The 72,089-nt window shown below is 45.6% G+C and overlaps 1 protein-coding gene across 1 annotated transcript; it reads left to right on the top strand.

Annotated features, from left to right (window-relative positions):
- Positions 1-23,287: 23,287 nt before the first annotated feature.
- SERPING1 (serpin family G member 1) lies at positions 23,288-66,856 on the top strand. Its single transcript, XM_063434821.1, has 8 exons — positions 23,288-23,443; positions 23,537-23,659; positions 27,235-27,844; positions 30,042-30,182; positions 42,073-42,276; positions 43,995-44,137; positions 50,721-50,937; positions 66,302-66,856. The coding sequence occupies exons 2-8, from the start codon at positions 23,555-23,557 to the stop codon at positions 66,553-66,555; spliced, it is 1,674 nt and encodes a 557-aa protein (XP_063290891.1). The 5' UTR covers positions 23,288-23,443; positions 23,537-23,554; the 3' UTR covers positions 66,556-66,856.
- The last annotated feature ends 5,233 nt before the right edge of the window (positions 66,857-72,089 follow it).

Genomic DNA, 72,089 nt, shown 5'->3' with positions numbered 1-72,089 from the left:
TTAAGTACACATGACATGTGTGACATGTCATGGTTCCCTTTTATTCCAGAAGTTTGGTCCTTAAGGGGTTAAGGTCATGCTACAGCATTTCAATCAGGTTGAGGTCTGGACTCTGACTGGGCCATTGCAACACCTTGATTCTTTTTTTTTTTTGAGCCATTATGTTATAGATTTGCTGGTGTTCTTGGGATTATTGTCCTGTTGCATGACCTAATTTTGGCCAAGCTTTAGCTGTCAGACAGATGACTTCACATTTGACATTAGAATAATTTGGTATACAGAGGAGTTAATGGAGGACTCAATGACTGCAAGGTTCCCATGTGTGGCTGCAAAACAAGCCCAAATCTTAACCTCTCCACCACCGCGCTTGACAGTTGGTATGAGGTGTTTGTGCTGATATACTGTGTTTGGATTTCTCCAAATGTGGCACTGTGCATTATGGCAAAACATCTCTACTTTGGTCTTGTCTGTTCAAAGGACATTGTTCCAGAATGCTTGTGGTTTGTTCAGATGCAAGTTTGCAAACCTCTCTTTTTAGAGAGAAAAGGCTTTCTCCTGGCAATCCTTCCAAACAAACCATACTTGTTCAGTTTTTCCTATTTGTACTGTCATTAACATTTAACATGCTAACTGAGGCATGTAGATTCTGAGATGTAACTCTTGGTTTTTTTCAATTTCTCTGAGCATTGCACAGTCTGACCTTGATTGAATTTCCTGGGACATCAACTCCTGGGAAGATTGACAACTCTCTTGAATGTTTTCCACTTTTGGATGATCTTTCTCAATGGACAATATTGGACTTTAAATTGTTTGGAAATGCTGTATAACACTTCCCAGATTGATGGGCAACAACAATTGCTGCTCTAAGATCATTGCTTATGTATTTCCTCCTTGGCATTGTATTAACATACACCTCCAGCACACTAGTGCTACCGACCAGCAAACTGCTTAAACTTCGGCTTTTATGGTGGTCACACTTGCTGATCAATGAATGAATTGTGTTTGACTAGAAGCACCTGTGTGCTACTTAGCTTCTTATTTCCTATGGAATAAGTAAGGGTGCAGGTTTTTCCACACATGGTTAAATCATAACATGGTGTAATGTCATTGTATTTACCTAATTTAAAGATCTGCTAAGGAAGAGATGATTGTTATTTTGTCCTGATATGTAATACCATAGAATTCAAAGAGGATGTACTTTCTTTTTTTCCATGACTGTAAATCTTTTTTCTTTTTTTTTTAAATGTAAAAGAAAATGGAGTATCTCATGAGGCAAATGTTCAGACAATTCCAATTTAACCCCTTAAGGACATATGACAGACATTTTCCAACATACTGCCCTTTTACGTCTGAGGCTGTGTCCTTAACCTGTTAATGCTGTTACCGCATGCAATGGTGTCCTGCAGTGAGTGAGCTTAAACGCAGTTAGGGTGGCATAGCACTTTGCAGCATCTTAGTCCTACTATGTGTCGGCCGCAATGCCCATGTTGCAGATTGCACTAGGGGTACCTGCCTGGCAACATTATATTCCCTTCCCTGCTGCATAATCACTGTACTGTACAGTACCTCTGTTGTACAGTATCAGTGATATAATCAGATGGCTCTGATCTAGCTGACTTTTTTTGTGGTGGGGTATTTCTATTAAAAACTGAACTATGTTTAGTAATTTTGTTTTGATTTTTGGGTTGGGTGTTTTTATGGGTGGAAGTGGGAATTGGGGGGTGGGTGTGGGCAGTGCATATTAGGCAGGTAGGCAATAAATTAAATTACTCCCTTAGTTATTACATAGAATTAATTCCCCTTGGTGGCAGACTGTGACAGTGACACACTGGAAGTTAGTGACACTATAACAGCCTCTAATATTGAGCCCCTGAGTAAGTCCTCAAGTGATGGTGCCCACTACCATCTACAAAAGGACGCTTGGGAAGTCCAGTGCCAGAAGAAAACTGGGTACCCCTAAACAGCCCCAGAAATACCCCCATGCATGGCCTGGAATCACAGTAACAGTGGATGCTTGTGAGCCACTACATTACTTTGAGCTCTTAATTTCGGACGACTTATTGAGCTTGAACCAACTTGTTTGCCAACCAGTATCTTTGCAAATCCATGGTCAAATTACAATAAAAGATTAGCATGCACAACAAAAGTACATGACATGTGCACAGACGTTATTCGGCATGTGCTAATAACATAAATAAAACACTGACACCGCTTATTCTGTTGGAGTATAACGTCCACAGCTTTATTAATTATTAAAATATTTAAATTAACAATTTAGGGTCATTGTCAACAGTAATAACTTTGTTCCGCTCTAACCCCAAATACCCCTGACAATGACCCTACCAAAACAATACGAACATAATAATTGATACATAACGAATAATACCTGGCCTACCAAAGAGGCCCCCAACATTTGTTTACCTGCAGGGGTGTACCCAGACACCCCTACACCCCTAGGTTCGTCGTCACCGACGGGCTCGAACCTACCAAACACTTTAACTCCGGCCTACTCCAGCCTAGACCTTGGCATAACACTTTCCTAACCTACAAATTACCAGTTTACCCAAGCCCTATTTCAGCCACAGTACATGACTTGACCCCTTAAGCTCATGTGCGACCCCCACCACACATAAATAGGGCCTGAGCGATACCATCCTGTAAACCTAAGTTGAACAAATCGCAACCCACATCAGAGAGGTGCACTCCGTCTGGTCTAAAATAACCTGGTAACCTCTCCTCCAATTCCGGGTGTCGGACCACGACACCCCCCACTCTACGAATGAAGCTAGCCATGATCTTATTGACCTTACCCCTGGATCGTGCGACCGCATCTGCGTCCCTGGCATGTCTCCACTTGCACCGAGGCACCATCTCAGACCACACCACCGTCACGCCAGGGACCAGGTCCCGTAGCCGATCCACATCCCTCTTCATCCGCCTTACCAAGCCGCGCAGCGGCACCAATCACATGTCATTACCCCCGCCGTGGACCACCACCACATCTGGCAACGCCCCATCCGCCACCTTGCGAAAAAGTTCCACACTGATGCGCCGCCAGTCGAAGCCCCGATAACCAAACCAGTATATCTCAACTTGCTCCAAAGGAAAGCCCAGCTGTATCCCGTTTCTCCGAACTGCAGCCCTCTTCTGAGCCCAATAGACGTATGAATGACCAATTATCCATGCCGTCCAACCTAGAAGAGACAAAACAAAGATAAGCAGCGCACCCTTTAGCCCAGCTGCTCCCACATCTTAAAGTGCCTATCTACCATCGAGGGCGAGAAGTGCTCAGCAAACAATCGGCACAGAATCCATAACAGCACATCCAGCCGGTTGGATGCCGAGCCTTCCGCGCCCAGCAAAAACACAGTCTCATCCCAAAACCGCCAAACCTTAACATAAGATGACCACGTGCCCGGGGCCAGGGAATTTTTTATGTACTCCCCAAGCAGGACATCCCGAGCTGCCACATCTCCTCCGGGCAGACGTGCCCTGTTTCCTGCGCCTCCGGTGCCGCTTCGCGAAAACGCTCCCACTGAAAACGAGACAACGCATCAGCCACCACATTGTCCAACCCTGGAATATGCCTAGCCCTGAACATAATATTAAATGTCATGCATAACAAAACCAACTGTCTTAGTAACCGAACAACCGGCAACGAGGACGCAGACAAGCCATTAATGGCCTGTACCACCGCCATATTATCCGAGTAAAACACTACCTTCTTGTTAGATAGGTCCTCTCCCAACAGCGTCACTGCCACAACTACCGGAAAAAATTCCAAGAACGCCAGGTTCTTAATCAGCGGGCTTGTCCTCCAAGCCTCCGGCCACTCCTCCGCGCACCAACGACCCGCAAAAAAGGCCCCAAACCCTACGCTACCCGAAGCATCCGTGAACAATCTTACATCCTCAGATGACCCCACTGGTACCCGGAAAAACACCCTACCATTAAAATCCTGCAGAAAACGCGACCAGACCCTTAGATCAGCTTTCATCTCCGCCGATACTCTAACGTAATGCGACGGCTGCTTCACCCCGCTCGTCGCGTGGGCTAGCAGCCGGCAGAAAACTCTCCCCATGGGAATCACCCGACAAGCAAAATTGAGGCTCCCTAGTAACGACTGCTGTCCCCTCAAAGTCACTTTCCTTGCTTTCGCAACCATGTCCACCGATTGCCGTAGGGCGTGCAGCTTGTCAGGTGGCAACCTGCATTCCCCCTGCACTGGGTCAATTTCTTTTTTTTTTTATTCTTTATTTATAACAAGGTTAAACACCATTAATACAAGAAGCAATGACATATGTAAAACAGCGTGGACATATTCATGAGCCAAAACATGCGTAAAACACTGTACAGGATGAAACATAAGTCTTTGGCAGTTTTGGTAATATCAATGGCATGATGGCCATGAAACGTCCATATTGAGGTATGGTGTCCCACCAATTTTTCGAAAACAAAATCGAATCAAAAACATGAATGGCTATAACACATGAGATTCGTTTTGTCAGAAATGAAGTATACTTAGTCACATATCCTTCGGATTGTACAAGAACCTCGCCCAGCCCCGATGATGGGGACGCCAAGTGATATAGTTGCGCATATCTGAAGAAGGTCTCCAGGTAATAGCGCCCCCTTCCAGACAGGGCAAGGCCATAGCTAAGATGAAAACGGAGAAGAATATGGAGCCATTCAGAGTATTAGTAGCAGAGAAAGAGAAATAAAGAATAAATAGTAAAGATGTAGGGAAGCAGGGATAGAAAAGAATACAGGAAGAAGAAGGATCAGGAGGGGGGGGAGGAGGGGGAGGAGGGAGGGGAGGGCGTAGACATGTGTCCCCCAACATTACCCTATGAGACAGTGCACTTGATCAAGACCTTGCTAAATTGTTCCTGACATAGAGTAGTACAATTCCCAAAAAGCCGTCCGTATCCTAGAGGCTTCCTATTGGGAGTCTCAACGTTCCCTCACGAGGGGACAGGTCAAGCATGTATTCAGCTCCCGAGAGTGATTATAGAGAAAGGGGCACGCCCAGTCCCCGCGTCTCTTAGTCACCCACGCCACTATCTATCCATGGTGCCCAAATCTTATCAAATTTTGAATTTGTGCCTCTGACCTTCGCTGTAAGTTTATCCATAAGGAAAGTATCTTTAATCTTTTGTATCACTATGTGAGGTGGGGGGGGTGGTAGTTTGAAGCCAAACCTGAGCCAGGGCCCTCCTCGCCGCCAGATTCACCTTATGTACCAGCATCTGCTCGGTTCTGGTCCAGTCCTCTAGAGGTCTGGCCAGAAGGAACACCCACGGGTCCAGCTTAATCTCCCTACCGAAGATATCCTTCAGTAATTCTGCCACCTGTCTCCAAAATGTTTGGGCCTCAGGATATTCCCACCACATGTGCAGGTAGGTTCCTTTGTGTCCACAACCTCTCCAGCACAAGTCCGTAGACAATCTATGCATTCTAAACAGTTTCACCGGGGTGGTGTACCACCTGAACATGGTTTTATAAGCTTGTTCCTGCATGAAGACACATATGGAAGAAGTCGCTGCAGCCTCCCAAATCTCCTGCCAATCCACCCCCTCCAGCTCCTCACCAAGATCAGCTTCCCATTGAGCTATGTAAGTAAGCTCCCCCCATTCTGATGTGGATGTAGTTAGATGTGCATATAAAGCCGTTATGAGGCCCCTTGGGAATTTTTCCTTAAGGCACATGGTTTCGAAGAAGGTAAGTTTGCGCAAGTTCTAATCGCCGGGGTCTGTGCATAATCCCTAAGCTGAAGATATCTAAAGAAATCAGAAGGGCATAGAGCAGCCCTGGTTTTTAAGTCTTCAAATTGAAGAAGTGAGCCGCCTTCATACAGTTGGCATAGACGTTGGATACCCGTGCCTTCTATACCCTTGAATTCCCTAGCATCCAATCCTGCGGACACAACATATTGCTGGCCCCTTATCGAATCTCCTGGGTACAGCGCACTTTTTGCAATAGGGGTTCCAGTGACAGAGCAAAAAGCAGAGGTGACAAAGGGCAGCCCTGTCTGGTTCCATTGATCCCGCTATTCGGACCCGCGCCTGAACATCCGTGTACATTGCCCTGATAGCGGTTACATGAGCGTTAGGGAGGCCAAAATGCCGAAGAACCTCGAAGAGATAGGGCCACTTAACTCTATCAAAAGCCTTTTCCGCATCGAGTGACAAGACCAATGTTGGGATCCCCCTAGCCGCCTGCCTCCATATAAGGTCAATGTTGCGCCGAGTATTCTCATATAGTTGTCTGCCGGGTATAAAACCCACTTGGTCCGGATGTACTAAACGCATTAAGAAGGGGTTTAGGCGGGTCGCCAGGATTTTAGCCAGAATCTTAGAATCGTGGTTTATCAGTGAGATCGGACGGAAGTTTTCAGGGACCGAATCGTCCCTGCCCGGTTTTGGCAAGAGAACCACGTCGGCCAGCGACATGTCCCTGTCTGGTGTGCCCCCCTCCATGAGATCGTTAAACAACGCTTCCATATGTGGCGCAAGTTCTTCGCGGAAGATCTTGTAATAACCACCCTCAAAACCATCTGGGCCTGGGGCTTTATTGCCTTTCAACGTCGAAATCTCCGCGTCTATTTCGTCGGCCGTGATATGCGCTCCTATGGCAGCAGCTTCTCCTCCGCTCAGCGTCGGCAGAGACAGTTGAGCCAGAAAATCTCTTGTTTCGTCAGTCTCACGCTGTTGTTGGTCACTGTCGCCTCCCCCGGAATGATTGTATAATTTAGAGTAATAATCTGTAAAAACTTTTGCTATATCGGTGGGATCTGTACAATACTTACCCGCGGCATCCTTAATTCTCGTGATGTGGGAATGACCCTGTCTCGGGCGAAGAGATCTAGCTAACAGCGTATCCATTTTATTGGACTTTTCATAGTAAGTCCTTTTGGACCATACCATGGCTCTAGCTGTATCATCTATGAGCGTATCACGTACTGACGCACGCAGTGTCTGTACGTCCGCCAACGTGTTGGGGGACGGGGCGGCCTTAAGTTTCTCTTCAGCTTTTCCCAAAGCCTCCAGGAGAGACAACAGTAATTGCGTTTTACATTTCTTCTTTAAGGTGGCTTCGCGAATAAATATGCCACGTATAACCGCTTTATGAGCGGCCCATACCGTGGCCGGGCGGAGATCGGGCACCGTATTCCTAATAAAATACTCAGACAATTCCTTTTGGACCGTCTCCACCACGACCGGATCTTGTAGCAGAGAAGTATTTAGTTTCCAGGACCACGGAGACGCTGTACACAAGTTGTCCAAAGTCAACATGACCTCAGCGTGGTCCGACCAAGTTATAGATCCGATCTCGGATTCCGAGATTTTCAACGCCGAATGAGAGTTCACCAGGAACAGGTCAATCCTGGAATAAGTATCATGGGGTGCAGAATAAAAGGTATAGTCGCGGTCATCAGGATGGTGAGCCCTCCAAATGTCCAAGAGGCCTGTACGCTGGATGAATGTGCGGAGTAGCTTATCCTGGCCCCCTCGTCTGTGTGATCTTGGTAACCCGCCGCTATGGCTCCGGTCCACGGCTGGACACGGAGCAGCATTAAGATCCCCTCCTACAACAATCATGCCATGCGGCAAGCCATTCACTGTTTGGGCCATACTGTCCCAAAATTCAGCGGAAGGGTCATTGGGGGCAAATATATTTAGGAAGTGGATCGCGTGGGAATATAAACTCCCCGAGAGCAATAAAAAGCGTCCCGCCGGGTCCGCTATCACATTCCCTATTCGAAAAGGGCATCTATGGTGTATGAGTACAGCTACTCCATTCCTTTTGTTTAAAGCTCTAGCTTCATGTACAATTCTGAACGTGTGGTCTCTCAGAGCGAACTTCGCAGGCGCTGGCACATGTGTCTCCTGCAGGAACGCTATATCTGGGTTCAAGCGTTTAAGTTCCCTGAACATAAGGCGTTGTTTACTCGGGGCATTAAGGCCCTTAACATTTAAAGACAATAGTTTTAACGGCATTGCAATGGGTTAGAAGTGATGCTTGTCTTATTAGTCGGATCCGTCAGGGGTCGACACAGATAATGCATTGTCGTGTGCAAAGGCCCAAGGCCCCTGCCCATTCTCAGTAGACCAGGGCCGTATATCATTCTACTGTCGGACACAATGACAACCCCTCCCAAGGGGGTTCGGGCCGGGAAAAAGGGCAAGGAGAGGAAGAGATAAGAGGTGATAGAATAGAGTGAAAGGGTTATGAGAGAAAATTGTAACAAGATAGAGATGGAAAACATACGCCTGGTCTTACCTGTTGCCAGGACAAAATGGGGTATATGTCGAAGCTTCCCCAGAGCACTAAAAGGGCTCCAGAGCAGCACGAACATAGGCCAACCACAGAAAGCACCCCCAGGGTGCCAAGCTAAACCAAATTGGAGATAAAAAATTAAACAAAAAGGTACACAAAGGTAGGGGAAAACAGTCGGCCGCATCAAACTCACGCCCGGACCTGCGGCCCTTAAGGAGGCGCCGGTCTGGGCGCCAGGGGGGTACCGAGAAACTCGCAACCTGCCCCCCCGGTTCTCGGCAGCGTTCAACTGGGTGAGGTTATCATTCGGAATCATTATAAGAACTTTACAAAAGGGTTGTGTAACAAAGGCCTTCAGAATCAGAGGCAACCGTACAAGGCCTAGAGATAAGAGGGGATAACTGGTGAGTAGCTGGAGTGACATTGAAGAGCAGCATACTACGCCATGAAATAAGTATCCCAGACACTTACGGAAACACAGAAAATTATAACATCTATACATGTTGTGTACATATGAGCAGTGTTACATGCATTTCCTGTCGCATAGTACCTTGTGGCCCCTGACCAAAATAGTAAGGACACAAATAGGGGGGGGGGGGCCCGGAACAGAAAAAAAAAAAAACCCCAAAAAAACAGTAATTGAAAGCATAAAACTAACTCGGAGCCCCGGGAAACCTGCTGGCCCCCTATCAAGCCTATCGAAATAGGAAACTTATCAGTCGGAAAGCCACCCGCCAGGGGAGATGGGAGCGCATGTGACTATCGCCCCCGCTTGCCTATGTAGGGACCCCGAAGAAAAGAAAAAAAAAAACACCCCTCAGTCGGACCAGGAGCTTCCAGCGTGCCCAGTATCACATAATATCGCCCCCACCACCCCAGGCCCCAACCCCCACCGGCCAAGTACCCCCCGCAGAGTAATAAACAGGCAACGTCAAACCCCACAAACCAACATATAAAAACATGCTGTATGAGGATGTTGGGAGTGTTGCATGAACCGTAGCCCGCCGCCCGCCGCCCCACACCGAATCCGTACCCCAGCAAAAACAGAAATATAATGTACAGTAGCCCCCAGCCTCAAGGGATCTGATGAAAAATTGAAAATTAGGGGCTGGGATGTATCAAGCCGGCTTACGGCGCCTGACGCTAGACCCCAAAAGTCAGAGAGGGCTGCGGATAGGGGGCATAGAAAACATCAAACATTATAACCCGACAAATAAAAGTAAATACATGCTGTAGGAAGAGGTCGGGATTATTGCATAAATCGTAGCCCGCCGCCCACCGCCCCACACCGATCCCGTACCCCAGCAAAAACAGTAACATAACGTACATTAGCCCCGGTCTCAAGGGACCTGAGAAAAAAAGAAAGTTAGAGGATGGGACACATCAGGCCAACATACGGCGCCTGTCGCCAGACCCCAAAAGTCAGAGAGGTCTGCGGAAAAGGGGTACCACCAAAAATCAGTGCAGGGACCAAAGCAAGGACAGGGGACCATGAGCAGCCTTAGCCCACCCCAAAAAAAATGTGCCCACCCGCAAGAAGGAAAACCCGCCGACCCACGGAGGCTCCACAAAAGATCCCAACAGCCTGGGCCCCAAAAAGAAACACCCAGGAAGCGGGGCTCCAGCATCACCCTCCCAAGCAACGTAACCCCCCAGTGAGGCCTCACCAACCGGGACAGCAGCCATCCGACCTGGGACTGCGACGGGAGAATTGATTTTCTCAATCGTCCTCTGCGAACCACTCGCGAGGGAGAGTAGCGAGGACCTCTGCCGAGGCCGTCGACACTGCAAAATCATCAGGCGTTTGGATCCCCAACTCGCTCAGAAATTTCGCCGGGTCGCCATCTGGAAATAAAAGTTTCGTGCGGCCATCTTTGAAGGCCATCAGCCGAAAGGGGTGCCCCCAGGCATACTTGATAGAATGGCGCTGCAGGAGCTCAGTAGTGGGGCGCCATTCTCGCTGTCTCTGCAAAGTCAGTGGGGTCAAATCCTGGTAAAGAGCAAGGTCTACCCCATTGTGGACAATCGGGCGTTCTCTGCCCCGCTTCATCAGGGCCTCCTTTGTCTGGTAAGATAGGAATTTAATAATAACATCCCTGGGACGTCGGTCGTCCGCCCTTCTTGCCCGGAGCGCTCTATGCGCCCGTTCTATATGCCACAAGTGTTCAGGGATGTCGGGGAGCAGAGGCCTAAAAATCCCTAGGACCACTTTGCTCAGGGACCCCTCCCCCTCCTGCTCCGGTAATCCCCAGAGGCGAACGTTATTACGCCTCGATCTGTTCCCCAGATCGTCAATCGCCGACTCTGCTGTTAGTAGTTGAGAGGTTAGGTGGTTGATTTGGGCGGCGGCTGCGTTGTGGGCCACAACCGTGGACTCCACCCGCTGCTCGAGCGCCGCTGTCTTTACTCCCAAGGCCTGGATTTCCGCCTTTACTTCTGCCGTGCTGCGAACAATCTCTGTTGCCAGGTAGTTACGGACTTCCGCCAATTTAGCCAGGATCTGGCTTGTATCGGAATCCGAAGAACCCATGACCACGCCGCTCGCTGGGCTCGAGGGTGAACGGGGCGTACCTTGGCCTTCTCGTCCGCCATCTTGTGCGCTCGATCGCACTGCACAAGAGGCCGCAAACATGTCGGACACAGTTACCCCCGTTTCAGCTGATTTCTTCGTCTGCTTTCTCGGGGCCCTTTTATCCATTGTGCTTCCCCGACCTGAATTATTAGTTTTGGCAAATTTTCTCCGCTATTGTAAGCCGTTGGCACCGCGGCCGCTAACCACGCCTCCCACTGGGTCAATTTCTAAGCCTGAGGCACGTTACGGGACCCACCGTCTTGTCCGCTGCCAATGGCACCCCGAACATATGCGCCATCCACTGGAGTACTTTCAGTATCTGGCCGCATCGCCCCGTTCCCACCGGACCAACGCCCAAAAAGTCATCAAGGTAGTGTACCACCGCACCCCCCGCAGACTCCTTACGGACCACCCACTCTAGGAACGTGCTGAACCTCTCGAAATATGCGCAAGAGATAGCGCAACCCATAGGCAAACAGAGATCTACAATAAACTCAACTTCGAAGTAACAACCTAGGAGATGATGACAATCCGGGTGTATGGGAAGCAGTTGGAACGCTGCTTCCACATCTACCTTAGCCATCATTGCCCCGTGCCCCGCTCTCCGAACCAACTCAACAGCATTGTCGAATGATGTATAGGATACAGAGCACAGGGCCGCGTCAATATCATCATTCACCGACGCCCCCGCCGGGTACGATAAGTGGTGTATCAAACGGGACTTGCCCGTTTCCTTCTTAGGAACCACCCCTAGTGGGAACACCCTCAAATCCGGCATGGGCGACGCCGCAAACGGGCCCGCCATCCTCCCTAAACTTATTTCCTTCTGTAACTTCTCCCTAACCACCCCGGGATGTTCCAGCACCGATTTAAGATTCCCACAAATTATACCCCTATCCTGGAACAGAATCACGAAACCATCCGTGAACCCGGCCCACAAAAATCTAGCCACTTCCCGGTTAGCGTATCGCCTTAGCCATGGCAACATCGCGTCTGCCTTCACCGGCGATGCCCCCCGCCGCAGGAGCGGAGGCTGTCGAGCCAGTGCTCCCCCCCAGTGCTAGACTTTCCTTTCTTGAAGTATCTGTAGAGACCATGATTACCTCCGCAGCCGGAGCACTCATGTTTGAATCGACATGACGCTCCCCACTTACACTGCCCTTCGTTGAAGAGCCAGCAAAACCCCTTCTTCTGACCCGCCGACGCGCTTCCACTTGGGCCCGCGCCGGCTGCCCCAAGAAAGGGGGCACTTTTCTGGGCCATCATTAATCTCATCCATAATTGCAGGTCTATCTGGTCCCACCCCATGGCCGGATTGCCGCTAGACGCTGACGAAACTGCTCGTCGTATCTCCACCAGGTGAGTCCCCCGTAGGTCCTGTACGCATCCCCTATGCCATCCAAATAGCAAAAAAGCTGTGAGCATCGTTCCGGACTCTTTTCCCCTATCATGCTAGCCAATATGCAAAAGGCACGCAGCCAGTTACCAAATGTCTTGGGTATCTTCCTATACTTACGCCTTTTCTCCTCCTCCTCCTTCTTCGCGTCCTTCTTGTCTTCCTCCTTCAAATCCAAAAACTCCTCGAGGGGAAGAAGGGAAAATATTTCCTCAAATTCCCCCTTACCTATCCGCTCCTTAACTTCTGATTTCAGATGACATCCCAATGGTCCCGCGAAGGACACATGCCCGTTCTGTCGCGCCGCTTCTGAGATATCCCCGCAACGGTCCTCAAGCGCGCCCGCTCTATCAGCCATCCCAGGGGCCGTGTCTGCGGTGCCCCCACTCGCGCCCTCAGCTGCTGTCCCCGCAGGACCCCCCCTATACCCAATCCGCTCTCCGCTGCCCACACCCTCCCGAAGTGCGCAGGGGACCCCGTATCCCCCGACCATGACTCCAACAGTGATTTCAAACATCCTAACAAATTCCCTGAGTGTGGTGTAGGTGTTGACTCACCGCCCAATCCCCCGGCCGTGGGGGTGCCGTCCTTCCGACTGCCTCGACTGGCTCCGGAGTGTCCAGGGGACGTCGGTTCTTGCCCGCCTAGCTGCGTTCAACTCTCGTAGGCGTAACACTTCGTGACCTGTAAGTAGAAGGTGACCTGGGTAGTCTGTTCGAATGTAGCCTCACCCGCCCGTCACGTCTGCCTCCTGACCCGTCATGACAAGACCCCTTCCTGTGTGTGGCCTGGTCCTACTCCTCCTGGTTCCATCCCTGCCATCCGACCCTGACTCACTGCGCCGGTACCTCCTCCTCCTGTCCCTTGGGGCGGACCTCCTCCTCCCGTCCCTGCTCCGTATAGTGCTCCTATCCCAGGAACTGCCGCGCTCCGAGGATCGTCCTGAGCTGCCGTGTCCATCCCTCCCGCTGCTCGGCGTGGCTCTATCTTCCCTCCTATGGCGGCTCCTCCTGTGCCGCTGCTCCTGGGAACGACCTGAGAATGCCTCCCGCGTGCCTCCCACCTGAGAGCCCCCGTCTGCATGGCCTCTCCCCTGGCTCTGTCTTGCCTGCATCGTGCTGTCCTTCCCGCTCACCAGCTCCCCCGTACCCCTACCACTACTCCGCTCACGGCTGCCGTCTCTCTGCGCACCTGTCGTACCGCTGGGCCCGGGCGCACTCCCACTCCTCAGACTCCCATCATCCCCAGCGTCCTCATCGCGTGCCCAAACCCCTGCCAGGGCTGCCGCGACTTGGGAACTGCCTGCCTGGACCCCAGTACCACCTAGTGGGCCCGTCACTCTAGCGCTGCCTGTGCCCCTGTCTCCCACCTGTCCCTCAGTGTTGCCCCCAGGGGGTGACTCACCGGGACGTTTTGATGCCAGCACTGCTCCTCCTCCAGTCCTCTGCCCAGTCTCCCTCCTGTAGGCTCCAGCAGCAAGGGCTGTCCTGCCCCCCGCCCGGCGGCAGGGGGCGCTCTTGGTAAGTGGCCTCTTCCCGGCCTTCGGTCCCACCTGACCGGCGCCGCGACGGACAGGCGGCGCCGGACGCCATTCAGAGCCTCCCTGGCTTCCAGACCCGCCGGCCACCTCTCCCTTCCGAAGGGCTCTTCCTCCTCCGAGCCGCCGGCACCGCACCCAGGCTGAGCCGCTGGGGCGGCCTCGCCCGTCTGACCGGCCTCTTCTCCGCTGGTCCGACGGGGGGAGCAGACGTGCTCGGAACCCCCAGCTGCTCCTGCAACCACGCCAGGCCCCTCTCCTGCACCATCGACCGGACACCAGCTAGGATTTCTTCGACAGACGCCATGACCTGCAAAAGAAAAGAGAGAAGAGCCACTCCGACCTGCAACAACTCACAGGTAAGGGCAGCTCAGATTAAACTGGCCTAAACTTAAAATGGCTGCTTTTTAACTCACCACACTCCACCCCACACCAGGCTATGCTCACCCTTTGACCTCCAGCTCACCTGCCAACTTTCTGGCCCTGTCAAGGCCCACTCCCCCCCTGCGTTGCTCCGTGGGCTTCAGTACCAGTGTCTGTGAGAGGAGGAACTGAGCAGCTTAAAAAAACAAAGTGCATTGTAGACTACATTTTATTCCTGAGATGGTGTGTAATAAAAAATACTGAGGCTTCATTGCACTAACTCATATCAGGATTATGAAATTTACTGTGAAAATGGATGTCATGTCTGTGAAAAACCATAAACGAAAATATGACCACTAAATGGAGCAAGCATATGTGATAAAGTGGCTGGACTGAACAACTCAAATCATGCAATTTGGAAAACTGCTTGTAAAAATGATTTTCCATATTGGGGTTATGGAATAGGATGGCATAGATGGCATAGGCCCTGGAAATTATTTTGTCCGTTTTGAAATGGGCATCTAATATTTGGCACTGTGACCCTGTGAAAACTGGTTAATTTGGGGGGGGGGGAAGGAGGGGCGGGGATAGGGGCATCTCAAAATACGCCATTTGGAATACTCTGGGTTGCCTATTTTTGAATATGGTATGCCATATTAGTGGAAATGTTATTACACAGGCTTCCATACTCACAAAAGGCTGCATAAGCCCAGAAAATCCCTTTGTAAAATTGCCAGGTATGAAGACTGAAATGAGCAAGCCCTATATTTGACCTTGTAGCTTTCCAAAACCCCATAAAATCTGAACATGTGGGGTACTGTTGTACTCGTGAGAAATTGATGAACACATGTCTGAGTGTTTTAGAGCAACAATAATGACTGATATCAGCAGAAAGATTTTCTAATTCTGGGGTAGGCAACCTATGGCACACTAGATGCTGTGGACCCCTGATGATTTGCCAGCTTCATGGCTGTAAGAGCATTGTGAGAAATGCAGCTCATAACATCTGGAGTGCAGAAGGTTGCCTACCCCTGTCCTAGTTAAAACAGTAGAATATACATGCAATGGCACAATGTTATGTAAGGTCAGTGACATACCTACCACTGAGACAGGGGCCACCACAACTTCCGGGGTGGTGCATGGCCGTACCGGCCTGAGGTTGCCGGTAGACTGGCAGGAGGGGAGCCCTGTGCTGAGATGTCCCCTCAAGCCGGTCTCTGTGTAGCGTGGCCGAGCGGATCGCTGTCTTACAGGAAGTGCTCACTGAGAGAGCACTTCCTTTCAGACCGGGTAGCGCTCGACCACGCTACACAGAGTCAGAAGGTACAGGAGGGGAGAGGGTTGAGAGAGAGAGAAAGAGATGAATGGAGGGGGTTTAAGAAAGGGAATGAGACAAATGGAGAAGCTGGGGGAGAGAGATAATGAGACAAAAGGAGGGGCTGGGGGTGAAGGGAATGAGACAAATGAAGGGGGGAATGGGGCAAGTGGATGGAGCTGCGGGGGAAAGGGAATGCGACAAATGGAGGGGGTGGTGGGAATGAGACAACGAGGGACTGGGGGGAGGGAATGAGACACATGGGGGAAGAATTAGACACGTGGTGGGGGAATGAAACACATAGGGGGGCCAAGGGCAATGTTTGCCTGGTGATTTCTAGTTGCATCTCTGTGTAAGGTGGTTTCAATCTTTACATGTAACATTTTGTCTCTGAATGACTGACTAAAAGGGACACTCCCTGTCCAAATTAGAAAACAAATTATTATTTTGTAGATATGCCGCCAAAGAAAGCATGCATACATATATGAGATAGGGGCCGTATATTACACCTAATTATGGTTTATTTTTTTTCGTTGGGGGTATGTCTAAAACCAGCTTGTAAAGGCTGCAGATCTCTTTGAAGTCTTTCCAAGTCCTTCCCTTGTTCCCCATCCCAGACTTTATATGTCTATCCAATCACTGATGTCCCAATACAGCTCAGTTAGAAGCCTATGCAAAGCAGGTGCTCTGAGCAACCTGCCTCTTGAGTTTAGCTCCACTAAGCTAATTAAACCAGATGCTAACAAGGTCAGGGGAATGTAACAAGTTTAATTTATTAAACTGACAATTTCTATTTGTGGCGAAACCGACCTCGCCACGTGTCCTTGGAGGGGGCTGCTTGCCCGTCTCTTGCCTTTGGACTATGGACCCGACTTTATGTAAATGTGTTAACCCAGATAGCTATGCCATGAAGCCCATTCGTGTAGTTAAAGACTTCGGCTCCATGGCAATTGAACTGTGTGAATAGGATCTGAGCACTATTTGGTAGTTTTGTGCGCTCAGATCCCAGCTATCTGGGGCAGGGCCGGTGCAAGGATTTTTGGCTACACAGGCGAAGATGAATTTTGCCGCCCCCCCACGAATGTCTCATATCCAGCCTTTTGAAATCCCCATGTAGTGTATTGTACCCCCTTTAGTGTGTCTTACACCCCCTTGTATGTCTCTTACAACCCCCATGTGTATCTCCTTTCCCCCCCCCCAGCCCCTTTGTGTGTGTCTTTCTTTCCCACAGCCCTTTTCTGTGGGTCTCTCCCCTCAGCCTGTTTTTTGTGTGTCCCTCTTCCCCTCAGGCTCCTTTGTGTAACTTTTCCCTCCCAAGCCATATAGAGAAAGATATATAGCTACACACACAAACAGGCACATAGTCACAGAAATATGCAGGCACACAATCAAACAAACACAGCCATACAGGCACACAGTCATACAATCAACACATACAGGTACACAGACATACAGTCATACAGACACACACACAGAGACATGCAGACACTGGCATATAGATAAATAAAGACACATTTATACAAACAGAGATATGAAGATGCAGGCATACAGAGACATACAGAACAAGGCATACAGATACATACAGGCATGCAGAGACATACTTACACAGGCATGCAGGGACATATATACACAGTCACACAAAGATATACAGAACAAGGCATACAGAGACATATGGATAGTGGAGTGAGTTTTAGTGGGGTAATAGGGGCTCTAATTGAGGAGTTAGGGGCTGTAGTAGGGGGACAGGGGCTGTAGTTGAGAGTTAGGGGCTGTAATTGGGGGCTTAGGAAATGTAGTGGGGAATTGGGGCTGTAGTAGGGGGTTAGGGACTGAAGTAGGTTGATGGCTGCAAGTGGGAACAGGGGCTGTAGTGTGGGGGATATGGGCAGCAATTGGGGGAGAGGGGGGCTGTAGTGGGGGTAAGGACTGTAGTAAGGGAATAGGGGCTGTACTGGAGTTATGGGGTGTAAAAGGGAGTATAGGGGCTGTGGTGGGAGTAAAGGAGCAAAGGGGCAATGTGGTTGGAAACGGGCAGTATGGTGGGAAACAGGGGCAGTAGAGGGGGACACAGGGGCAGTATGGTGTGGGCACAGGCTGTAACGAGGGACATTGAGGCAATAAAGTGGTGTCACAGGGACAGTATGGTAGGGGGTAAATGGGAAGTAGAGGGGGGACAGGGGCTGTTGAGGCGGGTAGAGGAAGTAGAGGGGGAGACAGGGGCAGTAGAGGCGTGTGAAAGGGGGGCAGAGGCAGGGGGCAGGGGCTGTAGAGGGAAATAGAGGAGGCACACGGGATAAAGAGGGGGGCACAAAAGCAATAGAGGGGGGCATGGGCAGTATAGTGGGGACAGGGGCTGTGGAGGGGGGCATGGGCTGTATAGGGGGCGCATGGGCAGAGGCTTTAGAGGGAAAGAGGGGCTGTAGAGGGTCAGTATGGTGGGGCAGGGGTTATGGAGGGAAATAGAGGTGCTGTAGAGTGGCACAGGGGGCAGTAGAGGAGGACAGGGTCAGTATGGTGGGGGCAGGGGCTATAGAGGTGCTGTAGAGGGGCACATGGGGCAGTATGGTGGGGCAGAGGCTATAGAGGGACGTAGAGGGGACATGGGCAGTATGGTGGGGCAGGGTCTATAGAGGGAAATAGAAGTGCTGGAGATGGGCACATGGGGCAGTAGAGTGGGGACAGAGGCTATAGAGGGGCTGTTAAGGGGCAGGGGTAGTATGGTGGGGCAGGGGCTATAGAGGGGCTGTTAAGGGGCAGGGGTAGTATGGTGGGGCAGAGGCTGTAGAGGGGCTGTAGAGGGGGCAGGGGTAGTATGGTGGGGCAGGGGGAGTATAGTGGGGCAGGGGGAGAATGGTGGGGGCAGGGGGAGAATGGTGGGGGCAGGGGGAGAATGGTGGGGGCAGGGGGAGAATGGTGGGGGCAGGGGGAAAATGGTGGGGGCAGGGGGAAAATGGTGGGGGCAGGGGGAAAATGGTGGGGGCAGGGGGAAAATGGTGGGGGCAGGGGGAAAATGGTGGGGGCAGGGGGAAAATGGTGGGGGCAGGGGGAGTATGGTGGGGGCAGGGGGAGTATGGTGGGGGCAGGGGGAGTATGGTGGGGGCAGGGGGAGTATGGTGGGGGCAGGGGGAGTATGGTGGGGGCAGGGGGAGTATGGTGGGGGCAGGGGGAGTATGGTGGGGGCAGGGGGAGTATGGTGGGGGCAGGGGGAGTATGGTGGGGGCAGGGGGGTATGGTGGGGGCAGGGGGAGTATGGTGGGGGCAGGGGGAGTATGGTGGGGGCAGGGGGAGTATAGTGGGGGCAGGGGGAGTATAGTGGGGGCAGGGGGAGTATAGTGGGGGCAGGGGGACTATAGTGGGTCTGTAAAGGGGGCAGTATGGTGGGGCAGGGGCTATAGAGGGAAATAGAAGTGCTGTAGAGGGGCAAATGGGGCAGTAGAGGGGGCAGGGGCACTATGGTGGGGCAGGGGCTATAGAGGGGCTGTAAAGGGGGCAGGGGTAGTATGGTGGGGCAGTTTGGAGGGGGCAGGGGCCATAGAGGTGGCAGGGTAGTATGGTGGGGGCAGGGGTAGTATGGTGGGGCAGTTTGGAGGGGGCAGGGGCCATAGAGGTGGCAGGGGTAGTATGGTGGGGCAGGGGCTATAGAGGTGGCAGGGGAGTATGGTGGGGGCAGGGGGTATGGTGGGGGCAGGGGGAGTATGGTGGGGGCAGGGGGAGTATAGTGGGGGCAGGGGGAGTATAGTGGGGGCAGGGGGAGAATGGTGGGGGCAGGGGGAGAATAGTGGGGGCAGGGGGAGAATAGTGGGGGCAGGGGGAGTATGGTGGGGGCAGGGGGAGTATGGTGGGGGCAGGGGGAGTATGGTGGGGGCAGGGGCTGTATGGTGGGGACAGGGGCTGTAGAAAGGGGCAGAAAAAAAACGTTTTGATTTAAAAAAAATAAAAATGCTTAAAGTTCTTCCCCACCCCGAAGCTTACCTTGGGCCAGGGAGGGAGAACCTTACAACTGGTGGTCGGCTGGGAGACTGGAGCTGCAGTCAGGACCGCTGGGGAGTCTGGGAGCAGTAGAAGTCCCGCCCCCTTCTGACATCATCAGAGGAGGACGGCTGACTTCACTGCCCTGCTCCTGCTGTGTGCTGGCTGCAGGGAGAGAGGTGAGATTACAAATCCGAGTCTCCAGCCAGAGGCAGGAGATTCTGATTTTTGCACCCCCCCCTCCTCTGGCGCCCTAAGGCGGCCGCATGTGCCGCCTTATGGGCGCGCCGGCCCTGATCTGGGGATATGTGACATGTCTGGGTTTTATGTATAAAATGTGACTTTGTGTATTTTATAGTATTTTAATGCTTTGTGCTCACCATGTGCATAATGGAGTCTTGTGTCTGTCCTGGGAGATAATTGAATTACTTCTCAATTATCTCCAGGATAGAAGACTCTGAAACCGGTCTGGGCCGGAAAGCCATGCTGGCAGGGGTTTTTAAAAGATACTTTACTAACTAACCCCTGGTCTGATTCATGCCATTTTTTAATATGTTGTTCCCCTGAATGGATTGATTGTGAATATGTAATTTTTATGTGAATTGGATGCATGGTTTTAGAGTTATGAAAGTTGGGTAAAAAGTATGTTTTAAACTGTATGTATAATTGGATTACCTCTCAGGCTAAGGGGAGGGAATCTGTGGGATGTAACCATTGTGTGATTGGTGTATTGTAAATCCCTCCCTTGCATGGGAGAATCCTTTATAAGACAGTGTGTGAATAAATCTGTAGTTCCTGTTTTAACCCTCAAAGTGAAGTGTCGTCTCATTCTTGGGGGAGGATTTATTGTATGCTGTTCCAGTTTGACTGCTAGGATTGAAAACCTATTTGTATGGTTCCTATTCAACTGTCTACAGTATTCATATGCTTGAGAGGATTTATATGCCTCTCTGATTCGGTGATTGTGGTGTCGGCTAGAGTGCTTGGTGGCCTCAGGAAACGCTAGGAGCATCCTTTAACGGAGGTATCCAGTCGGGGTGCCAGGTGATCCGTTACACTATTAAAATCTGTACTTTTTGTAAAATGAAAAAAGAGGACGAACTCTTCACAAATAAAGCTTTTCAGCAAGCTAAAGTGCTTTAGGGATCTGGTGTGTACCCTTAGAACCCAGAACCATTTAATTGGGAGGGGAGGGGGAATGGTGTGTGGGGCAAAATTAATGCTGTGTGGGGAATGCATTTCAGTAGTTAGTGGATAACTATTTTTTATTAACAAATGAAGATTAAATAGCTTAACCCCTTAAGGACCAAACTTCTGGAATAAAAGGGAATCATGACATGTCACACATGTCATGTGTCCTTAAGGGGTTAAAAGATGCACTTATGATACCAAAAGAACTCCATCTAAATGAAGATGTTATGGTGCCAGGAGCTCTCTGGAAGCACTCTTATTTCAAGGGGTTAAATCGTTCTCGAATAGTAAATAATAGATTATTAATCTGATACAGTGGCGTACATACCGGGGTCGCAGGGGTCGCGGCTGCGACCGGGCCCGGCCCACCAGGGGGCCCGGCCGCCCTGCGACCCAGGTATGTACCCACAGGGCCAGCCTCTTCTGCTGGGGGGCCCAAGAGCCGGCCACCTCCGGGCCCTCCGAGGCTGGCCCTGCTGTTACCCGGCTGGCGGGCGCGCGAGGGAGCACTGTCCCCTGAGTGCTCCCTCTTCAGCTCCCTCGCGCACCGCACTGAAACCGGAGCCGGAAGATGACGTCATCTTCCGGCTCCGGCATCAGTACGCGGCGCGCGAGGGAGCTGAAGAGGGAGCACTCAGGGGACAGTGCTCCCTCGCGCGCCCGCCAGCCAGCCGGGTGACAGCCTGGCCAGCAACACCACTGGACCCCAGGGAATCCCCCCAGCTCTCCCACAGGTAAGGAGGCTGGGGGGATTAAATTAAATTAAAAAAAAAAAAAAAACGTGTGAGTGTGTGAGTGAGTGTGTGAGTGAGTGTGTGAGTGAGTGTGTGAGTGTGTGAGTGAGCGTGTGAGTGAGTGTGTTAGTGAGTGTGTGAGTGTGTTAGTGTGAGTGAGTGTGTTAGTGAGTGTGTTAGTGTGAGTGAGTGTGTTAGTGTTAGTGTGTGTGTGTTAGTGAGTGTGTTAGTGTTAGTGTGTTAGTGAGTGTGTTAGTTTGAGTGATTGTGTTAGTGTGAGTGATTGTGTTAGTGTGAGTGAGTGTGTGAGTGAGTGTGTGAGTGAGTGTGTGAGTGAGTGTGTGATTGAGTGTGTTAGTGAGTGTGTGTGTGAGTGAGTGTGTTAGTGAGTGTGTTAGTGTGAGCGAGTGTGTGAGTGAGTGTGTGAGTGAGTGAGTGTGTGAGTGTGTGAGTGAGCGTGTGAGTGAGTGTGTTAGTGAGTGTGTGAGTGTGTTAGTGTGAGTGAGTGTGTTAGTGAGTGTGTTAGTGTGAGTGAGTGTGTTAGTGTTAGTGTGTGTGTGTTAGTGAGTGTGTTAGTGTTAGTGTGTTAGTGAGTGTGTTAGTTTGAGTGATTGTGTTAGTGTGAGTGATTGTGTTAGTGATTGTGTTAGTGTGAGTGAGTGTGTGAGTGAGTGTGTGAGTGAGTGTGTGAGTGAGTGTGTTAGTGAGTGTGTGTGTTAGTGTGAGTGAGTGTGTTAGTGAGTGTGTGAGTGTGTTAGTGTGAGTGAGTGAGTGTGTGAGTGAGTGTGTGAGTGAGTGTGTTAGTGTTAGTGTGTGTGTGTTAGTGAGTGTGTTAGTGTGAGTGATTGTGTTAGTGTGAGTGATTGTGTTAGTGTGAGTGATTGTGTTAGTGAGTGTTAGTGTGTTAGTGAGTGTGTTAGTGTTAGTGAGTGCGAGTGTTAGTGAGTGCGAGTGTTAGTGAGTGCGTTAGTGTTAGTGAGTGTGTGTGAGTGTGTTAGTGAGTGTGTGTGTGTCTGCAACTGAGTGTGTGTCTGTCAGTAAATGTGTGCGTCTGTTCATGAGAGTGTGTGTGTGTCTAAAGCACTTACCTTTCTCCAGCGCCGGGCTCCCTTGGCGCTGGGGATCTCTCCGTCCCGATCCGCCTCTCAGCTCCGAATGCACATGCGTGGCAAGAGCCACGCGCGCATTCAAACCGCCCATAGGAAAGCATTACTCAATGCTTTCCTATGGACGTTCAGCGTCTTCTCACTGTGATTTTCACAGTGAGAATCACAGAAAATCCTCTAGCGGCTGTCAATGAGACAGCCACTAGAGGCTGGATTAACCCTCAGTGAAACATAGTTTCTCTGAAACTGCTATGTTTTCAGCTGCAGGGTTAAAACTAGAGACCTGGCACCCAGACCACTTCATTGAGCTGATTTGATCTGGGTGTCTGTAGTGGTCCTTTAAGTGTATGTGTTTATGCATGCACTGGCGTACATACCGCGGTCGCACGGTTCGCAGCCCTGCGACCAGGTGCCCGCCGCCATGTGTTGCGGCCCCAGCCCGCGCAGAGTAAGCGCGGGGGGGCCCACGGATCAGTTTTCGCACCGGGGCCCCATGGGTTGTGTGTACGCCACTGATCTGATACATCGATTACCAATGGATGTACACTGGTCAGGAAGGACATGTATCATTTTCCACCACCCCCCATAAAGTTTAGTAATATAGCACTACAAGCCAGAGCTGAAAATATTTTGCAAGATAATCTCCTGGAATGTTTTCATTGAGTGAATATTTATTTTAGATTTTTTTTTTGTGTGAGAGGGTGTGGATTTTTGAGCAGTCACAGAATTTACAGGAATTTAGAACTATGGATAATATTTAACTCTCTGTCTGTATTCCAACCAATGGAGAAAAGGAATTTGAGACGCATCATGTTGTCTCTTCCTCCTATTTACTTGATGTGAGTGCAAATAACGGACACTGACAAACTGAAAGTTTCAAATACAGGAAATAAAGGTACATTTTACAGCAATCTGAGGAGTAACCATCACAAAGAGATATTGAGAGACTAATATAAAGACTTCAAATTACATTAATTAAGGTAACAAAAATTCACTTTGTTCATTAAATGGAGAAATGTTTTGTGAATCTAATAAGCAATTAGTTGTTTTATCTGATCTTCTCTTTAATACAGTTCCCTAAGGCATCTGAAATGAGACTATTTACCTTCGTATTTTGGCAGACCCTCCTTCTAATAGTGTATGCTGAATTAAAGAGCGCACATGAAGCTGAAGTTATCCCAGATCAGGCTAATCAAGTAAGAATTAGGAAATGCATTATTATTTTGTCGGCAACACACTAGCAATAGCTGTCTAATCTAGTGATATCAAATTTCTTCTATTTTAAAAATATATTCTGCTTTAACCCCTTAAGCTCTGCTTTAACCCCTTAAGGCCATTGTTGCACTTTTGCAATTCGTTCATTCTGCCACAATTTTACCTTTCTGTTTCAGTGCACCGACACACATTAAATATTCTTTTTAAAGGTGAAATATGGGTTTCTTACAATACCCTAAAATGTGTGTATGTATATACCTATATATATATATATACCTATATATATATATATACATAACACAATATTAAATATGACTAAAATATTTTTGAAAATGTGAAAAAAATATTTTTTTTATAAAAACATTGGTATCATCTACTGCTCTTCCCAATCTTCCACTTCTCACACACTTTTGCATTCTTGGCAAATTTACAAAATGCATATGGCCTTGAAAAGCAGCAATTACATATTTTCCAGTATTATAGCTGAACAAGTAACCACTCTCCATATCTCTCCAACATCTATCTTAAAGGGAAGCACTAAGCACCAAAACAACTTTATCTTAAAGGAACACTATAAGGTCAGGAACACAAGCATGTATTCAAGCAAGGAGGTGGGACAGGGCGTGGCCAAACACCAGCTTAGCCTGAATCAGTGCATCTCTGAGGAAAATTGAGCGTGTCCATGCACAGAGTGTGGACACGCTGAGCGGCAGTGCTGCACACTGTGGCCATCTTAGTGGTGGCTACTGGAGGTGTCCCTAGGGGGCAGTGTTTACATTAAAATGCCTGCAAGGAATGATTACGCTCACCAGAACAACTACATAAAGTTGTAGTTGTTCTGGTGACTATAGTGTCCCTTTAATGCATACCTGTCAAATGTCCCTATTTAGGAGGGACAATTACTAGTTAGAACCCAAATCCCTCTGTCCCTCTTTTCTAGGAGTTAAGGACTTTTAGTGTGTTTGAATTTATGCTCACCAGAAATAATAAGCACAGTAAAGTGTCTTAACCCTTTAACGCCGTTACAGGGTTCTATGCTGTCCCGCATTACATGGACTTTAAAGCCGTTGCGGCGGCCTGAGGGACATGCCTAACTCCCCAGGCAGAAAGTCAAGAGAATTTAATTTGCAAGCTCTATCTTTAATCCTGTATCTTTCCAAGACATCATAAAACCTGTACATGGGGGGTACTGTTTTACTCAGGAGACTTTGCTGAACACAAACATTAGTATTTTAAAACGGTAAATTTTATTACAACGATGATATTGTCAGTAAAAGTGAAGTTTTTTGAATTTTTCACACACAAACGGCACTTTCTCTGACGATATTATTGTTGTAATATGTTTTACTGTTTTGAAACACTAATATTTGAGTTCAGTGAAGTCTCCCGAGTATAACAGTACCCCCCATGTACAGGTTTTATGGTGTTTTGGAAAGTTAGAGGCTCAAATATAAGGCATTTGCATTTCAGTTTTCTTCTCATTGAAATTTACCAGAATGAGAATTACCCCCATAATGGCATACCATTTGCATAAGTAGACAACACAAAGTATTGCAAGTGGGGAATATCCAGTCTTTTTTAGTAGCCACTTAGTCACAAACAGTGGCCAAAGTTAGCCTTCATATTTGTTTTTTGCATTTTTCACGCAAAAACAAATATGAAAGTTAACTTTGGCTTGTGTATGTGAGTAAGTGGCTAATACAAAAGACTGGACATTCCCTATATTGAATAGCCTGGGTTCTCTACTTTTGCAAATGGTGTGCCATCATGGGGGTAATTCTCATTCCTGGGGTATGATACGGCCTCAAAAGCAAGATTACTAATCTGCCGAATTTCAATGTGTATAAAGTGAAAAATTTAACATGTTATATTTGACCCTGTAACTTTCCAAAACACCTGCTCATGGGTGGGTACTGTTGAACTCGTGAGACAACGCTGAATACAAATATGTGTATTTTATTGCAGTAAAAGCTAGCAGTTTTAGGACATTCACAGTTAAAATGTAATGCAGAACTAAAAAAAACAAAAACATTCTTAATTTCCCACATTTCTTTTATATTTTATTCATATTAAATTGTGTTTTTTTTATATAAATATTTGATGTACAATGAAAGCCCTGTTTCTCCTGAACAAAATGATATATACAAAGTGTGGGTACACATAATATGAAAGAGGTGAATTATGCCTGAACAGACATATGGAGAAAATTCAAGGTTTTGTTTACGTTTTGATTTGATCACAACTTGTACAATTAGGGGATTATACAACAATAAATGTTTAGAAAACAGTCTTTGTAAAAAAAAAAAAAAAAAAAAATTGACAGAAAAGGATACATTATTCTTAAAAATTAAATGTTAGTTGTATAAATTGTTATTAATAAGTCACCTAAAATTTTCCCCGAATAGCACCCATTCATTACCACTCACACCCCTGAAGTCCATTTAAAATGTTGGTATGCAGGTTAATGAGACACTTTTACTGTATAGACCAAAACTTGACAGTTACACTGCTCAATTCTCTGCCATTTAGAAGTTAAATCACATGTTTCTGTTTGTTCAGCCCTAGCAACACCTTTCCTCCACCTCAGCTAACGAGAAAAAAAAAAAAGCTTTTATTTTTAATCAGATGTGACAGCACAGTGTGTTTGCTTTAGATATGTTTATATTCTGTTCTGCTAAAGAAACTCTCTGGGCGCCATAACATCTTAATTGAAACATCATTGTTAAGATGCAATGAGGTCCCTGCCACTGGCTTTCCTTTATTGAATGGTATAACCGCAAAGTCTTATTGTGCTGTTTCGCTCTGCCCCCTCAAACATCTGTGTTGCTCTAAGCTAATCAGTGGATCCCCATTCATAAAACAGCCTGAGAAGTATACATTCTGATTGTTACAGGACCACTAAAAGCACTTAATGAAGTGGTTGGGGTGCAGTGGCTTAGTAGTTTGAACCCTGCAATGTAAAACACCAGTAGAAGCACTTCTGCATTGAGAAATTATTATTTTACTTTCTTTGATAATGTTCTAAGCAACAACAACAACAACAACAACAACAAAACACAAAAATGTCTCCATGTGTTTACTGGAATCTTGTTGCTTGTAATGTCCAACATAATTGTAAATAGATATTTTACTCATACTCAACCCCTACATTAAAGGTTTGGTTTTAATTGATTAGATCTGGTATTAAGAGACCCCTGGTGACACAGGGAAACTGTTCTATGATTGATTGAATAATGCATTAACATTTTAGTCTTCTTTTGGCGTATCATTGTCATTCAGTGAACAAGAAAAAAAAACATTTCTATTTTAAAAAATCCTTACAGATTATGGCAAGGCAGTAAAAGATGCATTCGCATTTGAGAGAAAGTAAGTAGAGATAAAATAGGGTCCAGGCGAGTGCCAGACAAGCGATGTCTGTTAGTGAAGTGCATGGGCAATTGTTAAATTTTTATGTTTTATTTTTCTTTTAAGTAATTCATCCACTTACTCTCCAATGTTCTCTAACTCCTTTCCCTTTTTTAAAAATGTGATTCAACAATGTATTTTTCCCACCCAGCCACCAACACAAAAGTATTTGTCATCATCCACACACAATCCTTTGTCAGAATACAGTGAATCACACAAAGAAGTGAGGAATGACAAGGAAAAGCCAACTGAAGAGACAGTACATAGCAACGATTCAAAACAGAATAATTCAGTTTCTCAAGAGGTAGAAAAGGAGAAATTGAAAGAAAATAATGTACCAGAAGTTAAAGTGAAAAACGAATCCAACACAGAGAGCGAAATTAAGGAAGGTGCGAAGACCACAGAAGAAATTCTTAGTAATGGCATTGAAGAAGCAACAACAACAGAAAAGAATGAACCAGAAGTTAAAGTGAAAAATGAATCCAACACAGAGAGCGAAATTAAGGAAGGTGCGAAGACCACAGAAAAAAATGTTATCAATGGCATTGAAGAAGCAACAACAACAGCATATTTTGAACCTTGTTCTCCTACATGGCCAAACTGCACACAGGACAATTTCGTAAATGCCACAGAACAGGTTGCAAAGTCCATCACCAGTTTCTCAGTGGACCTGTACAAGCTATTGTCGCAGAATAATGATGAGCCTAACCTTGTGATTGCTCCAATTAGCGTTGCAATGGCTCTCTCACATCTCATGCTGGGTAAGAAATACACTATGTCTGCGCTTAGTAATAACGCTAAAAGGATATTGCATACTACAGGGAGCTGACCTAGATTTTAAATGGATTATATGGCAAATTGATAGAATTTTTTTTATATAAAAGTTACTGACTTTTGGCATACGTATGCCTTCTGAAAATCCCAGAACATACAGCAAACTGCTCTGAGTTATCCACCGACTAAAGAGTAATTGAAAATGCTCAGCCAGTCGCTAGCCTGTTTACAATAGGAGTGCTGAGCATATCCCATATACTTCCTAATGTTTCGACTTATGGGACATGTAATTCAGGACATGTAATTTACTTTAAACAATTGTATATCTTGCTCTGTAAATTTTACTTTAAGCACATACAGGAGGCTCTTGCAGGGTCTTTCATTAAACAGAACTTGCAATAAAGAAAGGATAAACTTTAGATGGCTCTTTACAGGAAGTGTTTAGGAAGGCTGTGCAAGTCACATGCTGGGAGGTGTGACTAGGGTTCATAAACAAAGTGATTTAACTCCCAAATAGCAGAGAATTGAGCAGTGAGGCTGCAGGGGCATGTTCTATACACCAAAACTGCTTCATTAAGCTAAAGTTGTTTTGATGACTATAGTGTCCCTTTAACCATTTAACATTCCAAAACACCATAAAACCTGTACATGGTCGGGTACTGTTTTACTCTGGAGATTTAGTTGGACACAATTATTAGTGTTTCCAAACTGTAAAATGTATCACAACGATGATATAATCAGCAAAAGGGCAGTTTCTGTGTGAAAAATGCAAAATGCAAATATGAACGCTACCTTTGGCCAGCTTTGTGACTAAGTGGCTACTAAAAAAGACTGAACATACCCTATTTTGAATACCCTGGTTTGTCTACTTTTTCAAATGATATGCCATGATGGGAGTAAATTTAATTCCTGGGCTGCATACAGTCTCAAAGGCAACATTGGGTCCATGTTGCCTTTGAGACTGTATGCAGCCCAGGAATTAAATTTAGCCTTAGCAAACCAATCTAGCAAATTTTAGTGTGTAAAAACTGTAAATGGGGAAAGCCCTATATTTAACCCTGTAAATTTCCAAAACCCCATAAAACCTGTACACGGGGGGTACGGTTGTACTAGTAAATACATCTCTGAGTGTTTTAGAGCAGTAAAGTGTATAATGATGATGATATCGTCAGCGAAAGTACAGTTTTTATGTGGAAAATGCTACAACAAATATGAACACTAACTTTGACCAAGATTTGCGGTTACTATGTGTATTAATACAAATATGTGTATTGTATTGCAGTATAAGCTAACAGTATTATGGCATTCACAGTTAAAATGTCATGCAGAACCTTAAATTATAACAAAATTACTTAATTTCTCAATGTTTTTTAGATTTTATTCATATTACATTATGTTTCATATATGAATGTTAGATGTGAAAGGAAAGCCCTGTTTCTCCTGAACAAAATGATATATAATAAGTGTGGGTGCACTTAATATAAAAGAGGTGAATTATAGTTGAACAGACTCAGCGCAAATTCAAGGTTTTTGTTTTGATTACAACGTCTACAATTGCCTCTGTCCTGAAGGGGTTAACAATATGAACACATCTACATGTAAACAAAACACCCAGCATTGAGCACACTTGACTTAAAATCAAGCGTTCTAAATATCCTGTATACACCATTGAATTACAATTATTGCATTAAGCATGCAATTTTATTTATTTTTTAATTACTTATTTTAATGCTATATAAAAGACCAAAGCACAAATAACAGGGTATAAAGGGAAAAGGGTGGGACATCGGTAATCTGCACACATAAATTCCGGTGTTTAATGATTATTTTTACCTATTGTCCTCCCCCTCAGAGGTGACAGGTGGGGCTAAATGTAAAAAAACACCCCCCACAGGCCCCTAGTCACCCACCCCCCCAAAAAATAAAATAAAGCCCTCCGTTCCCCCCTCACCCTAAAAATAGTGAGGGGGAACAATAAAACTAACTACCTGTAATTGGATGTCTTAATTTTTCTAAAACCTTTTTTCAGCCCCAAAAAGGCCAAATTAAAATCCATAAAGCCCGTCAAACTTTGAAAATAAAAAAAGACCCAAGTATCCAAAAACAATAAAATATTATTTGCTACCTATTAATTAACAGACTTTTTATCTGAAATTGACATTGGTATATTTTATTTTTATGTAGGAACTGGAAAACAAACAAGAGAAGTTATGCTGGAAAATTTGTATAAAGGGGTTACAGACACCCAGTGTATTCATGAGGTGTTACGCAATATGTTCAATAAAGATGCATTCGTAAGTGCGTCTGAAATTTTCTACAAAAAAGGTGAGATGACAAGGCATAGGTAAGTTGTTATAGCTTTAAAAAAAAAAAAGGAATAAATATAAGAAGTAATGTTTTACTAAATTTTGAAAGCACTTCAGTTAAGACTTCTGCTGATCAAGCAGCACACTCCTGATAAATACAAAATATTAATCAGACCTATACTTTAGAGTTTCTCCAGAAGATCCTTGTGTGAAATCACAATTAGAAGTTAAAGGACCAGTTTGGGCGCCATAATAATTTATTTGAAATTATCGTTATCGGGCAGCAGCTAACAGCATCGTCAGCTAACCTCTCTCAGCCAATCAGTTACTCCCCATTGATAAAACTGACTTGAAAAAGGTACGTTTCTTGTCAAGCCAGTTTTATGAGTCACTGATAGGCTGATAGTGTCAGCTGGCCACTCTAAGGCAACCAGCAGCGCCACTGCCCGATTCGGCAAGAGACTTCTGGTTTCAGCAGCACGCATGCCAGGCTCATGATAGGGGAGAGGAGATTCTGCCTGGCTGCCAGAGGTGGAAGATGGTCATCCTCTTAAGTATTAAATCATGAAGGATCCAACACTGTACCACCAGACCACCAGGCTCCAAAACTGGCCACAAGTAAGAAGGAGGCAGGGGGGAATAAAATAAAATATATACACACACTGCATGCACTGCACACACACTGCATTCAACACACACACACCTCATCTACTATACACACTGCACCCGCTATACACAAATTACATTCACAACACTCACTACATTTACAAAACACACATTGTATCCACTATACAAACACACACACTTACACAGACTGCAACCACTACACACCTTGTATCCTTAATACACATACACTCTATCCACTACACACACAAACACACTGCAACCACTCTACACAAACTCATTTCATTCGCTTTACTTTTTCTTGTGGACAGACTTGGGGGTGGGCCCAGTGGGTGGACGGACTTGGGTGAGCCATGGTGACCCAGGCATTGAGCCTGGGACCTGTTAACCTGGGGTTGCTCACTGAGTAGTAACCTCATCTTCTGGCTCAAAATAACTCCTGATTGGTGCAGAGGACTTTTTGGGGAATGGTTTTGAAGCCTGGTGGAGAGGGGTGAGGGGCAGCCCCTTAGTTTCAAGGCAGCCCCTTAGTGTTGGCTGAAGAAGAGATTCCAGGGAGCCTTAAACCCGGTTTGATCAGAAGTCAGGAGTAGGGAAGCATGGCTCAAAAAGAATGTGAAATGCATCAGAACCTATGGTAGAACAGTCTAGGAATCCCAGGGATCTCGCTCTGAGCTAGACTGGACAGATGTGGCACACTTGCAGAGGGACTGAGTATAGCTGGCCTGGGACAAGCCTCAGAAATAGAAGATGCGACAGGTAACTCCACACAAATCCTGCCTCAGCTGCATATAACTGGGATGAAAGAGGTCCTTTTGAGTGGAGTTAGACTAAAGTTGGGTATGGAGGGAGTTCCAAATATAGGATCCCTCCAAGTGCCAAACAAACTAGGATATTTTGAAATCTCCCCCATGTGATGCTACTTGGATAGGTGATGGGATGTTAAGGTATTCCACACTCCACTTATTTTTTTGACATGCCATGCATAATAGTTACATAGTTACATAGCTGAAAAGAGACTTGCGTCCTTCAAGTTCAGCCTTCCTCACATATGTTTTTGCTGTTGATCCAAAAGAAGGCAAAAAAAAACCTAATCTGAAGCGCTTCCAATTTTGCAACAAACTAGGAAAAAATTCCTTCTCGACCCCAAAATAGCAGTCAGATGTCTCCCTGGATCAAGCAGCTATTATCCCACTAATTAGAAATTATATCCCTGTATGTTATGTTTTTGCAAGTATTTATCTAATTGCAGTTTCAACATCTGTATGGACTCTGATAAAACCACCTCTTCAGGCAGAGAATTCCCTATCCTTATTTCTCTTATTGTAAAAAAAAAAACCTTTTCTTTGCCTTAGATGAAATTTCCTTTCTTCCAGCCTAAATGTGTGACCTTGTGTCCTATGTATAGCCCTGTTTATGAATAGATTTTCAGATAATGGTTTGTACTGTCCCCAAATATATTTGTATAATGCTATCAAATCCCCTCTGAGGCGCCGTTTTTCCAAACTAAAGAGATAAAAAATTTTTACCCTCTCTTCGTAACTAAAATCCTCCATTCCTCTTATCAATTTTGTAGCTCGTCTCTGCACTTTAGAACAGCACTTTAGAACTTTCTTTAGAACAGGTGCCCAAAATTGCACAGCATATTCAAGGTGTGGTTTTATCAGCGATTTATAAAGAGGCAAAATTATATTTTCATCCCGAGAATTTATGCCCCTATTTATACATGACAAACCTTACTGGCCTTAGCAACTGCAGAATGATATTGCATATTGCTGCCTAATTTGTTGTCTATAACAATTCCCAAATCCTTCTCATGTGTGGTTATCCCTAATTCACTGCCATTTGTGTAAGTTGCTTGTGCATTCCTGACCCCGAAGTGCATAACTTTGAATTTCTCTACGTTAAATTTCATCAACCATTTTAGTGCCCAGTCCCCCAATCTATCCAAATCCCTCTGAAGCAAAGCAATATCCTGCTCACATTTTATTACTTTACAAAGTTTTGTGTCATCTGCAAACTCTGAAACATGGCTTTCAATGCCTATTTCAAGATCATTTATAAATATGTTAAATAGAAGCAGTCCCAAAACAGACCCCTGAGGGACACCACTTACCACTTTTGTCCAGCCCGAAAATGTACCATTAATGACAGCTCGTTGTATTATTATTATTATTATTATTGCCATTTATATAGCGCCAACAGATTCCGTAGCGCTTTACAATATTATTAGAGGGGGGATTTAACTATAAATAGGACAATTACAAGAAAACTTACAGAAATGATGGGTTGAATAGGGCCATGCTCAAACGAGCTTACAGTCTATAGGTGTACTCTATCCTTAAGCCAATGTTCTACCCAAGAACAAGAATAATCATCTAGACCAATTTCTTTTAGTTTGAAGACTAACCTATTGTGAGGAACCATATCAAATGCCTTGGCAAAATAGAAACATAGAATGTGACGGCAGATTAAAACCATACGGCCCATCTAGTCTGCCCAATTTTCTAAATACTTTCATTAGTCCCTAGCCTTATCTTATAGTTAGGATAGCCTTATGCCTATCCCACGCATGCTTAAACTCCTTTACTGTGTTAAACTCTGCCACTTCAGCTGAAAGGCTATTGCATGCATCCACTACCCTCTCAGTAAAGTAATACTTCCTGATATTATTTTTAAACCTTTGCCCCTCTAATTTAAGACTATGTCCTCTTGTTGTGGTAGTTTTTCTTCTTTTAAATATGGTCTCCTCCTTTACTGTGTTGATTCCCTTTATGTAGTTAAATGTTTCTATCATATCCCCCATGTCTCGTCTTTCCTCCAAGCTATACATGTTAAGATCCTTTAACCTTTCCTGGTAAGTTTTATCCTGCAATCCATGAACCAGTTTAGTAGCCCTTCTCTGAACTCTCTCTGAAGTATCAATATCCTTCTCATAGGCGTGCGCACGGGGTGTGCCAGGTGTGCCCAGGCATACCCTAATCCCTGTGGCCCGCGCTATGTGCCTCCGTCCATGGGCCTGTGAGGGAGATCAAAGATCTTCCTCACCGACCCACAGGCATGGAGGGAGGCAGGAGAGGACCCGGGGAGCTCTTGCCAGCAGCTCCGCCCGGTTCCTCTCGCGAGGTCGGAGCATTGCCGCGCCAACTTGAAATTATGTATGTTTACATGTGATCTGCATTACTGCCATATAATTTTGATATGTATCTTAAAATTAAGGTTACAATGACGTCATTTTGGCAGAAATATTCGAATTCCGATACAATTAATGTATCCTATATAAAGCATTGTAAGTCAGGTTTATGTCTTTACTATATTCTACTTGAAGAAGCCTATTGTAGGCGAAACGCGTCTAGAAATTGTTTTAAATTTTTTTATAAATTGTTATGATAAAGGAAATTTGGCCCTAAATATTTTAGTTGCCACATTCCTTTCCTACTTTTATTTTATTTCTTATTATTTTATTTCTAAACCTGACTTTTTTTGTTTTCATCATTCTAACAAACGCCAAAAGAATCCTAAGGTGGGGATTATACCACCCATACGTTATACACGGAGCAGTAAGGCCTGCTCAATATATTGTGAGTACATTTCATACTTTCTTTTAAATTTATACTCCAGTTAATGTAGTGAGCACTATATATTTTATCCTTTAAATTTTCGTCTGGAACCACCGTTGGACTACTGAATTTCAAGTTGCAACTCAATATATGAGTGGGGATCATTCCACTTCACGCATTTCATACCAGAGCTGGATTTTAGCTCTGTAAATTGTGAGTAATACATACATATTTTTTATAGCCATATAAACTTACGTACTGTACCGTTGGATTTCCTTTTTTCTGCTTCTCTTCCCATATGGCTCACTGAAAATACAAATCTACATCTGTGACAAATCACCGCTGCTCTACAGGAATTTCCCTTATTTATTGTGGACTATTATCCTGGACTTTGTTTGTAGTTATCTAACCTACATTTTATATATATTTTGCATTAAAGGCGCACCCTTCCTTTTGTTTCTTGCTCTATTTCTAATAGATGCATACAATTATGCAGTTGCTGTAGCAGATTTATAGTTATATAATTAGATATAAGATATTAAAGGAAACAGTCAAGCACCATAACCACCATAGCCCAATGTAGTGGTGATGGTGCCAGGCATCCTCCAAAGGTAAACAGTGAAACCATTTGTGAATGAATTAATGGAAACCCCTTGCAAGAGCTTCTGGAACCAGGCAGGAGGCACCCAGCTAACCCCAGGTACGTTGTGTATAACTACTTATCCTGGGAGGATGCCAGAGAACTCGTAGCACTATAGTAAGTAAAGCAGGCTAAAGTTGTTATGGTGTTTGGAGTGTTCCTTTAAACCCCATCTAAATATGGCTAGGGTGGATATGTCCTTTGAATTAACTATGAGTCCCATAAACAAGATCAGTAGATATCTGATAAAGTAAAGGAATCTAGAAATTAGAGCTAAATGCATAGAAACCTAGCAATTTACCATCCTATATTTTGGGATGGGTCAGGAAGAAGTATAAGTTTCACTAAGCTTGCCCTATATTCAGTCTCCATATTCTCCGTACCAATGGGATTTAAAGGTGGATAATGCGTGGGCGGGGCCTGACTCTCAAGATTACTGGATGTGTTTGCTAGCAGCTACTGCTAGATTGAGCTTTCAAACTACCCAAGTTAAAACTCTACCCGGTTCAAGGCATGCACTAGACTTCTATCCACAGACATGGTTCCCACCCTGAAAAGCATTGCTCTGGAGCTGTAAATTCACCGTCCAGCCCTGCGGCCTACTAAGCCTGCGGACCCCACGGCTGGGAGAGGAGGCCAATCTCCTACCTGGGACTGTGCATCTTACAGCAACTGTCCTGTTCCCCCGTGATCCCCCCCTCTGGACCAGTGAGGAATATCCCAGTCCCCGCTGGGGAAGCTTACTTCTGGCAAAAAGTGACCTGACTTAAATCAATTTAGAGACCACATGGTGATCCCAAGATGTCCACTAAGCTGAAGCCTCCATTTCACCTCCCTAGTGCAGGAAGCCAGAATTGTGTGACACACTTTGAGGCAAAGTTTGACAAGCTGTACCAGGAGTTCTGGCACTGTGTAAGATGCCACCAACACAACCCGGCATCACTTGCTCCAGCCATGGAACAAAGGAGGTTCAGCTCAGCTCAACACCACTGTCAATAAAAGACAGAGAAAGCCAGCGTCACACTTACCCGTGGCGGTGGGACAGCACCACAAAGCCTGGTCTAATTTGAGCGGCAGTGTGTCTCACACAGAAGAAGCAGCTGAGGGAGAGATTGAGGCGAGTGCCGCACAGTCAGAAGTCCAGCTCCCAATTATACCGCCACTCACCCGGACTGCGATCCACACTGGGTCAGCACCCCCTGCACAGCTCACATCATGGGAAGACACATGGCCTGGATAAGCAGCTGTGGAGCAGAGGAACCTTCTGGAATCCAGCCCTGGTCTCTGGGTATGGCTGGGGCTGTAAGTCAAGTGCTCAAAGAGGGGTCCGGGGCTGGTGGGGAGACTGTCTGGGGGCTTGGAGACTCACATTGCTCACCTATGGCAAACCCTATCGGGTGGGAGTTGGCTGAACTACCATATTAGCGCTGGCTACAGGGTCTTCATATATTGGCTTTGCTCATCGCTTTGAATTATGTCTCTCACTCTTTTTGAGCACCAATGGTTTATTTTCTATTCATTCTATTGTTGCATATCCACATGTCCAGAATTTATTAAAGGCCTATATAGTTCGTGTGACGGAGATAGTTCCCTGTACCCCAGGTCGGTACCTCCGCCAAGCTTGCTTCCTTGCTGGAACCAGGAAACCTGAAGCGCTTCTGCCCCATTCGCTGCAGCATGACTGGGGCCTTTCTGAATCTTTTCCAGTCAACCAGGCTGCAGTTCTCTTTCCAGGCAGTTATCGGCCCCTATGCCTGCCACACTGTAACCCTGCTTCCAGGCAGGTATAGTCCACTGCAACCCTTCTTCCAAGCAGGTATCCACATCCACCTGCTATTGTCTTTAAAGAAACACTTGCAGCTCTTAGCCCTAGCTCTCTTGTTTTTTTCCCAGGGCTAGAGGGATCCTTCTGCCAGCAAACAGGTCCAAAGACTCTGCCACTGAGATCCCTAAAATTCCATACAGGAAACAAGTTCCTAAGGAATTTACATACAAAACTTTATTTTAATTGGGACTAGCCCATATGATCATAACATATACATTGCTGTGACAAACATCATAAGATTCAAATAATCAAAACATGTCACAAAATATACAGAACATTCTAATAACATAATCACATATTTATAAAGGGATGGGAAAGACAATAGCCAGCACAAAATATCTCTCCTGCCTGCAGGATTTACAATATGCAAATCTACCTGACTATGCAAATTAACCAGCCGTGCTATTCAGGTAGTGCATATTGCTGTTGCTATCAACAGAGGGCGCTACACAGGCTCCATAGCCAAGTTGGTAGCAATCCTTAGAAGTACAGGAGAGCAAGCAAAACATTTAGCAGTATACACACACACACATTATAAACACCCTGCACCTATAATGGTCACAGGGTGACTGAGACATAGGAGTCATTTAGGAACCATTGCAAAGTATTCTCCTGCTCCCAGTGATTGTGACTACCGTCACAGTTTGTTTCTCCGATGCTTAGGCATGTTTGCCTAGCTTGTTTATATATATAAAAATTTGCAGTATTACTATAATGCCACTCAAATGTCAAACTATGTCTTCTGACTTTCTTGCTTCAGCTGTTGTGGTAAGGTGAGCCAGTTTGTATTTTAATGCACAACAAAAATAAAGAATTAAATAAAAATAAAAATAAAGTGGATAATGCAATTAATTAAGAATCAATGATTTCAACATACTGGCCCAAAGACCGTTTTCTATAATATAGAATAGGGCTAGATATTACCAATGACCCTGGCATTCATACCTTCCATACATTTTTACGTATGGAGGGTATGAATATGAATACATTTTTCCCAATCGCATGGTCTTCAGCTAACACATCAATCGAATAGAAATTGAAGTGGCCTGGAGGGGCCGGGCCGGGCCGCCGAGCTGAACAGCAGCCATCTTTCTCAGCTCCAGTCCCCGCTCTGTAAAAACAAAGAAATAGGGCCAAAAGAGCCCAGCTACCAGCTAGATACCGCTACACTCATCTGTGGGAACACTTCAGTAGTCGGGAGATCCCGGCCCCGGAGCTGTAACACCGAAAGATCTGGCCCGCCGGCACATCAGGATACCTCCACGCTTTACTACGACGACAAGCCACACGCAACAGAGGAGGAAGAGGCCGACCCGCTCTAAAGCATCCACACAGCCCTGCAAGGCATGTAACTGACGGCCCCGCTCCCCCCCCTTCTTTTTTCCCGGACGATGCACGGGCCCCGGGGGACCGATGACCCGGAAAGGAGCCACCCGGAAAGTCTACCCACTGGAGGCATGCTGCCCTCGACCTCCGGGTTTGTGGGGGGCCTGGAAGGACTTGTCCCCAAAGCCGTGAGTCCTGTGGAGCCAGTCTGTGTGGAGCGATGGTATACCGGTGACCATGAGTGAAACACGGCAGATCCAAGTATGTGGCCGGAGCTGGGAGAGACATTGGATGGGGTGATGCCTCACTGAGCCTCTTAAGGTGCAGGGGAGGTGCAGGAGATGGATGGGCCATGGACCCTAAGGGGGGGGGGGGGCAGTGGACTGTCTCACTCTCCGAGTGCCCACTTCACCACAGGATGCTCTGCTGGAGGGTTAGGACTGAAGGGGGAACTGGAAGGGGGTCCTGGTGCCTCTGGGGGCAGAGGCTGCCATGCTGCTGACAGCCTACCTTTGTTTGCCAACTTCTGTACACCAGATACTGCCGTATCTGAATGGGATGAACGGGGGAAGACTCTATGACTTTCTTGCTTTGTTTTAACGGCTCATAAGTTCCCCTACTACTTGAGATTAGGGTATCTTGCTATGCTCGGTTGAGCGAGCATTCGTTTACTACTGTTGAATAGTTTAACCGCTCTATATAATCTCGTTATAAAAATGAATACGCTGTTAACGCTACAGTGCCCGCATGGGCGTAAGCTTACTGCTGTTATATATGGCCTATCGCTTGAACACAGCACACAGATACGAGCTAAGATACACATTGTATGTACGGATGCATTGCATGTTTACACCTGACTGTTACGGACTGCCATGCCTGAATGGGGTGGGTGGGGACCTGCTCCAGACCTGTATTGCCATCACCTTATTTCCTTCCTTTTATTACTTTACTCCAGGGTGTATTACTATGCCCGGCCGTGTGTGCACGGCACAAGGCCCTTTTAGACCGCTGGGAGACACTCCCACTGGTGCTTAAATGGGGACTTCACGTAGGCCCTTTTTCCCTTTTTAAGTCTCCCCCTTCTGGAAGGAGGGGACAACTTTGTTACAACACTTGACGTGATCTATACCACGCTTTGCACAGTCTTATGTCATTACTACTCGGCCAAACGTACTTAATTAGGCTCTGAACCAGAATACAGGCAATGATGGACCGAACGGCCCAAACAAACACAAGAAACCTGCGCCACTTGTGGCTAATACACCTTATCTAACGCTTTAAAATTAAACTGAGGTTTCTACTGACTTAGGCTAACAACTTGAGGACGTTGACTTAGACCAGGGGTAGGCAACCTTCGGCTCTACAGATGTTTTGGACTACATCTCCCATTTTTTTTAATTTTTATTTTTTATTTTTTTGTATTTTTTATTTTTGAAGTGCAAATAATTTACATACAACTTGTCACGCCCCAACAGCTTGTGACAGAAGACAAAATACACAGCTTGTAATCAGTAAGGCAGTGAGAAAACATGCACAATTTTTAAAGTTACAAAGACAAGAGTAGGTACATGCTTGTTATCGCTATTATAGAGTGAGATTAAAACGTAGATTCTTAGGGTATTCAAATCTATCTAGACTCAATAGCGATTGTAAATGATTATTTATATCTTTCTCAAGCAATATAGATTCGATCAGGTTGTTAGTTAAAGTGATACATACTAGCAAAAGTCGTTGTTACAGGAAGTGGATTAACATGACTGGCTGCAGTTAGTGGCATGCTGAGTTGGTACCTCATCCTAATGGGTTAACAAACTATGAGGGTGCATTTCGTCATATATACACACATCGATCTCTATCAGACTGTACCATATATGTTATCAAAATACAGTTATGCAGTTTAGCAATACCAGAATACATTTGCTAGGGTTTTAGTCATGAAAGGCAGGTGAAGGGCATAGTACCCAGGCTAAGCAGTGGGTCTAGACACATAATTTGAGGCTGCATCAGTACATGTGGAGATGCCTAAGGCTGCAATGTGGCTGACTAAGCGTTAAAACACATATAGGCTAGGCAATAAACGATGACTGGCATACCGCACAGCGCTCCAGAGGCAACGTGGGGGAGAGCACCGAGTCCATGTGCGCTGTAAGGCCTTTAGTGCGGCCGGTGGCTACCCCCCACAGGTAATCAGTCCAGTGTTGGCTTAACCGACACCCATGTCCGGTATGCTCCTGCTGCGGGCGTTTGACTTCTCCAGGGTCAAGGTGCGTTTTGGGCAGCACTCACCCTTTCGTTGGCTTCGGGTCGGTTCAAGGGCTGGCAACTTCGGGCTCCAGGCCCCATGACCCAGAGTGTCCAAGTCCTGATTTCTACGCAGGCGGTGGAGGGTCCTGTTGCGTGCTTGTTTCTTGCGGCGGGGTTTTTTCCGCCCACTTGGTGGTCTCTGCTGGGTAAGCGCCCCTCTGACCCTCGGTTTGCGTGGGCTGGTCTTGGGCTTGGTAGATTGCTGGGTAGGTTTTGTGCCTGTTTGATAGCCTTCAGCGTTTGGGCTTAGGCCTCTCTGGGTGTCCCTTTGTCTGGGTCGCTGTGTGGGTTGCATTCGCCTCTCCAGCTTGGCCCAGAATCGGGCAAATATCTCGTCGATGCCCTGGAGTGTTTGCTCCACGTGGTCCGCTGATGTGTGTGAGGTGAGTATGTCCGCCATCTTGGGCAGCCCAGGGGAGCGTAGCTGCTGCTGGTCTGAGTCAGCCTGTCTTTCATTGTGGCAGGTGTCTGCCGCCCGGGTGCTTGCCAGGTAGGACCGGTATAACCCCCGCCGGTCCAGGGGGGGAGGGGACCCCTTTAGTCGTGTGTCACCTCCGGTTAGAGCCGTAGGAGAGCGGCCGTCTCTCCTCGGCCCAGTGACCGGTAGGCCGCAAAGCCCCGAGTCCGGTTTGCCAGCGGAGGAGCGGCCCGCGAGAGGTATCCCCGGAACCGCCGGCATGTCAGGATTAGGTCGGGTAAGATTCTGCAGCCCGGTAGGCTTTTGGCTCGTTTTGCTGTCGAGTTTAGTATGCCAGACACAGGAGCTCATGCGGCACACGTCTGGACTGCTCCGTGGTCAGGCTCCGCCCCTCCTACATCTCCCATAATGCTTTTACAGCCATATTGCTGGCAAAGCATCAAGGGAGATGTAGTCCACAACATCTGTAGAGCCGAAGGTTGCCTACCCCGACTTAGACCGAGTGGGACATACTAGATAGGCACCTCAAGATGAAACAGGCTCTCTGTTACAACGCCTAAATATACTGTCTGACCATTATAAGCCAACAGCATCCAGCAAACAAAACATGATTAATCCCTGACTTCATGCGACAGAACCTATCACTTATAATCCCACCAAACCAGAACTGCCTGACATAACTGGCTATCAAACCAATGACATATTGAGACCGACATACACTGAGACGTACTCAGATTAAACCATGTGCTGTAGCCTCATATTATTTTCTGTTATGTTATCAAGTAATGTGCTATATCGTGTAATTGCAAAGCTACATATCACTCTTGATACACATATTTGCCTTTACTGATGTATGTAAAAACTATGCAAATAAACCTTGAATTATAAAAAAGAAATTGAAGTGGCCTAATACCAATATGTAGGCTGGATGAAAAACACCTATGTAGGCTGAATGAAAGACAACAGTGAACATGAATACTGCTGAGATTCCATAAGGTGCAATTCATAATTCATCTACTAACATTTCTTTTGAGTTGGTGCCTATGATATCTGTTTTAATTAATGGCAGATCAGCCTAACTTGAAGCCATCAGTTGAAAGTTTAAAACTTGCATTAAGAGAGTTGTTATTTATATATAAGCAAAAGAATGATGATGCCTCTATTAACGGGGACAAATGGTACTTTTGAATTAATCCTTTGATCTCTCCTCAGGTATGTCTCTAAATGATGAGTTCATTAGTCAGTCCATGAAGTATTATGAGAGCAGAGGACAGGAACTGCTGAATGAGCCGAAGGAGAGTCTTAAGCAAATAAATAGTTGGGTATCAGATAAAACGTTTAAGCGTATTCCAAAATTACTGCAAGAGCTTCCAAGGGACCTGCAGCTGCTACTCATTAATGTAATTTACTACCAAGGTAACTAGACTAACTAGACTAACTTCATGGTTTATATTACTTGAATGCAGCAATCATATAGTAGTATAGTATATTATAGTATGGTAGCACCAAGATTTTATTTCAGTACTGCTATATGCTAGCTAAAGTAGATTTGTTAACTACCAAAATGTATATACCTTGAAATGCAAGTGAGCATCCTCCAACATAACTGAAGTGGCTGCAAAGTTATGTCATTTTCTGGTGTAAATCTTCAGGTTTACATGAAAATGCAGAAGTTTCAGCGAGTGCAGTATAACCAAATGCACACTTCTAAATCCCTAACAAAGGCACACAAAATGTGCTAAAAAAATTCACACACCTGAAGAACATTCAACCCCCTCTATGACCACACACATTCAGAAAATACACTCACTCCACCTGTCACACATAAAGCATACTAGAACCCAAACACTTACCTGCAACATCCAATCCACACCTTCCAATTTTGAGATATGCGTGCGGAAAGGTGGTAAGTCTGCCTTTGTGGGATGTTCTAGTGATGCAATTTGGGTCTCTGGTGACATTCAAAATCGGGGGGCCTGCCCACTATAATCCGCTATAGTGAAGTAAAACGTCTTACCTGGGGTTTGCCAGCATCACACCCCGCCCCGTCTACAGCTCTGTGAGAGCTGGGACCTCTCTTTGCTGAGCTACACAGAGCTTAGCTTATTGTAAAAGAGTGATCAGTTAATGTGCTAGTCCTATACTGCTGAGCTTAACTCAGGAGGGTTAACGGCCTTCGTAGCATTAGAGGATCAGATTGCATGTATAGGTACCATCCCTGGCGAACCAAATAGACATCAGACTCCAACCTGGGAAATAACTATAGTATGACCTCTGCTTGGGTAACATTTAATATATAATTTTTTTAATATATATATTTATATAATGTATATGTGTGTGTGTGTATAAATATATATTAGACAGACATATAGATTACTGTAGTGCATCACCTCCCTGCAAATAAGCAGAGACAGGCATCTTGTATCAGACATCACCCTACATTTCTCTTAGCAATGCACGCAGTTTTAAACACAGCATTTTTTAAACCAAAGTATAGGCCATGAAGAAAAAGTATAAATGACCAGATTCTGGATTTCTTCTGGAAATAGGAGTTAGTCAGTTTCAAAAAGTCCAACTTGAGATATGCAGGTGATGCAAAACAGTATTTTTTTCTGCGCTAAATTGTTGGGAGTTTTATAGTTTTCGGTCTCACAACAAAACATTTCTCATCTAGTTATGCTCGTAGAGAGACTTCAACGTCTTGACTAGAACCAGTGCCATGCTAATAAAACCTAAAAGGTTGAAACTTGTCACCTTGTTTCTGGTCCCTGGGCCTATAAGATCCTATCTCATGCTTTGGTTTAACCCCTTAAGGACCAAACTTCTGGAATAAAAGGGAATCATGACATGTCACACATGTCATGTGTCCTTAAGGGGTTAAATACAAAGTCCAACTTGAGATATACATAAATTGTTGTGCCTGCACAGATACATACATACACGTAGAGGACTCCACTATTTGAAAGTGTGAGCTGGTGAGATTGTGCATGTATTATTCCGATGCCCCTTTATATTTTTTATGTGATTTTAAATGGTTTAGTACAATTTAATAATGTGTGTTTACACTGTATATTTTTATTTCCAGTTCTATATTTTCTTTGCATTTGTCTCACAAGTAAAAATTATCTTTCCAGGAAAATGGCTGACACGTTTTGACGTAAATCTCACTAAGAAGGGGTCCTTTAAAAAGGCTGGTTCTGTCTCAGTTACCGTACCTATGATGAACAACCACAAGTATTCCCTGCAGAGCTTTAGAGATAAACACTTGAAAGCCCAGGTCTGTTTTTGTTTGAGTGTAAAAGTGTAGTTACACACCGCTATTTACCACAGAAATAATCTACTTATATATATACTGTTCTAGTGCATCTGCCCTCCTCTCCCCTTCAACTGAAAAAATAAAGAAGCCGTACATTTTATTTTCCCCATGTACAATGGCAGTCCCTGTGGGATGTTCTTAATCATGGTGGACAAGTACTTCTAAAAATATTGTTAAAATAATAAGACAAGCTCCTCCCCCTGCCTCTCATACATTTAAAAAACTGTCCCTCCAAGACTGAGCTCCCCAATAGCAAGAAAGCACACGTTGACCAAATGCTGAAAAAAAAATGTCAAAATTTAGTAACAAACATGCTCAGTCTTTATCAAACCTTTTAACGGTATGATAGAGAGGAGCTTGTTTTATTATTTTAACTTTATTTCTAGGAGTACTCGGCCACCATGATTAAGAGCATCCCATGGGTGCTGCCAATATATGTGGGGGGTGGGGGGGAGCAGCTTACTTACATGTTTATACAGTGCCGAGACTCCCTTGGCGCTGCTGCCCACTCCACCTTCTGCTACATCATCCTGGTGTTCTTGGCTTCTTGCATGCTTGGCTTCTTATCCAAGCCTCTATGATGAGCATTGGGACAAGGTGCGCAACAACCACTGCCTTCTCAATGGAAAGTGTTACATTTGAAGCTTTCTTATGAGCAGCTTTGGTGACACGAGCAGCTTCACTGTGCTGTTGCTGCAGAAGAATTTGTAATAGCTGTCTGGAAAATTGCATGTAGCTCTGGCTAGGGAGTATAAAAATGAAGAGTGCTTGAAGGGAAACTGTCACAGTTTACTAGGCCCACCGCTCACAGGCCGCAATCTCATTAAAGCGGTGGGTGTTACACTTCTGTAACACCACCTCAGGTCCGCATGCGCTGCCCCTGTGCTCTTCGTTGATTTGCATCATGATGCTGGCTTCGCTGCCAGCATCTGAACAGAGTGACGTTACGTCCACTCCATTTTTATACTCCCTAGCCAGAGCTACTAGTGTCAGCTAGGGAATTGCTAAAGCAACCACAGTGCACAGACTGAGTGTCTGCTGAAGAAGTGAGAAAAATAAAACACCTACATTTTGGAGAAAAAAAAGGTTTTCTCCAAATCTATAAATTTGCTTTAAAAAATGCTAGCACGTTGTATAGATAGTTTCACTTTAATCCTGCAATGGAAACATTACAGTTTCTACAAAATGCATTTAGTGGGCCTCATGTCTTTCAAATTATTTTGTTTACATAGTGTGCTGACAAAGGCAAGACAGAACATAAAATAGAGTATATAGACAACTAGAAAAGCTACAATTTCTGGGGAAATTGTGTGAAGTGTTCTTGCCTCCACCAGTAGTCTACAACTAGAGTGGGCGGAGTAACTGTTATTATTTATTTATATAGCACATTTAATTGCAACGTTGTTGCCCAAAGTGCTTCACGGTTACATTAACCCCTTAAGGACAGAGCTTCGGAAGCTTGTCTTTAACTTAATGACAACGGCATTTTTTGCTGTTTGCGTTCAACTGCAATTTGCATTTGACTAATTTATTGCACCGACGCATATTATATACCGTTTTTAAAGGACAGAAAGGGCTTTAATTTGATGTAACATATATGTACATAAATGCTTATTTATTATAAAAAAAATACAGAAAAATGCAAAACAAATGAAAAATTTTGAGTTTTTTTTTACAGTTTTTGCAATAATAATGTGTGCACAATTAGTGCAGGTTAAGGAAAGTAATTACAAATAAATTCATTTAGTTCTGATTTACAGAATATATAATGTGTCTGGGATTTTAAGTTTTTTTTGGTAGTTACAGGTCACAAAGCACAAGAAGTAAAATAAACTTTTAATGTGGAGCGATTTTAGAATTTGGTATGTTTGTCTTGTAAGCTTAATAGCCATAAAAGAAAACAAAATTGCCACACAAAAGTATATATTTATATAAAGTAGACACCACAGGCTATTTACCTAAGGTTTTTTGACACTTTCTACGTAGCCATTTTACCGCCAACCTCTGCTAAATATTGGAGTAAAATTGTGGTTTTTGGGGGGTTTTCGCACACAAACGTATAACAAAGAACTTCTCATGTGTATTTTGTAAAGTTGGTGTGTGCTATTCCTGTACAAAGTTTTATTATGTGTTCAGTTACTTCTGCTGAGTAAAACGGTACCACCATTGTATGTCTTTGGCACTATTTCGTAAAGCTACAGTGCCATACAGGGAGTGCAGAATTATTAGGCAAGTTGTATTTTTGAGGATTAATTTTATTATTGAACAACAACCATGTTCTCAATGAACCCAAAAAACTCATTAATATCAAAGCTGAATATTTTTGGAAGTAGTTTTTAGTTTGTTTTTAGTTATAGCTATTTTAGGGGGATATCTGTGTGTGCAGGTGACTATTATTGTGCATAATTATTAGGCAACTTAACAAAAAACAAATATATACCCATTTCAATTATTTATTTTTACCAGTGAAACCAATATAACATCTCAACATTCACAAATATACATTTCTGACATTCAAAAACAAAACAAAAACAAATCAGTGACCAATATAGCCACCTTTCTTTGCAAGGACACTCAAAAGCCTGCCATCCATGGATTCTGTCAGTGTTTTGATCTGTTCACCATCAACACTGCGTGCAGAAGCAACCACAGCCTCCGAGACACTGTTCAGAGAGGTGTACTGTTTTCCCTCCTTGTAAATCTCACATTTGATGATGGACCACAGGTTCTCAATGGGGTTCAGATCAGGTGAACAAGGAGGCCATGTCATTAGATTTTCTTCTTTTATACCCTTTCTTGCCAGCCACGCTGTGGAGTACTTGGACGCGTGTGATGGAGCATTGTCCTGCATGAAAATCATGTTTTTCTTGAAGGATGCAGACTTCTTCCTGTACCACTGCTTGAAGAAGGTGTCTTCCAGAAACTGGCAGTAGGACTGGGAGTTGAGCTTGACTCCATCCTCAACCCGAAAAGGCCCCACAAGCTCATCTTTGATGATACCAGCCCAAACCTGTACTCCACCTCCACCTTGCTGGCGTCTGAGTCGGACTGGAGCTCTCTGCCCTTTACCAATCCAGCCACGGCCCATCCATCTGGCCCATCAAGACTCACTCTCATTTCATCAGTCCATAAAACCTTAGAAAAATCAGTCTTGAGATATTTCTTGGCCCAGTCTTGACGTTTCAGCTTGTGTGTCTTGCTCAGTGGTGGTCGTCTTTCAGCCTTTCTTACCTTGGCCATGTCTCTGAGTATTGCACACCTTGTGCTTTTGGGCACTCCAGTGATGTTGCAGCTCTGAAATATGGCCAAACTGGTGGCAAGTGGCATCTTGGCAGTTGCACGCTTGACTTTTCTCAGTTCATGGGCAGTTATTTTGCGCCAGTTATTTTTCCACACGCTTCTTGCGACCCTGTTGACTATTTTGAATGAAACGCTTGATTGTTCGATGATCACGCTTCAGAAGCTTTGCAATTTTAAGAGTGCTGCATCCCTCTGCAAGATATCTCACTATTTTTGACTTTTCTGAGCCTGTCAAGTCCTTCTTTTGACCCAGTTTGCCAAAGGAAAGGAAGTTGCCTAATAATTATGCACACCTGATATAGGGTGTTGATGTCATTAGACCACACCCCTTCTCATTACAAAGATGCACATCACCTAATATGCTTAATTGGTAGTAGGCTTTCGAGCCTATACAGCTTGGAGTAAGACAACATGCATAAAGAGGATGATGTGGTCAAAATACTCATTTGCCTAATAATTCTGCACTCCCTGTATAGGAGACCTGTCCTTTTCAGTATTCGCAGTAGAAGTTTGAGAGACGGATTTAATGAGCCTATGCTTCCATTTGGGGTATTATAACAGTTTGACTGTTCAAAAAAAACCCACAAAGGCCTACCATTTGTAAAAGTAGACACTCCAGGGTATCTCATAAGGTGCATATTGTGCCTTAACATGCCCCCATTTTTTTACCATTACATGCCAAAGTATGTGGTAAAAAATAAGTTTGTGCATTTTTTACATAAGGATTGCATTTTTGCTGGGCCTTTTGTATATTTCATATGTGCCACTAAGTTCAAACCCCCCAAATTATGCTCAGCTAAGTCTTCTGAGTAAAAGGACACCCCCATTGTATGTCTATGGCACTATTTCGTGAAGCTACAGTGCCATACAGGAGACCTGTCCTTTTCAGTATTCACAGTAGAATTTTGAGAGACGGATTTAATGAGCCTATGCTTCCATTTGGGTTATTATAACAGTTTGACTGTTCAAAAAAAAAACCACAAAGGCCTACCATTTGTAAAAGTAGACACTCCAGGGTATATCATAAGGTGCATATTGTGCCTTAGCATGCCCCCATTTTTTCACCAATATATGCCAAAGTATGTGGTAAAAACTAATTTGGGGCATTTTTTTACATACGGATTGCATTTTTGCTGGCCATTTTGTATATTTCATTTGTGCCACTAAGTTCAAAACCCCCCAAATTATGCTCAGCTAAGTCTTCTGAGTAAAAAGACATCCCCAATGAATGTCTTTGGCACTATTTTGTGAAGCTACACCCACCCCACCTAGAAAAAAATATTTAATTATACAATATTTAAATTAGTTAAGTAAATAAATTGAACCCCTGAGGATTAAAAAATAAATAAAAGTTAATCGTCAGGGGTTAAAAAAAATTAGATCACAGTATAATACTGTGATCTGTGTTTTGATCACTGTAGGCAGTGATCGACTGGCAGGGAAGGGGTTAATTTTTATTTGGACTGGGTAAAGGTTTTTTTTTTTTTTTTTTTTTACTTAAACGTTATTAAAACTTTTTTTAACTTAATTTTTAACTTTTTAAAGTTTATTTTAAAACTTTTTTTAACGTTAACCCCTAGTTAGCCTAATACCAAATCCCCCAATTCCCCACTAACTTCCACCCTCCCCAGCTAGCTAAATATATAATTTTAAAATACTTAAATTAATTTATAAAATAAATTTAACCCCTGAGGGTTAAAAAAAAAAAGAATTAACCCTCAGGGGTTAATAAAAAATCAGATCATAGTAAAATGTAATCCCTGCCAATTGATCACTGTAGTCAGTGATCAATTGGCAGGGAAGGGGTTATTTTTTTTATTAAAATGGGTAAAGGGGGGCGGGATTTTAATTTTACTTTATTTTTTTTCACTAGGGTGTGTAGGTGGGCTAGAAAATGAGGGAGTGGTGGCAGTCTAGAAATCATGTCCTGATTTTTCAGCTTTTGCCAGTTCCCACTCTAGTTTTGAACATTTTGCCATTGGGGACAAATTTCGCCACAAGAACGACGATATTCCGTTCCTGTGACAAGACCAATCTAGCCACATTGCATTGGAGGAGTCTGGTTGCCCGCCTCTTGCCCTGTGACTATGGACCCTGGGAGATTTGGCCCGTTCAATTCAGTATGATAGGAGTTATGTATTTTTGTATCCTTTTGTGTTTTACTGGTAACATGGGCTCAATGGAGTCTGCCTCTATCCCTGGATATAATTGGATTATTTTCCCCATTGTCTCCAGGATAGAGGGCTCTGTAAAACCGGTTTGGGCCAGATAGCCATGCTGCCAGCCAGGCCCCAAAATATACTTTACTAACTTCTGAACCCCTGGTCTGATTCATGCCATTTTTTGATATGTTGTTCCCCTGAATAGATTGATTGTGAATATATAATATATATATAATGTATATTTTAGAAGTTATGAATATGCTGTAAAAATTTTATTTTTCCTGCCTGTGATAAATTACATTAACCCATTGTGTTCAGTAATTATATCACAGGCAGAGGGGAGGATTTTATGTGTTTGTGCTGGGTGTGTTTTATGTTTTACTGTACGGGATTGGTTACATGTTGTCCCTCCCTGTGGGATGTCCCCTTGCATGGGGACTTGCATAAAAGTCTGTGAGTGTTAATTAAAACAGACCACTGCTTGACCCTCAACACAGAGCCTTGTCTCGTTCTTGGGGGGTTTTACTGTATGCTGTTAGAGACTGATTGCCAGGAGTGTAAGCTTGATTGTCTGCTTTTCCTGTTCGTCTGCTAGCAGCTATTAGTGAGGTTCCAGTTCGGGAGTTGGAGTGCTATTTTGTATCCAGTTCGGGAGTTTGGTGTTCTGCAGTAGCTGTGCCTGTATCTCTGGAAGGGAAAGATCTACTAAACGGCAGTTTAACCCTTTTATGCCTGGGGGTGCCGTTACAGTTCCACAAAGTAATAGCAATCCAATCGGGAACAATCCGCACGTTTTGGTATATTTCTGTCTATGTAGTGTAAAAACTGTGGGAGGAATTAGGGTGGTAAATTTGGCTATAATAAGAATAAGAATAATATATATGTGAGATAACATTAAGTGGTCTTGCTATGCAAGAACACTTAATAAGAACACTTTCAACTATCAGCGTTATGACAAGCGTACATATTTTTTTTTACTACCCATAATTTTGCATCAGACAGTCCATTCTATATCAAAATTCCAATTTTACTCATGAAGTTGCTAACTTTGTCATTAAGTCTGTGTTGCTCTGTGCATTTAGGTGGCCCGCTTCCCATTGTCAAATAACATCAGTCTCATCATCATCCTTCCATTTTCAAATGAAGACATAACTGTGGTTGGGAAGCGTCTCAATGAGGGAGTAGTGCATCTATTGATCAAAGAACTGCAAAGTATACCACCTCGAGCAACAAGTGTGACTTTACCCCGTCTGAAACTGGACTCAAACAATGAACTACAGGATATGCTAAAAAAACTTGGTAAGTTAAATTACCAGTGTGAAAACAAATGTTATAAGTATGCTACACTGATAGGAAAAAAAAAAACTGTATGACCCAGACATTCTATTAAATGCATAGTCATTCTACGTAATATCTTTAGTGATCAGTTACAGTATTATAGTAACCATCAATAGCTAAGTAGAGTAGATCAACCAATGAAAATGCCTGACCATTTCAAACAAATTAGAAACACTTTGCAAAACAACAAAATGTATGTCAAGTATAAATTCCTACTGTTCACAGGACTCCTTTACAACTCTAGTTAAAGCATGTAATAGCTTGGCCCAGAAAAATCAGTGCATCAATAACTTCACGGCTTGCAATACATTCCACTCCCAACGTAGTACCACAAGGCAGCTTTTTAATCTATAAAAATACATGGGAAAAAAAGGTTTCAAACAATAGAATTGTGTTGACCGACTGAAAACTTTTACTAAACCTGCACATATGAAGTTTAAACCCTCTGTTGCCCAAGGTGTAAGTCCACCTTTGGTAGCATCATTGTGGAGTGCACAGAATGTCACCGATTGGCTTAGAGCAGTCAGCTGATAATCATGGCCAGTGGGGGATTTATTTGTGACTCAGCGGAAGCCGGAAGTGCATCACCAGAACATCAGGGAGCCTCAGAGATTGGCAGGGATCATTAATTGTGATACAACCAATTAAGAAGCAATAACACACAGAATGGATTTCCTGTAGCAAGCAAAGAGGCAATAATACAGCCAAGCAATATAAATTAGTGTTGGGCCACTGTAAGTGTGAAAATGTATTTGTTTGTTAGGGTTAGCAGCAGTATGGGTCTACATGCACTCAGAGGAAATGGGATATTTAACTATGTTATGTGCTGTTTGCTGTACCACTCTTTCCAACAATTAGGATGATAAAAAATAAAAATAAAACTATCTCTGTGTGGTTTGCTAATCTGTGGGCAAGTCCGGTCTCATAAAAATGTACCAGGCTCATATGACATTTAACCACTCATTCAGCTTACAAATTCTTTTACTGCAAACATATATTCCTAGTCCCAATGTAAAAAGGAAAAATGTGGGCTCATTAAAACCATTAAAACCAGCACACAATTCATACATTGCTATAACATTTACATCAGACCCCATTTGGTAAAGTGTGCACTGCAAGTCATAAATCTTAGGCTTCTAAAAATAATAAGTGACAGTGGAAAGCAGAAATAAATACACATGACAGGTCTATAGTCGCCATTTGGGCAGTCGGAATCCAGGACAAACCACCCCCATAACCTAACCCAATAATACACAGACACTAAGTAGTATGGGGAAATTTGTCCACAGCTTTATTAACCAATAATTATAATAATAATAATAATGATGATAATAATAATAATAATAATATCGATAATAAATTAACAGGTAAACATGGGTCATTGCCCCCCATACTCCGCCCCCTCGCATCCTGTTCCTTCGGCTACCATACAAAAGGCAATGACCCCCATATAATAACACATATACATAATTATAACATACACCAACTTTATATCAAAGTGCCAACCACCATTAACCACGGCAGGGGTATACCCGGATACCCCTGCCCCACCAGGTTCTGAGCCACCTCCAGGACTCGAAACCTCTCAACCACCGATGACCACAATCTGTTTATTCCACCTCACGTTCATCCAGGGGAGCCTATTTCCTCTCCTTCAGCTCCCCGTCCCGCCGCTGTGAAAGAAACGGGTTAAATAAACACAAAACAAACAAAGGGAGGGTGGGTGGGACAAACTCGACCAGGTAGGAAGTTAGAATGACTCACCTAAAATGGCTGCTCATTTAAATAGCCAATCCCACTTACCCATAATTCCAACCCTCGCTTACTTCCTCCTAAGCCCGCCTCCTAACCCCTGTCAAGGCCTTTTTCCGCTTAGCTGCGCTCTAGCTACATGGGGCTACATGACAGGTCTATAGTCGCCATTTGGGCAGTCGGAATCCAGAACAAACCACCCCCATAACCTAACCCAATAATAGACAGACACTAAGTAGTATGGGGAAATTTGTCCACAGCTTTATTAACCAATAATTATAATAATAATAATAATAATAATGATAATAATAATAATAATAATATCGATAATAAATTAACAGGTAAACATGGGTCATTGCCCCCCATACTCCGCCCCCTCGCATCCTGTTCCTTCGGCTACCATACAAAAGGCAATGACCCCCATATAATAACACATATACATAATTATAACATACACCAACTTTATATCAAAGTGCCAACCACCATTAACCACGGCAGGGGTATACCCGGATACCCCTGCCCCACCAGGTTCTGAGCCACCTCCAGGACTCGAAACCTCTCAACCACCGATGACCACAATCTGTTTATTCCACCTCACGTTCATCCAGGGGAGCCTATTTCCTCTCCTTCAGCTCCCCGTCCTGCCACAAGCTCAGACCTTGACCCCTTAAGCTGTCTGAGCTCCGCCACCCCGAAGAAACAGAGCCATCCTTATACCATCCTGCCAACCCAAGTTGAGCAGGTCCAAACCCACATCCGAGAGGTGAACACCATCCGAGCGGTAGTATCCTGGCAACCCTTCCTCCAACTCCAGGTGCCGTACCACTACACCCCCTACTTTCCGCACAAAGCTTGCCATCAAGCTATTCACCTTCTTCCTGCACCTCTCCATAGCCCCCGTATCCCGAGCGTGCCGCCACCGGCGCCGCGGGACAATCTCAGACCAGACCAACATTACCCCCGGAAGCAGGCCCCTCAACTTATTAATGTCCTGCTTCATCCACTTCACCAGCCGGCGCTGCGGCGTAAGGCCCAGGTCATTACCCCCCACATGTAATACCAGCACGCCTGGCGTGTACCCTGCTGCCAGCATCCCAAACAGTTTCCCACAAACATCCCCCCAGCAAAAACCCCGATACCCAAACCAACGAACTGCCAACTGGCCTCTCGGAAAACCCAGCTGCTGGCCTTGCGCTCGAGCTGCGGCCCTCCTCTCGGCCCAGAAGACAAACGAATGGCCCACGATCCATGCCACACGCCCTGGGGGGAGAAAACAAATGATGAGGGAAGTCCAACAGAGACCCCTACCCCATCCCCAACCAACACAGCGAAACATCCCAACATAGCCATTAACCCCTCATATCATAACACAAAACCTTTTAAATTTGATGGTTATTTTTTTTTTTTTTTTTTTTTGAAATACAAAACAGTCCCATGCCATTAATCCAATAGACCCAACCGGACATAGGAACGGAATCTTACCGATTCCCACCTCCCGATCCTCTTCACCACCTCGTCCCCCAATCCCAACCGTGCAGCCTCCGTGGCCGCCCCAATACGGAACGAGTGCGTCCCAAATCGTGCAGCTTGAAGTCCCAACCTGCCCAAGCCCAACCGAAAAACTTTCGTGAACTGGAACCGAGAAAGGGACGATCCGTCAGCATGTACCAATAAGGAGCCCCCTACCGCTGGCCTCCGCGCCAGATACTCCACCGTAGCAGCCACCGGGCACAAAGCCGAGCCCGGCAAGGCCCCCAGTGTCACATCCCGGCCCACGCCGCGGACGTCCGTTTTGGACCTGCCAAGGTGCACCACTACCTTCCTATCCAAGATACGGACCCCCGAAAATTGCAGGCCCCCCTGCGCCAGTTTACTAGCACTCACCAATTCCCCTACTCGGAATGCCCCAAAAAACGCCAAAACAAACGCTACTTTGAACAGTAAAGCCTCAAACCCAGCAAAACAAACCTCAGGCAATATACCCACCAAATCCCCCAGCAGCCGCACCGACACCGGGCGCCTGGTATCCGGCGCCCTGCGCCCCTTGCGATAACGAAGGTCTTGGTAAAGTCCTCCTTCCCATGCCACCGAAACCAAAACGCCATCGCCGCCATGGATCTGTCCACCACGGCAGGGGACGGCCCTTTTGTCAGCAACTGACAGGTGTACCACAAGAAAGCGTCCCGCAGGGCCTCCCCGCTGTCCATGGCCAACCCATCCAGTGATCGTTCCCACAAGCCCCAAACCTTACTGTACGAGGCCCAAGTGGCCGGTGCCAGAGAAGCCTTCACGAGTCCTCCAAGCAGGACGCCCCCAGCTGCCAAATCTCGTCCGGGCAAGCCAGCCCTTCCTTCGATGCCCCCGGCGCCGCCAGCCAGAAACGGGACCACTGAAAACGAGATAGAGCATCAGCCACCTCATTCAAATAGCCGGGAACATGGCGCGCGCGAAAAACAACATTTCGGGACATACACAGCAATACCAGTCGCCTAAGCAGCTGAACCACCGGCCTTGAGGCCGCCGACTGGCGATTCACCGCGTGAACCACCGCCATGTTATCCGAGAAAAATACCACTTTCCGATCGCGCAGCCTATCACCCCATAACGCTACTGCAACGACCAACGGGAACAACTCCAAGAAAGCCAAGTTGCGCATAAGAGGGCTCGAACCCCAAGAGTCCGGCCACCGCTCCGCACACCAGGAGCCCCCGAAATATGCCCCAAAGCCTACACTGCCCGAAGCATCCGTAAAAAGCTCCAGCTCGGCCGATGACTGGCCCTCCTGCCGGAACAACACCGTCCCATTAAAATCACGCAAGAAGGCATCCCAGATGCCCAAGTCCGCTCGCATGGCCGCCGACACCCGTACGAAATGGTGCGGGGACCTAACCCCCGCGGTAGCGGCCGACAAGCAGCGACTAAACACCCTTCCCATCGGGATGACCCTACACGCAAAATTGAGCAACCCAATCAAAGATTGTAGCTGCACCAGAGTCACCTTGCGCGCCCCAGCAACAGCAGCCACCGCCCCTCGAAGCCTTGCCAGCTTATCCCGGGGCAGCCGGCATTCGCCCCTCCCAGAGTCAATCTCCAGACCTAGAAAACTCAGACACGTGGTCGGGCCCTCGGTCTTGTCCGCCGCCAGCGGAACCCCGAATTGGCCCGCCACCCACTCAACCGTCCGCAGCAGGCGCAGGCAATCCAGGGAACCAGCCGGTCCCACACACAGAAAATCATCTAGATAATGTACAATAAGACGACTCCCCGCTTCCACCCGTATCACCCATTCGAGAAAAGTGCTGAATTTCTCAAAATAGGAGCACGAAATGGAACAGCCCATGGGCAGGCACAAGTCCACAAAGTAGGCCCCTTCAAAGAAACACCCCAGTAGGTGATGACAGTCCCGGTGGACCGGCAGCAGCCGGAACGCGGCCTCGATGTCCACCTTAGCCATCAGGGCCCCATGCCCGGCCCGCCGGACCAAATCGACCGCCCGGTCGAAAGATGCATATGACACCGAGCACAATTCCTTATGAATACCGTCATTCACCGACTCCCCTTTTGGGTATGAGAGATGGTGAATGAGTCTAAATTTACCCGGCTCCTTCTTGGGGACCACCCCAAGTGGGGAAACCCGCAGGCCCTCCAGCGGAGGCACCACAAACGGGCCTGCCATGCGGCCCAGTCCGACTTCTTTGCCCAGCTTTTCCCTAACCACATCCGGGAAGTCAGCCACAGACTTCAGGTTGCGCAGCCTCCCTTGACCCCCTCGTCGCTCCTGAAACGGAATAAAGAACCCCGCCGCAAAACCCGCCAGGAGCACCGCAGCGTCCGCCCTGTTACCGTAGCGGCCTAGCCACGGCTCCATCGCGCTTAGCTTCACTGGGGTTAGGCCCAGGGGAAGCGGATGCACCCCCTCCCCCCGGCGCGACAGCCGCACCGGCGCCTCCGGACTTACCCTTCTTAAAGCAGCGGTTGAGCCCATGAGCTCCCCCGCAGCCGGAGCACTCATGCTTGAAACGACAGGAGGCTCCCCATTTGCATTGGCCCTCGTTATAGAGCCAGCATAAGCCCTTTTGTAAGGTGGCCGACGAGGCGGACTGCCCCCTGGCGCCGGCCGAGCTCTGAAAGGGCTGCGCCTTTTGCGCCATCATTAGCTTCATCCAGAGCGGCAGATCCATTTGGTCCCACCGCATACCCGGGTTAGCCGCCAGCCGCTGCCGAAACTGCTCGTCGTACCTCCACCAGGCCAACCCCCCGTAAGTCCGGTACGCCTCCCAAATGCCATCCAAATAGCAGAACAAAGACGAGCACAACCCCGGCGATTTTTCGCCGAGCACGCTAGCCAGCACACAAAAAGCCCGCAACCAATTACCAAAGGACTTCGGTATCTTGCGGTACCGCTTCCTCTTCTCCTCCTCCTCCTTTTTCTCATCCTTCTTATCCTCCTCCTTGAGGTCAATAAAGTCCTCTAACGGGAGGAGGGAGAAAATCTCACAGAACTCGCCCTTCCATATCTTATCCTTCACGTCCTGTTTCAAATGGACCCCCAGCGGGCCCGCAAAAGATACGTACGCGTGCTGCCTAGCCGCGTCGGGGATACCCCCGGACAACTCAGCCCTTTCACTCCCAACCTCCCCTACATCCTGCGGCACCACCAATTCCCCGCCCGTACTAGGCCCCGCGGAATCCCTGATCCGAGAACCTGAAGCCACTGCACCCGGAGCCCACACCGGACCAACGCCGCTAGTGTCACCCCCCGCCCCCAATGAGTGGAGTAGTGCCTGAAGTGTGGTAACTAGTGCGCTAGAGTGTAGTGACCCACTGGACTCACCGGCCAAGCCCCCCGACACCGGAGCGGTGGGGGCTGCAGTACAGATCGCCTGACGTCCGGGAAGAGGAACTTCCGCCGCCATCTCGCCGACCGGGGAGCCCACCCGGTGCCCAGCCTGTGAGGAAGCAGAACGGCTCCGAAATCTAGGACAAGGAGAAGAAGTCCTGGGTAGGGGGTAACGAACATCCACGCCCCTCCCGTCCCGACCCCGGGAGCGCCTGCTCTGCACCGAAGCCTCCCGCTGACCTCTACCACCACGTGGCACCCGGGAACCCCTGGGGCTACGACTCCTCCCGTCTCTACCAGCATGCCGCCCCTGCTGCCCATACCGAGGGGCTGCCGCACCGTCCCCTGCTGAGCTATCCGAGGGGGAGCAGTGCCGACCCGACCGCCCCCGAGCATCCCGGGACCCCAGAGATCTAACGGGCGAGGGACTGTCGCTACTACTCCTGGAACCCGGGCCCCCCCTGCGCCCCTCCACTACGGAAAGACCCGGCTCCCGGCCTACCCTACGCCCTTGCCTAGCTACCTCCGAAACCCCCTCCCCCACCCCCTTACCTCTGACCCCCTGCTTACCAGACCCCGATGGCCCCGAACTACCCACCACCCCTACGGGAGACCCTCTGTCCGACCTGGCCCCCTCCCGGGAACCCCTACCACCCTTAGAACTCACTCCTTTAGAGCCACATTTTCTCTTCGGGGCCCCAGGGCCCTCCCCCTTTCCCACTAAGGCCTGTGCACCCCCATCCGGCTTACTCCCGCCCCCCCCAGTGGCAGAGCTCCCCCGAACAACCTTCCCGCCAAGAGGGCCCCGACCTGAGCCCTCTGCACTTGCCTGATGCCTGCCAGGCCTGCCATGCGGTCTCCCGGATCCAGCCTCCTCATTGTCTCCGCTGTCCGATGGGGGGGAAGCCCTCCTGGGCCTCCCCTCCGTGGGTCCCGAAGCACCAGGGGGCCGCCCGGCCGCCTCCGACCTGCTAGCAGCCGCGCCCCCGTCCACGATATCCCTTTGCCGCCTAGTGCACATCCGAGGCTCCGTCCGCACGCGGGGAGGCAAGGCCTCGACCACGCGGCTCCCGGGCCTGCTGCCGGTCGCAACTGGAACTCCACTGCTACCGGGTACAACTTCACCGGGCCCCGCGCCCGGGCTTAGCCTCCTCGGGGGCCTCCGGGCCCGGACCGGTCTCCCGCCATCGCCGTCCCGATCTGCCGCCTCCGCCAGGGCAGGGCCAAGCTGTGCCCGTAGCCAGTCCACACCCTGATGCCGTGCTGCCGACCTGATCCCTTCCAGCAAACGCTCCACGTCGTCCATTGTTCCTGCAGAGGAGACAAAAGAAATCCGACCAAGCAAAGTCCGCGCACACCGAGGCGAACACAAACTCGACCAGGTAGGAAGTTAGAATGACTCACCTAAAATGGCTGCTCATTTAAATAGCCAATCCCACTTACCCATAATTCCAACCCTCGCTTACTTCCTCCTAAGCCCGCCTCCTAACCCCTGTCAAGGCCTTTTTCCTCTTAGCTGCGCTCTAGCTACATGGGGCTACATTAATGTAGGAGAACCCTCTCCACTGACAAAGTGTACCAAAAGTATAAATCGCCAGGGGACAAAGTGTACCAAACTTATAAATCCCCAGGGGACAAAGTGTACCAAATTTATAAATCCCCTGGGGACAACGTGTACCAAACTTATAAATCCCCTGGGGACAAAGTGTACCAAACTTATAAATCCCCTGGGGACAAAGTGTACCAAACTTATAAATCCCCAGGGGACAAAGTGTACCAAATTTATAAATCCCCAGGGGACAAAGTGTACCAAATTTTTAAATCCCCAGGGGACAAAGTGTAACAAACTTATAAATCCCCATGGGACAAAGTGTACCAAACTTATAAATCCCCTCTTTCTCAGAGCTAGCTCTCTCTCAGACTAGGACAGGTTCAAGACAGGAGACTGTGAAACCCATGTGAGCAAAGAAAGAAAGAAAGACAGAAAGAAGGCAATTTGTACTCACCGTTAGGTATCACAATCCTCCCCTGTGGACGGAGCCCCCACTTGTTAGGCTGCTGAAAAATCACCACTGGGTCTCATAAACCCTTACGCTGCCATGGACTTATGCACTAACACGTTTTTTGCTTTCCTTGTCTCTGTGTAAACTCAGTCGCTGGGAATACGTAAAGAAGTCACACCAGTCAGATGGATTATCATTAAGCATTCAAAGATTTTAATGCGTGCACATCGTATATATGAAACACAGTTTGTCTAGGGGTGTATACAGCAACGTCAAAATCAACCAATCATAGGAATCTCAGTGCAAAAGTATAATTTTTTTTTTAACATTACATATTGCTGTTAGTCTACTACGTAGGTGTACAAACAACAGGAAAAACGTATAACAATATAGTGGAGAAAAGAAAGCTCAACACTTAATGAGAGGGATCCCCTTGACCCTCACCGAGATACAAATACACCCAAACAAAAAAATGTAAGTGGAGCTAGGAATACCGTAGGATAAATGATGTGTAGATAATATTAATGGTAACAAGGAATATGAAAAAATCTGGAAAGGAATAAAAGCAAACAATTGTGCAGATAATTTTAAGACATAAAACCAGAGAACCAAAATCAAAATTTGCACCCACAAGAGGACAGCCTATGGTGGTCTACAGTTTATGCACAACCCAACACAGTCTGATAGTAAAAGTGGTGGTGTAGGGTTTCTGCTTTCACCCCACTGCTCCTTCAAACCCACCCCCTTCACTCTCTTTCTCCACCTTTGAAATTCACTCAGTTTGCTTATTCAAACCCATATCGGCAAACATTGCAGTTATTTATCGCCCCCTGGTTCTCCTCGTCGCTTCCTTACTTCCTTTCAAGCAATATCTCACCCCATCCCATCTAATTTTCCCACACATGTAGCTGACAATACCCTAGATCTTATTTTTTCAAATGCATTCTCAGTCTCCAATCTCTGTAATACTCTATTTCCTCATCAGACCACCACCTCCTATCATTTGTTCTTGAGTGCCCCCACACCCCTTATCCTCAACCTAACCCCCCTAAACTCAGGAGGAATTTGAATTCTCTTGACCTGCAGCAGCTCTCAACCGATATCCATTCTGAACTCTCATCCATCACTACCCTCTCCTGTCCCTCTTTGGCTATCTCCTCATATAATGCTACCCTCACCTCTGTCCAAGACACTAGAGCCCTGCTCCAAGCACGCAGCTCAAAGAGGACGAACCTCTAACCGTGGCACACTAAGTCAACCCACTACTTGCAGAGATGCTCCCGTTCAGCTGAACGCTCCTGGAGGAAGTTTCACACCTTGTCAGACTTTCTACACTCCAAATTTGTCTTGCGTTCATACAGCGCAGCTCTCACTCTTGCTAAACAGTCCTACTTTTCTTCTCTAATTAGTTCATGCTCCCGCAAACCTAGGCATCTCTGTAATACTTTTAACTCTCTTCCTCGCCCTGCTGTGGCTACTGAACAGGAGGTGGCTGCACTTGTCCTTTCCTCTCGTCCCACTATGTAACTGCTTGATCCCATCCCGTACCACCTCATGAGATCTCTCGCCCCATGTCATGTCATTAACGCACATCTTCAACTGCTCTCTTTCATCTGATGTTGTCCCAGCTCCCCTTAAACATGCTACTGTTGTACCTGTCCTCAAAAAGGCATCTCTTAACACTACTTCCCTTTCAACGTCCCATTTCCCCACTCCCTTTCTCTTCAAAGATTTTGGAAAGACTTGTCTTTACCCATCTGACTTGCTTCCTCAATTCCAACGCTCTCCTTGACCCTCTTCAGTCTGGATTCCATCCCCTCCACTCCACAGAGACTTCTCTGAGTAGAGTTACAAATGATCTAATTGCAGCTAAATCCAAAGGCCGCTACTCCATACTAAATCTTCTTGACCTCTCTGCTGCCTTTGACACTGTTGATCATGGCCTCCTTCTCCTAACTCTTCAATCTCTGTGTGTCTCTGTGACACAGCCCTCTCATAGTTCTCCTCCTATCTCTCTCAACGCTCCTTTAGTGTCTCTTTTTCCAACAACGCTTCCTCTACTCATCCTGTCTCAATCGGAGTTCCTCAAGGTTCAGTTCTTGGTCCCCTATTGTTCTCTTTCTATACTGCCTCTCTTGGCAAACTGATTAATTAATTTGGATTCCACTACCACCTGTAAGCTGACGACACCAAGATATATCTCTCCTCCCCTGACCTCTCCCCTGCTGTCCTACGTGTCACCAATTGCCTTTCTTTTTTTTTATAATTCTTTATTTTTCATGTGCAAAAATTTTACATCAAGCATGCATAGCCACGACAGCATCTGCAGGCAATTTGCATAATATTTCAAGTCGTAGTTGTTGTCAAGACAGCACATATTTTTTTTTAAAATTAACATGAGGTTAACAGGTCAGTAAACATTGGTGATTAATAGTTTAGACATGTATTGCGTTACATTAATTGGTAAGACAGCTTTTACGTTTAAGTGTTGGTTACACGTTAACTGCAGGAATAGGTTAGCAGGCCCACCGCTGATTTTTACAGGTTTAAGTTTAAATTCGAGGTGTCCCTCTGTCTATGACTTACTAATTAGAAAATGCATGGGTGGTTACAGAGATTAGCAGTGAAGCTCTATGACAGAAAACTCCTCGAGAGGAGATGTACCAACATATTAACAGCGACTATTGCCGATTAAATAATAAACATTCAGTAAGCAGTACTTATGGTACAAGGCATGATGTGAGGTGAAAGTCCGGCAGGAATGAGACATGCCTGCTAGTCCTCAATCTCCAGCCTATTCATCCGATCCCTTTTGGTTGCAAGAAGCAGTCCCCGAGAGCCACTGTCTCCTGAGACATCAGAGGCATAGCCGTGGTGAGGTACTCGGTGTCCGAGTTGTGATGGTGCATCTGTAGTTTGTCAGGCAATCGGCGCTGACCTGCTAGGTAGGGTGCCTCTGGTCTGCTACGGGGTTGTTTCGGCTTAACTTTGTTACGGGTGTTTGTCGTGCGGCAGGCACTGCATCGGTGCTTGCGCCGCCGGTTCCTTTGTTGGTTCCGCTTTGGGGAGCCTCTGGCGGCGTTCATTCCGTGTCCGCACCTGGGGACCGAGGGTGCCAAGTGTGTGAATGCTGGGATAGTCCGTTTGGCTGTAGCTTTGGTCAGCGCTCTTTCTGATATCCAGGCAATTGCCTTTCTTATATCTCTGATTGGATGTCCTCCTGCTTTCTGAAACTCAATCTCTCTAAAAATGTTTCTTATTTTTCCTCCTCATAACACTGGTCCTTCTCCTTCACTCTCCATGCATATTGACGGTACCTGCCTCACCCCATCCTTTCAAGCTCGCTGTCTTGGTGTTACTTTTGATCCTGTCCTCACCTTTGCGCCTCATGTCCAGTCTGTTGCTAAAACTTGTCGATTCCGGGGGGGCGGAGCCAGCTACTGAACCGACAGGTCGCATCCTCAGAGAGCTCCCGGCGAAATCGAATTTAAAACCCCAAATTTTGAAAATTCACCCCCCAAACAAAGTCACCCTACCTATCCACGTAGGAAGCAAACATGGGTAGGAAAAGTAAGAAGCCTAAGCCTGACCTACCTCGGCCAGGCGCCAGCATAGGAGACTTGTGGAGGCGAGCACATGGCGCACACGAACCAGAAATGGCCGCCTACATGGAGGGCATCGAGGACTCCGACGACTTACTCTCTGAGCCAGAGGAGCTATACCAGCCCCTGACAAGGGCACCGGGGAAACCCGATCCGAAACCTGCCACGCCACTTGACTCGGCCCCAGTCACCAAAGCTGAAATGAGGGAGCTGCTGGCGGAGCTCCGCCAGAATATCCAGGAGGACGTGGCAGGCATGAGGAGGGACATAAAGGGCCTTACTGACCGCATGGAAACAGCGGAGCAGACCACCAACACGCACACTGGGCAAATGGCCGTACTCCGACAGGAGATTAATATTTTACATCAGAAACAAGTGAAAATGGAGCAGGCCATGGCTGCTATGGAGGACTCCCGACGCACCCAGAATCTTAAGGTTAGGGGCATCGCCGACTCCGTCCCGGACTCTGAGCTCCCTCACCTTGTGCGGCGCCTACTAACAACGATGCTGCCGCCAAAACAGGCCAAAGGGATAGGCCTTGACGGCGTGTTTAGGCTCCCTAAGCCACCAACGGCCCCACTATCAGCAACCAGGGACCTGATAATAAGATTCCAGAAGCGACAGGACAAAGAAACAGTAATGGCCGCAAGCAGGGGCACCACACCGTATAGCTTTGAGGACATGTCGTTATCATTCTTCTCAGACTTTTCCAAAGGGACTATGGCCTGGCGCTCCACTTTGAGGCCCTTTACCGCTTTGCTCCGCGAACGGGATGTTAAATATCGGTGGCGCTCACCGCACAAATTGCAGATATACCACGGAGACGCCACTTATCTCATAGCGGACCTACAGGAAGCGGAGACTCACCTCCCTGCCTTGGGATTACCGACGGATGCCATACAACGACGCCTCACAACCTACAAGCCACACAGATGGAACCCGGCTACCTCCAAGCCCTTCGCTCCGGGGGGACCCGCCAGCGCTGCACGGACTGTGGCCACCACTTGAGAGCTCCCAGAGGACTGCTAGGCCGCACTGGCCACTGACTCAATTTCATTACTTTTCCTTCACACAGGTCTATGGCAATCGTTCAGCTTTTGTTTTGTTTTTTTTTTTTTTTCTCTTTTTTTGTATATAGTTCTACATGATATATTTTTACTTTCATTCTTGCCTATAAATGCCTAAGTATGTGCAGATTGCTTTAACAGAGCAGGCTTTTATAAATCGGGCACGCCAAACAATATCATAACATGCCTGAGCACTAACAGCCAGACCCTATCTGCCTTAGTGACCCCTGCTCACGGGCCCACTATCTAGGCCTGAACTCTCCTCACTATAAACAAACCCATACTGTATTTCTGGGTAGGGATAATGTCCAGTAGAGGTAACGAGATCACACACACGACGCTTAGCTTCTTTAAACAAATATTTAACTAGCATATGTTTACTCAGAATAACGTTACCGAATTATCTTATCGCTATGATAAACGACAGGGGGTACCCGGACATTAGCATGCACGCGCCCACTAAGTATATGCTTAATTGTCTCAATTTATTTTTTATTGTTAACTCTTTGCACGACTACGCCCGCAAACCGTACTACTGGATCTTACCATAACGAAGCTTAATGTGTATAGCCTCACTAGCATGTGCCAACTCACCTTAACCTAGCAACAGTCAACTTTTATTGTATTACCTTATTAAAGAAAGAGTGCACACCTGACAGGAAAGCCCTTAAAGTGTTAGGCCAATATGTTATCTATGTTTTATCTCAACAAAAACTAAAACTTGTGCCATGTTTTTCTATGCCATGTTTGCATCATTGTATGTTAACGCTTACGACTGCTGTTGTGGCTAAGTAAGCCTGAAGTATTACCTTGCACAACAAAAATAAAGAATTTAAAAAAAAAAAAAAAAAAAAAAAAAAAAAACTTGTCGATTCCAGCTTAAAAACATTGTCCGCATACATCCCTTTCTTACGCAAGATGCTGCCAAGGAGCTTTTTCATGCTCTAGTAATCTCTTGCATCAATTACTGTAATTCTCTCCTAATTGGTCTCCCCAGAAGTCGTACTGCCCCCTACAGTCTGTGTTGAATGCTGCTGCCAGGCTGATCTTTCTCTCCTGTCGCTCATCTCACACCTCACCCCTATGTCAATCCTTACACTGGCTTCCTGTACCCTACAGCTGTCAATTTAAAATACTAACCCTTAACTATAAAGCTCTAACCAACTCTAGCCCCTCTTACATTTCTTCACTGATTCATACGTATGCCCCCTCTCGGTCTCTTTGCCCTACTGGTGACCTTCTCCTGTCTGCTGCTCACACCCTTACTGCAAATTCACGCCTGCAAGACTTTTCACGGGCGGCTCCTTTCCTTTTAACCCCTTAAGGACCAAACTTCTTGAATAAAAGGGAATTATGACATGTCACACGTCGTGTGTCCTTAAGGGGTTAAACAGCCTTTTTACCCCTGTCAGACTCTCCCCTAGTCTTCAATCCTTTAATTGGTCCCTCAAAACCCATCTTTTTAGGAAAGCTTATGGCCTCCAAGAGTAACTCCTATCTCTCAAACCTTCCTCTCGCTCTCTCCTATAGGGTCACATTCCACTCTCACCTCCAGTTCTGCCACTTTCCCACCATGTCTATTTGCTGTCGCTCTCAATACCCTTCCTATTGTGTTTTTATATCCAACCTCCTCTACACTGTAAGCTTGTTTAAGCAGGGTCCTCAACTACCTATTGTTCCTGTTACATTTTGTTATTGTCTCATTTGGTAAATTACCCTTTTATTGTAAAGCGCTACGGAATAAGCTGGCGCTATATAAATACCAATAATAATAATCATTTTCACTTAAGTAAATAAACAGAGTAACCTTGTTCAGCTTGTAGTAAACCTTACTTTTCGGTCTTCTCCAAACTAATAAACATAAAAGAAAAGTGTCATCAGGAAAAAATCCTGAACTATTGTGTGTATCCTTTTTCATCTGTGCCATCATATGCATATACCTACATGAGAGAGTAATGTACCTGATATTAAAGGCAGATATTTCTTTCTTGACATATGTTTGTTCTTTTGACAATTCCTCCTGCTGTGCAGCATGACTTTTTTTTCTTCTTCTCCTAACAGGTCTTTATAGTCTGTTTCATTACCCAGACTTTTGTGGTCTCTCAACACAATCTGAGCTTGCAGTTGATGAGGTCTACCACCGTGCTGTCCTTGAGGTTGCAGAACATGGTGTTGCTGCTGTAGCTGCTTCCACAGTTTCTGTTGCCCGCACACTTAATACTTTTGAAGTTCGCAAACCATTTCTCTTTATGCTGGCCAGTGATATAACTGGAATACCCCTCTTCATAGGACATGTGAATGACCCAAGCAAGTGATCAGTACACAGAACATTTTCACTCACTAAACTCAAAAATTGAATGGCAAAATATAGGAAAAAAATATCTGATGTGTTAACATTCTCCAATTCAACTATAGTCATAATAGATAATAGATAATTCAGCCTAAATTCTGGCATTCAAATTTCAATTTGCTAGAGCTCAGAGAATAAATGTCAGAGTTGTATTAAGTTACTGCTAAGCGCATTAAATGTCAGAACATAAACAATGCTATTAGTATCTAAATCAATAGTTTAAGTGATCTATAGCAATAAAATACAATAGGCATGTGACGAATAAAGGGACTAGGGCATGATGCTAATTTAATGTCTATTAGTTAACAGGTGTTGTAGATGCAAGAAAAATGTATATACAAGTTTGTTTGTTTAATGGAATGTCAGTCTGACAGTATAACCAAAATTAAACCAGCACCACCCTTTTAGCGTTATGGGAATGCATGAAATACTTTTCTGAATGCTTAAACTGACTAATTTACATTGTTGCACATATTTGATTATTATAATTGTTGCAGACACAGGGCTTTTCATGTTGGTGTTTGTGTTTTCCTGATTTACCTACTCTTTTACTGAGGGATAAGGATAGTGTGACAGAGTTTACATTCTCTGCCAACAGGTAAGCAATCACTTGGGCCTGTGAGCCAGTAGCATCATTGTAAAGATTATGACAGGAGATGTCATGGCAGTGGAAGAGATAACTGGGAGAAAGAAGGAATAGGCAAAGGGATTGATTCCTGCCTGTAAGTATAAGTAATCAAAAGGGGCAATATCTGCCTATCCAGTGAGTAAAAACAAGAGTTTAATATAATGAATATTTGTGGTGGTTGTCCCTGGTGCCAAAGAAAGGAAGACGGATAGGACACCCCTGTGCACATTACAAATTGTGTTCATCAGTGGAATTTCCCCTTGACAGGTCCAAAACATTAGTGGGATCGGACCTCCATCACAAGGTCCCACCCTGAGCTGTACCACGGTTTATGGAACTAAAGTATCACTGGCTTAAGAAAAACACACTAAAACAAATTCTCAAGTCCAGAGGAAGAGTGACCAGCAATAAAGTAAAGACTGTCATTGCAGACCTTATGAAGAGAGATCATGAGAGCAATAGTTCCATTACTTCTGCAGAGAGTGAGTTTACTAGGGGTTGGAGAATTAATTTGGCAGTTTTTGGTCCTTCATCCAGACTACTAGATATTTGAGCAGTTAGTGGATAAATTGAACAAAATACTATAGGCAGAAAAAGGAACTAGAGAAGAGAGGCTTGCAGATAATAAATGGGTCTATCGACTATAATTGATACAAAAAGATAAGTTACCATACAATGCCTCTAAAGTATTTTCATAGACTGATACCTTTAAAAACAAAAAAACACTGTGCCACAGAGCACTGAAAAAACAAACAAACTTGGTTACCATTTTAGCCCAGCAAATACTCTGGACTGGCAGCAAAAGCATACCAGGCCGTACAAGATGACCATAAAAAAAATAATATTTTAAGGTGGAGTTGTGTTACTTCAGAAGTGCTTTTTAGTGTAATTTAAATAGCAGCTCAACACACTTGTTGGGATACCCTCTTCCACACACACCACAATAAGCATAAACCTACTAGTGATACATAATACATTTATACCTATGGTGGAGCGCTAAAGTGGAATATGAAAGGGGTAACTTACCCCACATATGTTGATATGTACAGAAGAATATATCCAAACTATACTGCAGATAGTAATTATATATAAGCAATATATCTTTTAGAGGTCAGGTCACTTACATGTGTGGAGCCTATGTATACTAGCTCCATATACAGGGCTGTTATGCTTTTATTTGTGTATCCAGCGACACTTCTGTTTTGTTCCAGACTGACAAAAAAAAAAAAAAAACCACTACCGTTTACAGAGTCCTTTGGATGAGAAAAAAACCAAAAGGTGCTGTCAGAATGGAGAACAGCTGAAGAAAGATACAGGATATCACAAATGTTAGGGCAGAACACCTAAAGGGACACTAAGCACCAAAACAACTATAGCTTAATGAAGAAGTGTTGGTGTACAGTGCATGCCCCTGCTGTCTCACAGCTCAATTCTTTGCCATGAACAAGTTAAAGAGACATGCATGACTTGACAATTATTTTTTAACCCCTTAAGGACTGAGCCAAACGTACACGTTGTGAACAAAACAAAACCTGGCATTCGCGCTACGTCTGTCCAACCGTAATTCATCTTTCATATTAAATGCACCCACCCTTATTAAATATCATTTTATTCAGGGGAAACAGGGCTTTCATTTAATATCAAATAATTAGCTATGAAGCAATTTAATATGAAAAAAAATGGGAGAAAATAAATGTTTTTTAGTTCATGACATTTTAAAGGACCACTCTAGTGCCAGGAAAACACTCGTTTTCCTGGCACTAGAGTGCCCTGAGGGTGCCCCCACCCTCAGGGACCCACTCCCGCCTGGCTCTGGAAAGGGGTAAAAACTTACCTTTTTCCAGCGGTGGGCGGAGAGATCTCCTCCTGCTCTCCTCCTCCGATCCGCCTCTTCTCCTCCCCGTCGGCTGAATGCGCATGCGCGGCAAGAGCTGCGCGCGCATTCAGCCGGTCACATAGGAAAGCATTCTCAATGCTTTCCTATGGACGCTGGTGTGCTCTCACTGTGAAAATCACAGTGAGAAGCACGCAAGCGCCTCTAGCGGCTGTCAATGAGACAGCCACTAGAGGACATAGGGGGAAGGCTTAACCCATTCACAAACATAGCAGTTTCTCTGAAACTGCTATGTTTATGAAAAAATGGGTTAACCCTAGAAGGACCTGGCACCCAGACCACCTCATTAAGCTGAAGTGGTCTGGGTGCCTAGAGTGGTCCTTTAACTGTCAGTCATAATACTGTTTGCTTTTACTGCAATAAAATACACATCTGTATTCAGCAAAGTCGCCGAAAGAAAAATATATAGTGCAGACGGTTCCAAAAAATAGACAAGTGATGGGAATAAATGGCTGAAACCACTCACATGGACGGGAGCCTATGTAATATTGGCTCCGTAAACAGATCCTTTTTGCTCTTTGGGCAGCAAACACACCCCTTTGTCCCAAGTGGTACTCTTCCAGGGATATATAATGAAAAAAGAAAACAGAGCTGGCTGTGTAGAATGGCACAAACTGTAATAGTGGTATAAAATGGAAATGGTTATGCTCATCTTTGCCAGAGCCCTGGAATCCCGGCTCTGAGGTTAATGGACAGTGTGCTTTTTTGGGATAGCACTCTCCCAAATGAAGTTCCTGATGGCTAGGAAGGACTATGGACTTAAGTGTAAAGTAATAACGTTACATTTATAATCAGTACAATAAAACAGTATAAATACACTCTAGAAAATAAAAAAAAGTCCAATTTAAAGTCCAAAAATAATCAGCTAAAACGCGTTTCACTGAGCTTCCTCAGTAGCTGCAGCTACTGAGGAAGCTCAGAGTGAAACGCATTTAGCTGACTTTTTGGACTTTTATATTTACTAGAGTATATTTATACCGTTTTATTGTACTGCTAATAAATTTAACGTTATTACTTTACACTTTAGTCCATCCTAGCCATCAGGAACTTAAAAAAAAAAAGCACACTGTCCATTAACCTCAGAGTTGTCTTAAAAAAATATATACATGTGAAAGGTTATTCAGGGATTCCTGACAGATAGTGTTACAATGTAACTTTGAAAAAAAATAGTTTGGAAATAGCAAAGTGCTACTTTTACTTATTGCCCTATAACTTGGCAAAAAACGAACACGTTATCATTGGTATTTCTAAACTCAGGACAAAATTTAGAAACTATTTAGCACGGGTGTTTTGGCGGTTGTAGATGCATAAGATTTTGGTGTCAAAGTTAGAAAAAGTATTTCAAGTTTTTTCATTTTATAAAATAATTTTATAGTAAGTTATAAGATATGATGAAAATAATGGTATCTTCAGAAAGACCATTTAATGGCGAGAAAAACTGTATAGAATACGTGTGGGTATAGTAAATGAGTAAGAGGGAAATGACAGTTAAACACATATGTAAAAACAGTCCTGGTCCCAAACGGCAAGATAATTGAAAAGCAATCTAGTCACTAAGGGGTTAAACAGTGTCAGGAATACAAATGCATTAAGAGATGAATGGAATCAATGCATCTCTGGTGAGCATTTAGTGTCTCCCTGCTGAACGTGGAGCCACTGAATGCCAGTGCTGCATACTGTGCAGCTTCTCCAGTGGCCATCTGAGTGACTACCACTAGAGGCATTACTAGGCACCTATATAAACACTGCCTTTTCTCTGAAAAAGCATGGTTTACATTGAAAAGCAATAGTTGGGGTGCACCTTTAAAATCACATTTTAAAAATTTGTTCTGCTTTTCCTCTGGAAAATCAGACTCCGTAATCAGAGTTTTGTGACTGGGATTAGTTGAGATTTATCCCAATTGCTAATCCAGTCATGGATTTGTAAACATTGTAAGGGGAAAGGTATGAAAAAATAAAAAGGCACAGTATTGATATCCTTCGCCAGTTGGTTCTTTGAAGATGCTTTCATCATCCAGTGGTCCATATATGGGACTAGCGATAAAGCTCTTATCAGGAGGGCCATCTGAACAACCAGGACCTTTGTGACTAAAGGTTGAGAGAAGGGGGCCCTCAGCTACTTTAGTCAATTTTGGCATATTACTTGTTCCAGTTATATCCAGAATTGTAAAAGTGATGAACATGAACCCCCAGTGAAAGATTATACTGGATCATGGTAATTTCCCTTGCTGCATTATCAGCAATGTTTTCATCCAAACCCATTGAGGAAACTTCAGTGTTATTGCCATTATTTTTGATTGAAATAATTCCAGCCAACAGGATGTCAAAACATTGTCTTGGAGAAAGCAATTCTGAATCATGTCCACAAACTACTACTAAAAAGTGCTTCCTAATATCAACAGAAAGAAAAATACCTTAAAAAAAAATTGTTTTTTCATACTTTTTCAGCAGTACACAAGCAGGGGCTTGGATACATTAAATAAACACTATAGTGCCTCTCTGTTACCCCCCTCCTTACTCCCTGGGCAATTAAAGGGTTAAATAACGCTTTAAGACACTCACCTTTCTTACCACGTTATTCACAATGTGAGGATGTCCAGCATTATGTCAGAGAAACCATGAAACAGCAGGAAACTATTGGCTTTCTAGTAAACAACCAATAGAGGCAGTCTTAACCCTTCAATATAAACCTTGTAGTTTCTCTAAAACGTAATTATATAAATTACAAGATAAAGACTACTTCAATGGTCTGGAGTGGTCTAAGTGCCTATAGTGTCCCTTTAAAGTGAGTAAGTCAAGGTTTGGTCTAAAAATAAGCAATCTGCATATACATAAAATGGCAGATGAGGCCAGGAAGCAATATAAAGAACATAGACCACATGTTCTCTGTATTTGGAAGAGATAAAACCAAAAACGCGAGTACTTTATTTTCCTTATTTACCGGCTTTATAAGAAATCACAGTGAACACTATATTTG

This window comes from Pelobates fuscus, chromosome 10 (assembly GCF_036172605.1).
Source record: "Pelobates fuscus isolate aPelFus1 chromosome 10, aPelFus1.pri, whole genome shotgun sequence".
Taxonomy (NCBI): Eukaryota; Metazoa; Chordata; class Amphibia; order Anura; family Pelobatidae; genus Pelobates; species Pelobates fuscus.
The sequence above is the reverse complement of the archived record's forward strand: the minus strand, read 5'-3'. Positions and strand labels throughout refer to the sequence as shown.

Excerpts from the sequence above, each read along its gene's own strand:
- SERPING1 (XM_063434821.1), top strand. The coding sequence starts at position 23,555 with ATGAGACTATTTACCTTCGTATTTTGGCAGACCCTCCTTCTAATAGTG. Across the intron at positions 44,138-50,720 it reads ATAAACACTTGAAAGCCCAG|GTGGCCCGCTTCCCATTGTC; the intron begins GTCTGTTTTTGT and ends CTGTGCATTTAG. Across the intron at positions 50,938-66,301 it reads GGATATGCTAAAAAAACTTG|GTCTTTATAGTCTGTTTCAT; the intron begins GTAAGTTAAATT and ends TTCTCCTAACAG.